The sequence below is a fragment of the Chelon labrosus genome (assembly GCF_963514085.1).
Source record: "Chelon labrosus genome assembly, chromosome: 13".
Classification (NCBI taxonomy): domain Eukaryota; kingdom Metazoa; phylum Chordata; class Actinopteri; order Mugiliformes; family Mugilidae; genus Chelon; species Chelon labrosus.
In genome coordinates, this window is record NC_140346.1 from 18,067,576 (window position 1) to 18,139,664 (window position 72,089).

At 43.6% G+C, this 72,089-nt stretch overlaps 3 protein-coding genes across 3 annotated transcripts; 1 reads left to right on the forward strand and 2 right to left on the reverse strand.

The window, feature by feature from the left end:
* Positions 1–284: 284 nt before the first annotated feature.
* map3k10 (mitogen-activated protein kinase kinase kinase 10) lies at positions 285–32,272 on the forward strand (the record flags this gene model as incomplete). Its single annotated transcript, XM_084558051.1, has 11 exons — positions 285–1,287; positions 21,878–22,058; positions 23,297–23,445; positions 25,915–26,090; positions 26,460–26,706; positions 27,325–27,447; positions 27,535–27,673; positions 28,156–28,268; positions 28,348–28,646; positions 29,531–30,065; positions 30,240–32,272. The coding sequence occupies 11 exons, from the start codon at positions 285–287 to the stop codon at positions 30,644–30,646; spliced, it is 3,372 nt and encodes a 1,123-aa protein (XP_084414177.1). The 3' UTR covers positions 30,647–32,272.
* A 7,119-nt stretch (positions 32,273–39,391) lies between these two features.
* Positions 39,392–60,223, reverse strand: ttc9b (tetratricopeptide repeat domain 9B; the record flags this gene model as incomplete). Its single annotated transcript, XM_084559038.1, has 3 exons — positions 39,392–39,695; positions 39,951–40,133; positions 59,752–60,223. The coding sequence occupies 3 exons, from the start codon at positions 60,221–60,223 to the stop codon at positions 39,601–39,603; spliced, it is 750 nt and encodes a 249-aa protein (XP_084415164.1). The 3' UTR covers positions 39,392–39,600.
* Positions 60,224–62,335: 2,112 nt separating this feature from the next.
* cUnh19orf47 (chromosome Un C19orf47 homolog) lies at positions 62,336–68,786 on the reverse strand (the record flags this gene model as incomplete). Its single annotated transcript, XM_084558184.1, has 8 exons — positions 62,336–64,471; positions 64,554–64,627; positions 65,773–65,922; positions 66,026–66,151; positions 66,669–66,750; positions 66,889–67,003; positions 67,111–67,198; positions 68,768–68,786. The coding sequence occupies 8 exons, from the start codon at positions 68,784–68,786 to the stop codon at positions 63,848–63,850; spliced, it is 1,278 nt and encodes a 425-aa protein (XP_084414310.1). The 3' UTR covers positions 62,336–63,847.
* Between the last annotated feature and the right edge of the window lie 3,303 nt (positions 68,787–72,089).

The following is a 72,089-nucleotide window of genomic DNA, read 5'->3' on the forward strand; positions in this document are numbered from 1 at the left end:
GAAATCAGTCAGTTAGGCTTTGGGGGCGTACACTCATGGATCTGCTCTGCTGAGTGTCATTGTTTGACCTGATGTAGGCAACATTGGCCCTGAATGAACTTGCCTTTGGGAATACATGTTACTTACAAACTGCGTAGCAACAGCACAGCAGGAACTGGTGACAGGATTTGGCACTGATTCAACAGGGAGATGTGGTGATGGGGGAGAGCAGCTCTCTGAGCCTCTGATCCCCTCTCCCCTCCACTGGTGGTCGAGGACACCTCGTCTCAGTCAATGGGCCCTGTATGGATTTTGTGCCTGAGTTGACAGAGGGCAGGCCTACAGCATCAAACAGCAGTCAGGCTGCCATGAACCCATACGGCAGAGCGAGCAGCACGGCGGCCCCCCTGTCCTGCACCAGCTGCGGGGGCTGCTGCTCACCGCCTCCCCCTTGCCTAATCCCCCCTGGCCCCCCCTTCTCTACTACCTCCTCCTCATCCATTCCCCCGAATATGACCCCTCCGCCACTGATGTATCCCGCCCCAGTCGTGCAGGTGGAGAACGGTAGCAGCTGGAACTCCTCCACCATCTCCTCCTCTGGCTCCCCAGACTCCCACCCTGGTCACCGATGTGGGGCCAACAACCCCAACCCCTACTGGACAGCAGTGTTTGACTATGAGGCCACAGCAGATGAGGAGCTAACCCTGCGGCGCGGGGACCTTCTTGAGGTTCTCTCCAAAGACTCCAAAGTGTCAGGGGATGAGGGGTGGTGGACGGGAAAGATCCAGGACAAGGTGGGTATCTTTCCATCCAACTATGTCACGAGGGGAGATGCTGCCAGTTACCAGCAGCTGACTGCTGGAGGGTTGGTGGCTGGTGGGGTGGGTGTATGTCCTTTGGAGATTGACTTTTCGGAACTGCTCCTGGAGGAGGTGATAGGAGCTGGTGGCTTTGGGAAGGTGTACAAAGGAGTGTGGCGGGGAGAGGAAGTAGCTGTAAAGGCCGCCAGACAAGACCCAGATGAGGATATTAGTGCCACAGCAGAGAGCGTGCGGCAGGAGGCCAGGCTGTTCTGGATGCTTCGGCACCCCAACATTATCTCTCTCCGCGGGGTCTGCCTGCGGGAGCCCAACCTCTGCTTGGTGATGGAGTACGCCCGAGGAGGGGCTCTGAACCGGGCCCTGGCTGGGAAGAAGGTTCCCCCAAGAGTTCTGGTGAACTGGGCGGTCCAGATTGCAACAGGGATGGACTATCTGCACAACCAGGCGTTCGTACCTATCATCCACAGAGACCTCAAGTCCAGCAATAGTAAGTACTTCAAACTGTAACTTAATTTGTCTTATATTTACTCTGGTGACACATTTCAAGAGGATAGTTTTTGGAGGTGAAGCAAATAAAGCAAAAGGCCAGAAGGTCTTTATATTTCTTTAGGAGGACAATAAATTGTGGAAAGGTCAAGACTCCAGCAGCAGGAACTTGGAATAACCAGGCTAGACTTCAAACTTTTATGATCTGGGATAGATCTTTATCAGGGCAGAAAAAGAATCCATAACACGGCCTCGATTTGTAGGTCAGAATCCATGCACCAGAAATGTTCAGGCATTCATCAGCCGATGAAGTTCGCTCAGTTGTCATGGAGACGTCTTCAGTTTTTATCCCGTGGCTCAAGGTGACAGAATATTTACACTGAGAAGACATTGTGCTAAGATATTGTTTGTCGTATTACAACACCCAAGGTCAATACTGAAGAATGAAGTTCACCCTTCTATGCATGTCACTGGAGTCACATCTGAGGTTGTGGATTAAAAAAGGTCCCAACATCACAGCATTATATAAATTCTGCCTTTATGAAGGTAATAGTTTTTGTTGAAGATGTTTGACAGAGGTGTTGTTTCCACTGATTTCTATTTGGAGGCTTTAGTTGGTGGTGTGGATGAATTATGTTGTCAAATTATTGATGTGAACAATGAAAGATTGTTCAGTCATACAGTTTTAAAAGAGCTGAATATTATATCCCTTTTTGAATATTGCAGGATTTATTTATTTTTATCTACAGTTGGCGTGCCTTAATTTTTTCTCTCCCTACTCAGGACTGTTTAGCTGGTTTGAATGCATGGTAGATTGGAGCCAGATTAAAATTATTGACACGGTTCCAACTTTGTTCTGACATCAACTCAAGGCAGAAACAGTGGGCTAATACGGTTGCGACGTGTTGCCCATGGCGACCATATTCAAGACTGCTTTACTGTAAATCACACTATTGCTTCCATTGGAGAAGAAAACAAAAGACTACTGTCTTTATGGTAAATACAGAGAAAGGCGACACCACTCTGTTTGTGCTGTAAATATAAAGCTACTGCCGTGAGACAGTTAGCTTAGCTTAGCAACAGGAGGAAGTGGCTAGCAAAACCAGCACATCATAGAATTATTACTTTCAAAACAATAATTTCAATAAGAACAGAAACATTTACTATCTGAAACTAGAAAAATGTTTTTAGAAACGGCTGAAACACATTACGTTGCCATATGTTGTTGTTTAAATTATTTGACCCACTTTTAACACAGACATGTGTGGGGTCTAGATTCAACTACAACAAACATGCAGACAGCTGTAAATTGCAAACATGAAGCCTAATAATGTTATTACTTTGCTGAATTTTGATTTTCTTGACATTGAATCCCAGTGTATGATTGGAGGTGTCTTTGCTGACGTTAGAGGAGGAACTTAAATTGAACGCAGCAGGGAGGCCTAAGTCCTGGAGAACTGGTCTCGTTCTGCCATCTTTTCCCTGTCACATCCCTCGGCACCTCCTCCTGCTCTTCATCCTCCTCCTTCCTCCCCTCCTCAAGGAGAGCAGATCTGCTCTGCAACTCACTGTGCTATTTTTGGTCCTTTGTGCTACTTGCTGTTTAAAGACGCAGTTGCAGTTGTTTTGGTGCATCATAGAAATAATACACAGCGAGCATCTGAATGCGCGTGTGAGTGCGTACTGTAAGTGCAGATCAGACATTGTGTATTTATCCCAAGTGGCATGAGTGAGGGGGATGGAGTGCACAAATACGGGTGGGGCGTGCAGGATGCTGACTAAAGGTGTTTTCAGTAGGGAGGCGGCAGAAGTCAGTGTAATTTAAACACACTTATACCCAGTTCCCATCTCTTTCCACCACTTCCTTCCTGTGCGGCTCCACCAGTAACGATGTGGGATCAGACGCATATTGGACGACAGAGCCTTGGCAACAACACCACAGCGCTGCCTGTCCGTGGTGACATGGGCACTGCTTCTGTGTCACTGAGTCATACAGCTGCTAGCCGCTGTCAGCTGCAGCGCAGAAATGTCAGTACCCCAATTTAGCGTATTGTGCGTGAAAACAGCAACTGAAGAAATGCAGGAACGTCTCATGGAGGCCTTGCACCCTCTTTTCCTTCCTGAACGATGGATCTGGCTAAAAATGTGGGATGCTAATCGTTAAGTATGTGATTATATGACTCACACCCGCACTGAAGGATGTTTGAATTAGCTTGGTGATGCCCAGAAGGGGGAAGGATGGGAAGAAAGTGAGAGAGAGAGACAGAGGAGAGATGCAGTGAGTCAAAAGATTGGGAGAAAAACAGTGTGGAATAGATCAGGTGGTGGGGAGAAAATAAGCTTGGGGACCAGAGAGAGTGGAGCTGTATGAAATGAGAGAGTAGACTGATGGGAAAGAACAAGAGAAGGAGAGCGTGGGGGATAAACAGTGGTTCATCTCAGTTTAGGGTTACACCTCAGCTCATTGTCCAGGTGCGCTGGTCTCAGGTGTCCTCTTCAAACCGCCGACCACTTGGCATCACTGCGGTTACAGAGCAGCTCGGGCCCCCGAGCCTGTCTTCAGTCTCCCATCAGCCTCCTCCTGCATTCACTTTCCCAAAGAAAAAATCATCAAGGCAAAACGTGACACTTTCAGATCAATACGAAGCTTTGTGAAAATCTTTTACAACACAAGAGTTTTATTTTTGTCTCGCTTTCGTCTAAATTTATCCCCCCTGAGTTAAGGCGTCTGAGCATGTGTGATTCAGTATTTTAACCTGCTGAGCGTTGAAGCCGTTCAGGCCCACAGCGAGTCTGTGTAACGGGGATAATCTGATTACCATGACCTCCTTAGAGTGATGTCACAGCATGTTTGTGGGTTGGCAGGTCATCGCCCTCGTGGTCATGCCTTACCTGTCACTCTGATCCTGGATCAGCCTCTAGGTCCTCAAAGCATAGGGCACCGGTCCTCCTCACTGCACTCAGATGTGGGGTTGAAGCAAATCGAAAGGGTGGCAAGATTCAGATCACTATTGTTAGACACGAAAGATCCAGTATATTAACATAAAGTCAGTATACTGTCATTATCAATTAATTTGATGTTTATTTTCTTGACTAATATGTAATTGTATTGTGTAACCAAGTTACTTAAACAAGTAAGAGCGAGTAAAGCTGATTTTCAGAGGAGCTTCAGGTCGACTTAGTCATTCAGTCGTCTATTCAATTTATTAACCAATTATTTCAGCTCCAAGTGACACTAAATATTGATTTTGGTTGTCGTAATATCCTGATATAACCTAAAAGTCACTTTCTTCTTGTCTTTAGGCTGCGTAATGTTTCAGCAATAAGAGTCAAGAAATGTTTCTATATGCGGTTAGGTTCCTGTATGTTTGGACACTGATGCAATGTTTGCTATTTTAGCTGTCTATCAAACCATATTCAAGTTACAGTCATTTATCAAATATGAGCTTTAAGTGCAGGCTCTTAATTTGAAAGTATTCACATCTAAATTATGGCAAAGTCCCTTTTTGACGGGACTCTGACAGACATAAATAAAATGTTGATTTTTAAAAATATCTTGCTCAGAATCCTCTGCAGGAAGTGGCTGCCTGAAGTGTGGGACCAACAGACATCAACAAAAAAAAAAGAGTTTGTCCTGTGTGATGCTTTGCAAGGTGACCACGGGTCTTTCTGCCTTTCGTTTCGTGTCAAGTGAAAAGCCGCTTGATCAGCTTTACCTTCAAAAACGCTTGAGCTGCTTTGGCAGTACGTTATGAGTTTTGCTCTTGCAGCTTAATGACGACCAGTTACGCTTGGATCGAGCCCTTGAGAGGCTCAAATGCACGTTGTGGTTTGACATAAAAAGCTTCCAAATTCAAATGCAACGTTTGTAAAGAACTTCAGGCCTTTTTACTTGTTAAATGGTGAATCCAATCACTTTTGAGCTCCTGAAAATAGCGGACTGTGCATAAAACTGGTAGTAATTCTTACACTGTTCCTTTAATTTGGATTACGAGTCTCCACTTTAAGCCTGTCTTACATTATAAAACTGTAACTTGAATTTATGTTGATAAACAGCAAATAAAAGTGTGTCTAAAGATACAGTATATGGACCTTACTGTTATCTTATTAGTGGTGAGAGCAACATTATTGACACAGTTGTATGAGGCCTAAATATTATTATATTTGCATGAATTAAAGACGACCCTCACATTGCTACAGGATTATTTATTTTTAAGCTTCAATTAATAAAAACAAAATGTGGGGATAATGGAAATATGTCATTATTATTCAGGGATTAATTTAATGTAAATGTAAATTCAAAATAAATTGGTTCATCCACAGAGTACATTTGTGCTTTCGCCAATAAATTCACAGAGACACTTTCTCAGTCTGGACCAAACCATCTCATACAAGATATCAACTGATAAATTATACAGAATATTATAGGAAACCACCTGGAAAGGCTATGCTGATGTCTGAATTTAAAATATATCACTGTGGACAGCAATCGGAGAGCATGTACCCATGACATGCTTTGGGGTTTTCATCACAGTCATTGCAGTTATTAATCAGACTCACTTTAACTGGTCATTTCATAAATCCACTGAACAAGTGTGAATTTGGATTATTAATTATGAACGGCTGAAGATTTTTGGATTTCTAGCTTCACTTACTGACAAAGAGACAAAATTAAATTATTGAGCTTGTGTCTTTGAAACAGTCTATCTCTGTGAAGCATCTCATTTAATTGCATTTACTTTTACATCAATGTGGATATGAAGTCTAAAAGATGCTCATGGTTATTGACATTTTAGGCAACAGCCGTTTCCTGAGCAAACTCTGACTATTATATGTTGACGGTGTGACACGGATCATGGTGTCTTTATCTTTATTTGATATGTTTTGTTTCCCATAAATTATACTTTGTGTTTCACTTCCTCAATACCGGGATATTATACTGAGTCATGGTTACTTTTTAAAAACCAGAGAGTCACCGACACTTTATATGCAGCTCTAAAGCAATGAGTCAGCAGGTAAGACAATACAGGTGAGCCGATCACCTGTCGCTAGCAACAACACGACAGAGGCATGGCTATAAACTCTACATGCCCCCTGCTCTCACATACATAGTTATACTCCATACATAATGTTTGTCCTGTCAGATAATTTATTAATAAGCTGCAACGAATGGATGTGAACACAAGTTTTAGTTGGTGGCAGATGAAGCGTCTGCGATGTTTAAATATGAATGCCAAGGCTAATAGTGTAGACACACAATATGAGGACAGAGCACGGTTGACATCAGATGCTGTTTTGACTGCTGTAGCTTCAAATAAAAGCTGTGTTTACACAGTCAACAATCACCTGAATAGTGGGAGCCCCGCTTCTCAAAGCTGGCCTGTCAAGTACGCTGCTTACACACAGAGTCCTCTGTTTAAATGACACATCAAGATGCAATAAATTTAATTTAACAGGACTTATGTGTCTTTTGTTTTCGGTTAACGTATTAAACTATCGCAACCCGTGACGGCAACAACAGCACAGCTCACAAGTGCTGTAATAGCTACTTAACAGATTAGTAAGCTGAGATATGGCATATAGTCGCTGTCATTGAAAAGCCTGTGTCTATGGCTGTAGCTGTGTGTGTGAGAACGTAAGAGCGAGTCTGTTGAGGAAAGGATTAGAGTGGTGGCCAGTGCTGGCTGCTAATCCCTCAGAGAGACAGAGTGGAGGCCGAGACTGTGACTAACTGGACTAGTGCGAGCCGGCGATACTAGATCTGGAGCAGGAAACTGTTATCACACCTGTCTTTAAAGTATAGAAGTGTACCGTGCATTAATTTATTGGCATTGAAATAACTCTCCAGATTTTCAGATCAACCATTTTTTTGACCCGATCTTTAATTATTGTCTAGTTTAGGGACATTTGATGGTGCAACAGGAAATCAGAATATAGATGAAATTTGTTGTTTTCTGGGAAAATATGCAATAATAACATTTTGCAGCAGTTTTCTTCAGTAATGTTTGAAAATCTTCCTCCTCGCCCACGTTGGAGTTGAAATTCAGGGCAAAGCTTTCAGTCTTGTGTCTGAATTTGAACAAATAACTAAAAAATACACACATAGACAAACTAATAACTAAAAAAGGACAGTTCATATAAGAGACGTATACTCCAGAATGAATCCAGCCATAATTATACACTACCTTCTACATCAATCTGTTCAAACTGTGACATACTGTATATCGGGGAAGGGAAGTAGGGAGACTGATGGAAGCTCTGCTGAAAGCTTGGTGCATGTGCAGTGAGAATGCAGGCCTGTGTGCTTATGGAGGTCGGGCAGTAGGACATGCTGGCGCTAGGGCAGACAACTCCTACTGTCGTACGCACACACTGTCATGTACACGCCGCAGCACAGCAACAATGACCCCATTCTCACACAGCAGCCCAAGACAGAGCGAGGGCAGAGCTCACAATGGCAGGAGTCACTGCAGGGGTGTGGGGCGGGGGGGGGGGGAGAAAGATGGGAGATGGAGGTAGCGAGGGGAGACTGTAGGCCGTGAATGACAGTGTGGAGAGATGGATGGAGGCGAGGCAGGATGGGTAGAGGAGCAGAGCAGGAATGCAGTGGTTGTAGAGAAACCCCCTGAAGGCTCGGCTGGGAAAGGGAGTAGAGCGATGGATGGGGGGAGGGAGGGAGGCAGGGATGAACGCAGGAATAGGGAGAAATATAAGGCCAGTTTGAGAGGAGGTCAAACCATTCTTCTTTTCTCAGTGAGATAGCTGCAGATTAAGGCTACCATTCTTGTCTGTGTCTATCTGTCTCCACTGTGGGCCTCATTATACGCGACACTGCAATTCAAATAAATGCAGGAATAACGAGGAAGTAGCCTGTGCAGGTTTGCAATAGGTAGTGATCTGACCACTGTATAAATCCCATATAGTGAAAAATGGTCAGTGTACGATAGATTAATATATGGGAAGTAAGATTTGTATTAAAACACAGATCTGATCAATTTAAATTCATCTGAACTGCCACAGAAACGACTTGGTCTCAGTCTTGACTGCTAATGACGCTCATTTTATCACCACTGGTCTAATCTGAAACGTCTCAACAGTTATTAAATGGATTGCTGTGAACTTTGGGACAGTTATCGATGATCAGCGGGGGATTACACTCTCTGACTTTGGTGAGCCCCTGACTTTGTCTTTTGTGCCAACAGCAGGCGTAACTAAGACGGTAAACATGCGATTAATCCTGCTCAGTGTGGTCAATGTTTGCATCAAGTTATCTCAAAATGATTACAGAATTTCTGGTGTGGTTTTAGATTATGTTTTTTCTTCATGGGACAAATGGAGAGACACAAAGCAGCAGCCCAGATACGTTTGTTCGCCCTGATGTCTTTTCAGAAAAATCATGTTTTTGTGTCACAGTCAGTGAGCATGGACTTTCATTTTACACTCGTAGTACTATTGCTGCAGCTGCAACAGAGACACTAGGAGACATAGAAGGATGCGTACCTGTGATGTTTTGGCTCCAAAGCTGCGTCTCTAACCCACTGCAGTGGTTAAAATGACCCTCCAACAGACCACTTTTGATGACTTGTAAGACAATTTAAAGGGGAACTAGTGTTTTTTACAACCTGGACCTTGTTTATGGCATAAAATACGATCGTTTACTCACCCATATAACTTAGGTGTTAATTTAATTTGTTCGTCAGACATTTAGATCAGCGTACCGAAATGCAGCCTCTAAATAACACATTATCTGCTATGAAACTCGTTCATTTCACCAATATTTTGTTATGATACGCTAGTGCTATTCCCCGTTGAGCGGATCTAAATATCGTCCGAACGACTCCAAATGACATCAAAGTTATATGGGTGAGTAAATTACCATATTTTATGCCAGAAATAAGGTCCAGGTTGTAAAAAACACTGGTTCCCCTTTAATTATCTGACTTTTGCTAATGATTCATTTGAACACGATTCACCCAAGATCCTTTATTGGTGTCACACCTGAGAGACAATGCCACCTGATGCGTCCTGACGTGCTTTTAATTTATTTCTAATATCTATCTGTGCACCGCCAGTAGGTGTTTCCACATATTGCAGCATTTGTTAGCTTGTTAGCTCGTTCCAACACAAAGAGGATGCTATGGTTTTATCTGTCTGTTGCTACGGTTACCGACTTTACATGCAGACTTTAGAACGCCGAACAGACAACAATGACTGAGTAAGTGTCCTGTAAAGTAATTCATGATTTGTTGACATTTGCACTCACGTGCCAGTTCATTAGGTACACTAGCGACTACAATAAAGTGTTTTCTAATATAACAGTCCTGCACTAAATCTTATCTTCATGGAGGTCATGGTATTCAGCGTTTATTTAAAATAGCTGAAGAGAGGCGTGGATTCAACTGTGTTCTCATTTTGGAGGCTGTGGTGCTTCTTTTATTTTGGTCAGTGTGCTAGGCTAAATAACAGAAACCCTTTAATGTTTAATAGTTTAACAGCACCACAGACTACATCCTCTTACATCCTCTAAAACGATCGCACAGTTGGATTTTTTTTACGCTAGCTAACCGTGATATTTTATTTAAACAGTTCAGATGTTCTTTATTTAAACAGAATAAAATAACATTTCACTTTTAGCAACGCTACGATATGTTATCAAAAGGAATTTGGAGAAATAAGAGACTTCAGTAACTGTAGTAGTAGCTGAGTGTGTGTAGAGCAGTTACAGTATGTGATCACAGACTGACTCCATAAGGCCCGGCTCATCACAGACTGGCGATAAAACACTGAGTGGATTATTGGGAGGACTTTGGACTTCGCTCAGTGTGTGAACTCGGCCACGCTGCTAACAGATGTTTGTATGTTAGAAGGAAACACTGCTGAGGTTCAGCGAGAGACAAATGGAGAGCAGCAGTGACACCAGTCAATGGCGGCACCCGTGCACCCGCACGCTCACGCACACATCAGGATTGCTTTCTCCACTGGTCAATAAAAAGTTGATTTGAAGCCAGTTAATAGCGATGACTCCCTGCTCTCTCTGCTGCATTGCAGCTCTGGCTCCCTGCAGACAAGCCGAGCACACTGACACGCATTTACACACCCTCATGCTGCATGTTGTTGTACATTATTAACTGCATATTACAGCTGAGTAACAGATTCACTTATAAATGCACCACGTTGACAGTAATTCTGCTGGGTATGTTCTGTGGTCGCTGTTCATTAAAGCTTTGTCATGTTCTCCTTCTGTAACTGTATCTGTATGCACACACACACACTGTAAAGACATACTGACCCCTGGGTTAAATAATTGCAGTGAATTTGCATAAACAGAGAGACTCCAGGAAAAAATGTCCGTAGTGTTTCTGAATTCCAGTCTGCAAAACAGGTCTGAAGAGTGTTTTATTTTACTCTGAGTCAGGAGACAGGCAAATAAGTAGTGGAGCAAACACGAGTGTTAAACGCCAGAGGCGAGTGTTTCCTCAACGTTGTGTATTCAGTCAGTGGCACGAGAGTTTTTTTGAATTTAAGCATAACCTGAGGGAAAATGTTCATTGTGTTATGTTTCATATTGACTTTCTCTTCATTTCTGTTGACAAAGCGATAAACACACTCACACTTGCATTGGCACCTCCTGGCCCGTGGCATGTTTGGTGGCTGTTGACTCTGCTGTTAGAGGGTCATTGTTGTTTGCCAGACGCCTGGCACGGAGAGTGGAGAGTCAGGCCAAGCAGAGAAGGCGCCGGGTGTCCCCCGACCCGGAGGTCCCCCCGACCCGGAGGTCCTTCACCCACTTTCATAGTGGAGTCATGTGAAGGACCCTTCAGTCACTCAGCAGAGAGTATGTTGTGTGTTCGGCGTGTAGAAACTTGAGAGTCAATACCAGAATCAAAGGTTTTATTATATGTGGACGTTTGACATGCGAATATGTCGTCACAGTTAGTTCCTCCGTGTTAAAATGTTCAACTTTACAACAGAAATAAAGTCATTGGAAAAAAACAGTTTTGGTCTCTATAGCTAATTTCTCCATTCATGACAACTGTATGTAGGGTCAATCTTTATTGAAGTTTCCCATTTAAATTATATCAAAGTTTAACGTTGGGCATAAATTCAAGACAAAGACAATTTGAGTGACAGGTGAGTGCAGTAACAGGTTGCTGCCTCAGATCTACTCACACTCCACCTCTTTGCTAATTTTTGAATTAGCTGTGAAAAGAGCTTGAACACGTTTTTCAATGGAAGCCAGCGATATGAAGCGACAAGCTGACGTCCAACATTTGTTGCGTACATGTCAGGCTAGACTGCCGGCTCGAAACTTGTGCAGGTTATAACTTTTTTTTGATGCTGCTCTGATGCAGTGACGCGTCAACCAGTCCCATGTGTTAGCTTCACCTGTTCCATTGTTGTATTTATCATCAAATGCCGCCCGTTCCGAACCCCGTATCGATGACGTACCCGAGCGCTTGAGTGACACTACAGCGGACGCTCGACAGCAATGTCCCTGCCCACGCTGACTGAGTTATTGCTTTCATTGCACCATCAGGCACTTTCAAGATGGCGACACCCAGTGTAATCAGCAGTTGAGCCCCAAAACTGAAATTTGTAGGAATCCTACGAGTGAGGTCACAGATGGTTCAGCCCTACTCACCTTAAAATAAGTTATGTCATGACAAAAAGGATTTGGTTGCAATGATTGGACTCGGATTATTGACTGAACTGAAAATACTTGAACATGTTTGTTTCTACAAAATGCAGGCGATAGTCCAAATGTAAAAATGTGAAAAAATGACCTTGTACTTTCATCAGTTTGGTCACAATCATCGAAGATTAAGTTCGTGGTACCACTCTTATGCAGCTTTCTCAGTATAGCAGTTCATGACGTGAGACTTTCAGTTCCATTACACTTTTTCTTGGATCTTGTTTTCTCCTTTCCTTACTCAGATATTGGAAATTGTTCAACTAAGCACTGACTGAATAGATTGTGTTTGATAGTTGTTGTGGTGCACAGCTCAATGTTTCGCGTTTGCTGCGGTTTGCAATTTGTTATCCGAAAGAATGAAAGTTGTGTCTGAGTGACAAACGCTCGGACCTCTCTGTGAATTCCCACACTCTACCCACTCCCATTTTCATGGCGCACGCACACAAATACACACTCTACGCACGACAGAGCCGCCTCATTTAATACCTCCATCTCTTCTGAGAGAGAGAGAGCCTGCCACGATCACACGAATCTGGCAGCTGCGTTTGTGTGGAGACAAAGTGAATGGCCGCAGGGTGAAACTGTGCCACTGCAGCGCTCGGGATTAGAGCCCCGATGGCCTGTGGTTGTACAAGTGGAGCCAAGCCGGGGTATCGATGACATGGGAGCACACTCGCTACAACCTCCGAATCAAAGCAAACGGGGAAAGGGAAGAGAGCCGGTGCTTCAATGCACGTCTTGCTGTGCTGTGAAATTTTGTTTTTAGCGTAAACTGACTGTTGTTCGTGAACAGAGATTCTTTAAATGCAGCAGAAGTAACAAGAAAAGGTCTCATCTGCTGTGACCTAGTGAAAGATTCAGGTTTTAGAGTTTTGATGGTGGTTTTAAAACCTAAATCAGAGGGATTTTGTTTGAACCAAATAGATCTGATTTTGATTTTATGAAAGATGTTTTTCCTTTTGCTCAAAATCTCTTGAGAGATGACAGATGAGAGAAAGCCGAAGAAAAGTGGAGGGACCTATTGAGATACAAAGACATCTCGTATGTGCTGCCAGGAAAATGACAAAAGCTTTCCCTGCAGTCATCTCTCTTTACCTCCAGTAGCCCGCATCTTTTCATCCACTTATTATTCCCCTCTTTCTCGTGGCACTTCGGCCTTTTTCTCCCCTCCATCTCGTCTCTCCCAATATTTCATCCTCCTCTTTTGGCCTCATTTCTGCAGCTTTCTTCCCTCTTGTCATATTTGTCCCTCTCCTGCCTCCCATCCCCCATTCCTCATCTTAAAACCGCCCCCCCCCCCATCCCCCCCTTTGCTTCTTCAGCTTCATACCCCGTAACCCACCTCCTCCCTCATTACATCCAACCTACCTCTCGGTTACTCTTTTTGTTTTTTTGTTTTCTGACTCCCTCCAGCCTTCTCCCTCTGCCTCTTCTTCCATTTCTTCTCCCCGGTGTGTTGTGATTGTAGTCAGGCTGGCGACAGCTGCAACAGCAGACTGTCAGTCTGTAGGCACCGGCAGAGGGAGGGGATGGGTCGGGGATGATGGGGAAAAGAGGGGACGGGAAGATGGAAGATGATTTCTTTGAGGTGTTGATCTTTGCCAAAGTAAAAACAGAAACAGAGACAGGGCCTGCAGGGCGAAGGACTGTCTGCTCAGCGTCCCGGGGGGCCGCGCATCTCGTCTGTGTTGATGCACGTCGGCCTGCTGTGTCAGTCAAGCTTCTGTATTTACAACGGTGATGCGCCGAGACACATGGCCGGGGCCGGTGCTCGGGTACCAAAACAACCAGCAGCTTTCGATGGGCAGGCGGATGAGGAGGTGGAAGAAGTGGCCGGGATCTTGAGTTAGACGGAGGTATCGGGGGAGTCTGTCGAGAGTTTGTCAGACCTGATCCGCTGACTCGGCGCCACAGAAGCAGCTGTTCAACCCTCCAGGCTACACCTGTTTCTGTAAGAGGGAGAGGGAGGAGGAGGAGGAGGGAGCTTACGATAAGGGAAAATACGAAAGGACGTAGAGGCAAAGAAAGAAATGTCTTTATGTTGCATGGTCTGTTTTTTTCTTTCCTGAGAATCAAAGATTTGACTCCACCCGCTGGCACAACAGTCTAATTAAATATTTAACTCCCAAAGGGTCTCCTTTTGAAAAAGACCCACAAAAAACATCCATAAATTAACATCACCAAATATGTTTTAAGATACAAACAAGAGTCAGCAGCCCTGTTAGCAGCACTGTGAGGTTGAACTACTGTGTATGCTAGATAATTAGCACTTAAGATGAGATCGATGGGAGTTTTGAAAGCTAATCAAATAAACATTTAATAATGATACTTAAGGATAAGTTGTGGAATCATCAAACTAATGCTTTCACAAGTGGGTTTTAGATACAAACCTGAGTCCAATGAGCAATATGGCTGCCACTTCCACTTGCCATCTTTGTAAATATGCTTTAAATTCTGCAATTTTCCTGCTTAAATTTGAGTATTTAGACCTTTGCAGATTGAGCAGCTTTAGTTCAGATTAGTGTGACCCAAAGTGCTTTACAGTCTGACAAGCTGATAACACAGCCCAAATGTAAACAGCGAAACTATTCGGCTAATAAGGTGGAGGCTGCATCGATAAGGGAGGTTCAGAAAATCTATAAGCCGAGTGTCCGTCTAAACAAAGTTAAACTGGACAGAAAAAGGAACCTCATAGGGGCATGAGGGTGTTTCAGTTCTGAGCCGCCTCCTCTTTCCCCATTGTCATGCTCTTGGGTCGCGGCCTCTGCCCTTGTTACCATAACAACAAGTTAATGACACAGCACTGTGGACTGAGTCGTATCTAAAACAACGCTCGCGATGGAGCGTCAACCGGTCGAGCTTCGCTGTTTCCCCTCACTGTTCATGTGGAGAACGAGCTGTTCAGTGACATTAGGTCATGCTCGGAAGATTTGCATTCGTCAGGTTCCTCATCTCTCCGACACTCCAGTGAGAGCCTCCGCCATCCGTGGACAGATGCTGCATCCGTGCAGGCTGATAACTTATAACACAAATATGTCTGTAACTTACTCAAACCTGACTTAAGACTTTTTAAAAATCATTTTAAACTGAGAAAGATTGAGATTTAGATGAGAAAAGGCCAGATACATCTAAAGAAAGCAGGGATAGTCAGTTATTTAACTGGTTAAATGCAGAAACCATACTATATAAAGGACAAACTGAGTGCATTTGTGCAAAAAGATCTTACTTAAAACCATATAAACAAACCTCTCAGACCAATAATGGCCCTGCATTAGCTCTCTTTGAGGAACAGAGGAAGGAAAAAGAAAGTCGCACTGAGCTCTGACAGGCTGCTCCACCTGCAGCACCTTGATCAGCTGATCCCGGACAATAAATCTTTCAGCCGGCTGCTCACATGACCACGCCCGGAAAACCCAGCCCCGGCTGATTGCTCCCATCACGTAGTTTATTCAAGGCGAGGCAGAGGCAGGGGACAATGGCATTTTGTCTGCAGCTGATAAAAATCCTCCGAATAATCATCAAAAGCAGTCTTAAATCGTTTCAGCCCTCTGTCATCTACTTGTTGCCATTTTTATAAAAGAGCAGGCGTTTGTTAGACGTGAAGGGAACATTTACAGATAAAACGCACTCACTGAGCACTTTTATGACGTTTATATGTTTTGAATTTTTGATGATTGTCAGAAAAGCTACTGAAAAGTGTTCCTAATATTTTGGCCTGGCCGGATATTGTACAGGTGTTCCTGCTAAAGGGCTGTGAGTGTGTAATCTGGACATTTTATTTCATTTTAATCTATATATGGTAATAGTTATTGGTATGTCAGACTCTTACTATTTCCACATATTTCTGTGTTGATGACTGTTAAATCTTTTGGTTTTTTTTTAACCTTTTGTGCCTTTATTGGAGAGTTTTTTGCAGTGAGACAGGAAGTAAAAGGCGTTAGAGAAGTAAAGGATGCTGGAATTCAGCCTGCATTGAGTACTAGAGCCTGATTTATGGTCAGACATTAAATCTAAGTTGTGGGTACGGCCTACACTGTAGCCTGGACGTTGTGTTGACACAGACTGAAACCGTTGCAATTGGTCCGTGATGCATTTAATCGTCTGCGTCTCTCATCAGCCTGGAAAATTCATCCTTATTTTTGACCATTCTGTGAAGTGCTATCTGAGTAGCCACTGGCTAGCATGTAGCGGCGTGATTACAGAACAATGCCGACACACCGGCGCACAAGTATAAACAGGTGTAGCTCCCCTGTGGCATATGTTCTTAAGTACTTTTTTATTTTTCTTGTCAAACCGCCTTTTGTTTGTTTTGTCGGTGCGGCAGGAAGTTTCCAGATCATGACCACATAGTTCCAAACGTGTTGCACACTTTGTTTATGGCGTTTTTGAATTTTCCTGGCAGAGCGTCCGTCACTCAGAGGACCTTTGACTTGCATTCCTCTGCGGTGAAGTGTCTGCGTGGGCCATAAGCTAATGAGTCACTTGTTCTTAATGCACTGACAAACCAGCCTGAAGGATCATTGTTAAGATTAAAGCCTCCGTGGTTACTATCAGTGTTTAAACAGCGACTGGGTGGAATTTCTCAACACTCAGCCGGGATCAGGGTCCAAGGATGAATGGCAGCAGTTCAAAGGGTAAATAAACAATCAACAAAGGGAGAAAACTGCTGCCGCTGCTCTGCTCTCTGTGGGCTGAAAACCCGGCCACACCCCAATCAGCAGGTGTTTCTGACAGACGATCAATATTTGGCTGTGATAGTGGGTTTTAGATTGAGGCCTGAGAAGCAACATGCTGTAACGTTTCACACCGAGGGCCTTCACCTAGACGGCATCCAAACACCCTACAGTTCTCTTTCAAGGATCAAAAACGTGTCTTTTACTTTCACAAACTTAAGTTATCACGATATTTTTAAAAAAAAGTTTTAGCCACATTAGCAGCTAATTGCTCCAGGGTCTGAAGTGTCTGTCGGCCCACCACTTTGGTCTTGAGTGAGAAACAGTTGGATTAATGTGACATTTATTGCAAGAGGACATTTATCACAGGATAACACAGTCAGGTTAAAAACTGCATTCATCCTGTACTTCTGTTCATTACCTTTTACCTGCAAAACTTACAACGTTTCCTCACTTTCTGCCGTGTTCTAATGAGCAAATGTTTGCTTGCTAATATGCTTCACATTCATATTAAACATTACACCTAACAGCATACGGACTGGACTGTATATAAAGGCGGACAAACCCTGCAGGATGTTTCCTAAAGAGCAGTTTTGACTATCAGTATGGGGGCGTCTTGCCAGTGCTCGACTCGCCTAGCTGCCTACTAAACCAAAAGTGGAGAATAAGTAGAGCTGAGGTGGGCAAGCTACTGGCAACATTTGAGGGCACATGTTCTCTATGCGTAACTGTTGTCATGTAAATTTATATTGGTGAGTTTTATAAAAAAAAAAAACTATTGTTGGGTAAATTAGCTATAGAGACCAGAACACTTTGTCACCAGGCTGTAAACATGTTTATTTCTGTGTAATAGGTCTCTGGGGATTAGCTCAGTTTTGGAGCCAGCCTCTAGTGGTCATTTGAAGAACTGCAATTTCTGCTTACTAGCTAGCATGCTAGCATAACAAACATGATTTTAAATTAACTTCAACTCAAAGATTAAAATGATAGCTGTCAGTCAGTGGAGTATTTGAGTGTGAATTATAATGATTTCCATAGTTAATGTGGGATACATTGCAATTGTTTAATATGTATATATATTTGCTATGCATAACTTTACTGCTGCATCACTTCCTGAAATCCCAAACTACGTGTTGGGCCAGGGGTTATGAGAACTTATCCTTCACACCATAGTTTAAATTTGTTTAGTGGCTGTGTGTAGACTTAGGTTTGATCAGTGATATGTTTCATTGCCATCGGCTTTGCTTGTTTGAGGACAGACAATCTTCACAGGTGAAAAGAAATAGGTCATTTTTGATTTCAAGGAACGGAGCGAAAGATAAATAATTCAAACAGTGCAGCTGGAGATTTTCTTTCTCACTGATTACAGAATGATCACATAAACTGTTATATTTTATTAAACTACCACTACCAGTATATGTATTTACGATAACTGCGGTTCATGATTAATTAGTGACACCTTCAGACCTGTGATATTTCCCATGGTTCATAGAATACTCTGGGAGCCTGTAAGCAGCATTTCTTTCTTTCTTCCACTTCATACGTAGTCTATTTTTGAGATAACATTTCCAACAGCGCTGGCATTGCATTGTGTAAAAGCCGCACTATCCTCGAGGACCTTTTCCTTTCATTCACTGTGATAAAATGTGCTGTGATGCTTCCCACGCCCTTGCGGGTGTTATTCGTGTGTCGCTGCACTTGAGTTTTTTTCTGTGCTGCCAGCTGAACACAAACATGTTGATCTCTGTGTTCGACGTATGGATGAAACGCCCGGCGGCAGGAAGAACCTGTGGCTGCATGAATGAACCTGTGTGTGCAGGTGGCGCATGAAAAAGCAGCACGAAGACGCCGTCGAGGTGTGAAAGTAAGATGATGATGTTATAAATACATCAGGAAGAGAGCCGGAGAGGGAGCAGGTGGAAGTGCTGCTTCGCTCACACGTTCAGTTTCTGTAAACACGCTTGTTTCAGTTTCAGTGTCTCTCCATCAGCTGCTTCTCTTTCTCTTTCCTCTCTGTTTCCACCTACACACATAATGTCCTTTCTGTGAATGGATATCGGCTGTTAGTACACACGAAACCAGTCTGAAGAGGTGGACTGTGAGGACGACACACCCATCTGAGCATGCACACACATCCTGATCTTTCCTGTCCTGCTCCATCCTTCGGTTCTCAAAGACAGAAACCCTGAGGAGACAGCTGTCCCTCACAGAGACATCAATATCAGAATAGAAAAGACGGCTAGAGGGTGGCGGCGGCTTATTATCACTGTCAGCAACCCGCACTTATTCATCTGGAGACACACAGACACATTACCTAAGCCTTGAAAGTCACCCAAGTACAAAGTTTTTATTCTAGTACATAATACATACATGTATAAGCAATATAATATACTGTAATCTGTTGGTCTGACAATACATTTAAATGAGGTTATAAGATCATACGTGTTTAAATTGATGAAGCGGTTCGACATATAAAGCGTCAGCATGCAAATATCTTTATTTTCTCCAGTAAGGAATGAATTGTTTGGCCTGTGACTTGTCAGGAAATAGTGAAACGGTGACATTATAAATCCAAAAACAAAGCTAAAACAAAGGCAGCTGGACTTGTTGAGTTTTCTTAAACAAACTTCTCCGCTAATCCAAGTAGCTTCTCCTTCGGCTCTGAACCGAGCATCCAAACGTCTTCAAGAAAACAAATTCAGCTGCCTTGGTTTTAGTTTTGTTTGTGGATATACTGTGACCTGGATGACTAAGAATCTCCATAGGCTGACATTATAAATTGCTCGGCTTGTCTGATACTGGGATACTGCGAGGAATATGAAACGGTGTTTTTAAAATGTGGCATTTTTTTGTCGATTAATGTTCTGTTGCTCTGTCGTTTATTTTCACTGTTGGCTATCTGCAGATTATTTCGTCTGTTCAATCATTATGTTGGATGAAAATAACAAAACATATCCAAGATGACATATTTCAAGTCTTCATTTAAGCAAAATTAACCAAACCTCAGTGTAAAAATACTCAATTAAGAGTAAAAGTCTGGTTTAAGCTGTAGAGTGAAACTTGTAACGGCTTTGCTACTTTCGACATTTCAATTTTCAATCCAAACTCTTTTATTTTATGTCATTTATATGCTGATAGCTTATAATGTTCATGCAATTTTATAAAGATGCTGTACCTTTTGGGTGCACTCTAGCTCAATATCACAATAATAATATGCACACAGCACTTTTCATATTTAGACCTTCAGTGCACATGAAGACCAAAACATTATTTTAATTGGGAAAATAAGCTTCAACAAGAGCAGCACAGAGTGACATTTGGCAGACGTTGTGTGTGGCGACAGTCGTAAAATTAGGAAGATGAATTTAAATACTGTGTAAATACAAAAGATATGATCTGGGTGGATGCCAAGGGTGTCACACGGAGCCTGAGATTGACATCAAAACACTCATATGCAAATATGTAGCTTATAAGTGTATCTATATGTTATATAAACATTATGTACATATCCATTTTTTTTTTTTTGCTAGGAGCACAGCGAACGTCAGTCTACTGTACTTTTACTCTTGTGCAATATTACAAATCACAAATGTGCCTTGAAGGGCTTTACAGTCTGCACATTTAGACTTACGCGCTCCCCCAAAACACACTTTTAACTTCAGGAAGAGGAACACGAGGCGCCGTGAGTGTATTGACAGTAGATTTACAGTATGAGCAATTAGGGATTAGGACTAAATTGAAGGTTGGAAATATGCACGGAGAGCAGGATCTGAACTTTCAGAGGACACCAAATACATGAAGACTAAATCTTCGCTTCATGAGCCGTTGATTCATCTGTGTTTTATATTTTGGAGGCTGGGATTTGTAGTACTGTTGAATTATATCGTGTTGTACCGACTCATGTTGCTGTCACTTTGACAACCCCATTTTAGCTAGTGGGATAAATACCAGAAACACTTTTAATTCAGTCCAGTTTAACATCACCACAAACTAGATCCTTGAATTACCACCTTTCTTGAGACTGTTTCATCATAAACTAAACATTATAACAGCCAACAGGTCTATTATATTAGAAACCTATTCACTAGTGTACCTAATGAATTGGCCACTGAGTGCATATTATCATACAGTCTGAGCGTTGCTTAGCTGAAGCGTTCGAGTTGACCATGGAAACATCTAGAGGCCGAGCAGAGATCAATCCTTTATCTCTGAAACTGGTCTCCTAGCGAGTTTGTGGACAGAGCAGAGAGCGGCACACCTTTATCACGTGAAAGGCTTTTTTCTTTTTTGTGTGTGTGCGCGTGTGTGTGTGTACAGGAGTGCTTGTGTGTGTAAACAAAGACGCTGCTGTGTGTGTGTAGCCTTGTTTCACCACTCTTTGCATACGCCCGTAGATAAGTGAGAGAGGGAGGGATAGAGAGAGAGGAGAGAGAGAGAGGGAGAGATCAACCCCCACCTGGCTCCCAGTGAACTGTGTACACTCCAAATATTTCCATAGCGAGTCCTCTCACGGAAATGAAGGAGGAAGTCATACATGGGAAAGAAAGAGAAGGGAGAGAGAGAGATGAGGTGAAAGTCTAACATTAGCATGGAGACTACGTACTGTACATTAGTGTCACTGTATAGAAGTTATACTCACACACCGGAGCATCAGAGCTAATAATTAAACTATATAGTAGAAACCTGAACTTCACGCAGGTTCAACCACACCTGAACTACAAACATGGCTGTGTCTGTGTGTTACTCTTTGATGTGTTTTTTTGAACTTGACACGGGATAAAAACATTTTTTCAGTTGTTTCGCTTTTTGAATCATCCATAAAAATTATTTTCCGAATATAGAAAAATACTGAATACTTTGAAAGATTCTCAGTGGTGGATTAAATGAACAGTGTCCATCCCTAAAGCTCCAGTTAAGGTCTTTAAATTGCTCGTTTTGTTTGACTAACAGCACAAAACGCTAAGAAAGTCAATTTAGTATCATGAAAAACCAAGAGAAGCAGGAACTTTTCACATTCAGGAAAATAAAACCAGTGTTGTTTTGGAGTTCACCCTCATAAATGGTTTATATTATAATTGTTCGTGGCTCTGGAGCTCTGTTTACTGTCTGTGTTTACAGTCTTTATCTTCTCTTTGATGCCAGAGTGCATTTACATGCCCTCTTAGTGCATTTGTATCGTCTCGCTCTGCCGCCTTTTAACACCGAGCCTCCTTCCTCTTCCCCAGTCCTCATTCTGCAGCCGGTGGAGCGGGACGACCTGAGCGTGAAAACCCTGAAGATCACGGACTTCGGCCTGGCCAGGGAGTGGCACCAGACCACCAAGATGAGCGCGGCGGGGACGTACGCCTGGATGGCCCCGGAGGTCATCAAGCTCTCCCTCTTCTCCAAGAGCAGTGACGTCTGGAGGTACTGCGCTGGTCTGATTGTGTCACCTCGCTCCCCCCTAGATATCTACAGTGGCAAACTTCTCAGTGCACGCTGTGGAGGTAGACTCAGGGCAAATCATATATGCAAAGCAGTGCAAAAGCAGGAGAATGACCCCAAAACATACAGCCAGAGGGTTAAATTAATATAATCTACAGTCTATGATCAACATCATGCAGTCAGTCTGGGATTACAGACTGAAATATATGTTGTCCACAGAAGAACTGCAACAAATTCATTCTCCACTATACTTAGACAACCAACTTTGCAAGTATCTTAAAAACTGTGTGTGATTAAAACTGATTTAAAAACAGTATTTTATAGTAATAACACCTAGTCAGTGTTGGTAAGTGCATAAAGATTTGTGTGACTTAATTATATAATGTTGAATACTGTATATAGTCTGACATTAAGTCATTTTTAATCACCTAGTTCAACACCAATAAGTTCTGAAGGGTTTAAATTTCAAAACATCATTTGTGTGCATATATACACTGATCAGCCATAACATTAAAATCACCAACTCCTGGTCTGCAGCTGCACAGTGTCATACACAAGACATCGTGGTGTACGCTGCTATCAGAACCAACATTCAATTTGTCGGCGAGTACCTCGTCTTTTGGAATCAGACCACACGGGCCGGCCTTTGCTCTGCCCATGCATCACTGAGCCATGGTCGCCCATGACCCTTTCACTGGTTCACAGCTTTCTTGGTCCACCCCCAGTAAAACCCTCCAAGAGCTGGAGTTGTGGAGATGCTATGATCGTCCAGCCGTTCACAACTTTGCCCTTGTTAGAGTCACTCAAATCCTTCCACATGACCATTTTTCCTGCTTCAGCGAATCGGCTTCGAGGACAAAATGTTCACTTGCTGCCTGATATAACCCACCCACTGACAGGAGCCATGATGACAACCAGATCACTGGTGTTATTCATAATGTTATGGCTGATTGGTGTATACGTGCGTGCAGATGCCACACTTGAATAAAATATTAATCTTTCAGTAATGATGATGTTTGTTTGCTTGCTGGAAGCGTCTGAAGCTTTCTGCTGTGTCTTTTATTTATTAAGAGACTGCTCAGTTGTCATGGAGATGGGTTTTAATTAGGTAATGTAACTCTGGATGTATAGGAAGATCGTAACCCTCTGTCTTTGACATTTATTGCTGTGTGACTTTAAAAGATGACATAATCTCTGTCTCCGTCTGTGTCTCCTCTCAGTTTCGGTGTTTTACTCTGGGAGCTGCTGACCGGAGAGGTTCCCTACCGCGAGATAGACGCTCTGGCCGTAGCTTACGGCGTCGCCATGAACAAGCTGACGCTACCCGTCCCTTCAACCTGCCCTGAACCCTTCGCTCAGCTACTGGGAGGTAAGCAGGCGGCTACCTGGAGACGTGGCGATAATGGGATCTAAGAAGCGCTTCAGTCTTCGGGGAGAACACGTCGTTCTACACACAAAAACAAAAAAACATACACGTTGTGAACACTTGTTGCAAACTGTTGGGATATTTTTAAGATGATTTATCCTGCGTCTTGGAGCTGAGACGTGCATCAAGAGTTAAAATGGATGAACGGTTTCATTAAGCTGCTTTTTATACATCCTCGTCTCAGTTCCCCTGGGGCCACGTTTCTCCTTTTTCACCTTGCAAATCATCTCAGTGGTGGAGAATTAACCGGCTCTTGTTCCACAGTTCAGGTCATCTCTGTTTAAACACCTGCCTTATATCCAAATACCTCTAACATGCTAATTCCCCAGCTATTTTTTTTTTTTTATGTGCCTAGGTTGAGCTTCGGGCCAGCTTTTATTTTTAACACACAAAAAAAGAGAGAGCTTGTTTCTTAAACTGTCAGCCCGGCAGCAAACTTCCCTCCCACTCTGCCCCGTAAAGCCCCTTTCCTCCCCACTCCCCTCCCCTCTCACGCCACTTCATCTTATCCATGTTCATCCGTTAATCTCCCCTTTGTCATCCCTCGCTGCTCTCTACACTCTGTTTACTCCCATCACCAGCTCACGTTCGTCTCCTCCAACTTTATCCACGTGCATTTTAAGCTAATTTAGTTAAATAAATAAATGTTAGCTTCAGAGGCCGCTCTCTGCTTTTGCGCTTCTGATACCGTCAGGCTATTGGGGGGGATGGTTGTGGTTTAATGTTGGCGAGACTGATCAGTTTGTGGCCCGGCAGATTATTGGAGGTGTTTCTGCAACACTGTTGGTCGGGGTTTGGCTCAGGATGGTCTCCATATGCTGTCCCATCCTGCTCTCTTCCACTTCTACTATCGCTGCAAGAAACAGGACTGACGATTTATGCTTCGTTCCTCTTATTTAAAACCAGACTGTATGACGCCCTTTAACTTGTATTAATGCAGAGTAGACTGAGTACAGGATAAGTTCAGTCTTATTTATGTGACATATAGTTCCTTTGTGCCGAACTGTTGTCTAGGGCACCAAATGTGTATTAATCCACAGCTGAAAATAGTCCCTCACAAAAGTGCTTTAAAGACTGCAGTGGTGAGCTGTTTCAAGAAATTGCTGAGCCTTATAATAAGGAGTTATATGTCAAAGACTGAAACTGAAAATCAAAAAATACCAGGCTTCTCCTTCAGGCAGGAGTCTTACCTGAAACTCCTTATGTACCGCAGCCCAGGTTTATATATTTCCTTGCATTGTAGATCAAGGCATAATCTATATAAACAGATATCTGCATATAACTATATTTAGGTACTGGATTCTTTCTGGTTTGCAGTCAGTTTGTAGTCCAAGTGGTTTTGAGCGAGCCTTGAATGTGTGCATGTCAACAGTCCACGTGCAGAGCAAGCAAGCAAACGTGTCGCAGACGTGTCTCAATCAATACCTTTTAACCTTTTAACCTCTTATCTTAACTCCAACCCCTGATATCCACAGCTCTAGAAACTGTCCCGTCGTTGATTTCCAAAACTGTTTATTTTGTGTTGCAGACACACAAAAATATCCAAAATAAGCAGGATGTAGGCATTTGAATTATTAAAATAAGTTGTATCCCTTTTTCCCACCGTGGGAAAATCTGTTCCTGAGTATAACCCTTTCATTCGTACACACAAAGAGCAGTGAGTGCGCTTTGGGGCAGAGGGCAACCCGCTGGGGAGCAAGTTGGAGGGTTGGATGCTTTGCTCAAGGACACTTCAGCCATGTCGTTGAGGATTTTAATCAGTGACCCTACAGTCCCATGTCACCTTCTACAGCCACTAATCCAGTAGGCAACAAGCTCTTAAGCGGAGTTTATACCTCTGCAGGACATAGGCGCTGTAACCTATGCACGTAGCCTACGCGGGTGCCAGCCATTTATAATTGTGCGTTCGTCAGTCTGCCTCGCTCTGTGACAACGCTAGTAAGCGCTGTGTCTTTTTTTGCCAGTCGGGTTCCACTTCCTGCTTCACTTTTAACAATGGTGACTGAAACTTTCGCCGAACAGGAGCTGCACAAATGTCTGCATCTCCAAACCTCCTCAGTTAACCTCACCGATTCTTTACTGATCCAAAACAAGCAATTTGACAATTGCGGAGATGGAGAAGCATGGTTACATTTCTGGGGAGGTGCACGTCAGTTACGGCGAAGGCTCTGCGTAGGTGTCTGCGTTGTCGCCGTAGCCTCTGCATCGACTTAGCGTGCAAGCATAAACCGCCTATTACAGGGGCGGTTCATGGAAAGTTTTTTGATGGAGATCCTTCACACAAACCTAACAACACGTCATCTTCTGTGTTTGTGTTTCATTTTATGCGTAACACCTGATTTTCACCAAAAGATCCAGTAATATCTTGTACATTGTAATTAACTACTTCTTTTTCATTCCCTCGTCCCTCAGAGTGCTGGAGCCCCAACCCTCACAGCCGGCCCTCGTTCACCAACATCCTGAGGCGACTGCTGGCCATCGAGCAGTCGTCCATGTTTCAGATGCCTCTAGAGTCCTTTCACTCCTTACAAGAAGACTGGAGGCTGGAGATCCAGCAGATGTTTGACGAGCTCAGGGCCAAAGAGAAGGTGAGAGGTCTGAAAATCAAAAGCGACTCCTGAGGCCTCTTTTTCTGCACTTATTTGTATTATTTATATTTCTACTAATATTTAGTCTTCGAGTTCAGATAATATTGTGCCGTTGAACAAACTTTCCTCATTTCCTGCCTTTCGTTAGAGTTTATTTATTTGAACAGTTGAAGAAGTCAGATTTCATTTTGAGGTGGGAGGAATCTCACCATGTCACATCTGCCTTAGGTGTCTCTGCAAATTAGAATTACCTTAGCAACAAGTCTAATGAAAAAAAAAGGTGTTAAAAGAGGTGCTGCTATGCCAGCAACTGCTCATCCTCCCTATCCTCCTCATTATCTTTCTTTTTTTCTCCTCTCCTCTCTGCAGGAGCTCAGATCATGGGAGGAGGCGTTGGCGCGAGCGGCCGAGGAGCAGAGGGAGCAGGAGGAGCAGCTGAAGAGGAGAGAGCAGGAGCTGGCGGAGAGGGAGATCGACATCGTGGAGCGGGAGCTGAACATCATCATCCACCAAATGTACCAGGAGAAGCCCAGCGTCAAGAAGAGGAAGGGCCACTTCAAGAAGAGCCGGCTGCTGAAGCTGGGCAGAGACAGCAACTGCATCAGTCTGCCCTCTGGTGGGTGGAAGAGGGAACTGCAGCGAGATTGGTTTAATCTGATGGAGCAAGAGCTCCTAGTTCCTGCTACATGTTTTTTTTTTTCCCCCAGTTTTGGAAATTTAGGACAAAGACTTCATCAACAGATTTAATTATCACTGCAGCACTGTAAAGCCACGTCACGCTCTTTTATTTTGAAAGGAATTAGTTTGAGATAATGGCCACACAGCGGTCCAGTGATTTTATTGGTCATTTTTCAAGGCCAGTGTTGTTTAAACGCTGATACAGTGAAAAAGCATAACAATTATGGTGTGCATTTACAACATACTGCTGTTTATTCTCTTTTAGACATTAAAGTTTTGTGCATTTTTATTTTAAAGCTGCAAATTATCAGATGTTTTGTAGTTTTTTTGGATAAAAAACTAAATTAACATTAAGTGACTTTAAAATAGTGACTTTCTGTCCATTAGCTAAATGACTAGTTGACTAATTGTCCAACAACTTGACCGTAGCATGCAGTATATGTTATCTTGCCGATTGTTTGCCTAGTTTGTCGGTGAGAGAGAGAAAACCGGAGTTCCCGGAAATTCATTTATCATATTATCCATCCATTTAATTGTTATTCAAATCTCTTTGCAGGCTTTGAGCATAAGATCACGGTGCAGGCGTCGCCCAGTGTGGACAAGAGGAAGACCCAGGGGAGCGAGAGCACCACCCCGCCTGCCAGCCCGGGCGTCATACCCCGACTCAGAGCCATCAGATGTGAGCGCAAATAAACACCTCTAAAATCACGTGGACATGACGTAGAACCGTTGTCTGACTGATTACGTTGTTGGTGCTGTCTCTCAGTGACGCCGAGCGATGGCAGTAAGACGTGGGGACGCAGCGCCGTGTGTAAGAAGGAGGACCTGACGACCAACAAGAAGAAGGGACGCACCTGGGGGCCGAGCTCCACCCACCAGAGAGAGAGGGTCGGCGGGGAGGAAAAGTATGAAAACTACTCTCTTAAATACAAGTTATAGATGTAGTGTTTTGAATTTAGCTGTCCCATTAAGAGTCAATGTTGTCTTATTTTGTGTAAGTTTTTAATAAATAGTTAAGTATAGGTCTGTCTGTTTTATTTAATGATTGACTAATGTGCTGCAGGTAATCTATATAGACAGGTACTCATAATACCACATGTAATATATCCAGAAAGTCACAACATGTCTTTGTTTTCATGAAAATACAGTGCATTATGAGGCTAATTTTCCTTTTCCTGCATAAAGATACTGCATTTTCAGATTATTTTCCTTAATAAAGAAGAATTAAACATCTGATCGATATCTATTTACAGCCAGACGAGCAGCTAGAAGCAGAGCATTTATCTGAACTCACTTTCCATCTGAACATTTTTATTTTTCCAGCACCTTTTGCTTTAATTAATGATTTAGACAACTTGATTTTAACGCATCATGTCTCTGCCTGCAGGCTGAAATCTCTGGGTGAAGGATGCAAGGTTTGGTCGTCCAGCGCACCAAATCTGGGCAAGTCCCCCAAACATGCCCCCATGACTGGTGGCTTCTCCAGCCTCAATGAAATGGGTGAGTCTTTTCTTTTCACTGCACTGTTGGCTCACTAATTAGTCACAGGAATTAACTCCATCTTGTCCGCCTCGAACAGAGGAGTGCGGCGAGTTTGAGGAGTCACCGGGGTCCTTAATGGCCTCGGAGACCAGCAGCAACGGAGCCATGGAGGACTCGGGGCATCCGTGGAGCGGCCTGGGGCCCAACATGGCGTGTGCTGTTGGTAATATGAGCTCCTCTCAGGGGCTGGGAGGCGTGGGGACGGGCGTCAGCAACCAGGACTCGCTCCGTCGCTGCAGCCAGAGGAAGAAGAGTGACATGCTGCTCTTGGGTTGTGCCTCCCTGCTCGCCTCGGTGGCTCTGGGACAAGACCTGATGCAGCTGGGAAAACTGCAGGTAGGAAGACGGCCGTCTGATCGAATCAATCAAAACTAAACCAGGAAGGATTCAGGGCTGAGCTGCTGGGAATAAAGTCGATTTATTATTTTTTTTTTGCCAGCATTTAGTTGGTGGAGTTTGCTCCCCTGCTTGAACTGGGGCCAGCTCTTTATTTATTCTCTAAGCTCTCTTTGCAGGTTATGGCCTGAAATCACACTTATTTGTGAGACTTTATTTTTTTCTCTTAGTTTTTGTTGGCTCCTTTTTATTTTATAAACCTGTCTGAGAGGAAAAAACTCTTAAATTGTGGAGAAATTTTTCTTCTGTTTTATATTCATGATTTACTATCAGCTCTCTTTACATAAACAGCTCCCTCCTGCAGATTCTCTTATACACTGATATAAAATAAGTACTGAGGTGAGAACATCCTTTTTTAGCTTGTGTCTTCATCAGGAAATAGTTTGAATTAAACAAATGCGTTTAATTCAAACTATTTCCAAACAGGTCACAAATCTGACACTGTTTCATGATGATGCCAAGAGAGTTTCTTAGTTGCCCTCTCATCCTCCGCATCTCAGACTAATCGCTCACTTTCGGAGCGAGATGAAACAACACGGCTCAAGCTGCCAAATTATCAGCAGGAAATGCGCGACGCTGTCGAGTCAGCACGGAGCGAGGTTTGCGCTGAAGGTTTCCTGCGCCTTGTTGGTTTAGGGATTTCGGTCTGTTGTTGAAGCAAACGAGGCTCCTACCAAAGTAGACACAGGGTGTAAAGATCGATAAAAGTGATGATTTGTGATGGGGTGTGGACGTGATCGTCAAAGAAATGAATTAATGTGTTTTTTATAAAAGCAGAAAAGTCAAAAGTGGATCACATTATTGTTCAATCGTGTTGTTGTCAGGTGCTTCAGGACGAGCAGGACCTCAGAGAGGAGCAGCGTAAGAAGAAGGACGGTCTCTTCCAACGGACGGGGCGTTTCCGTCGCAGCACCTCTCCACCCAGTCGAAACCTCTCCCTGTCTCTCTCCAGACATCACGACTCTACGCTTCCCTGCCTGGACCCTTCTCCCTCCGTGACACTCCTCTCTTTGTCCTCTCTGTCCGACTGCAACTCCACCAAGTCCCTCCTCCCCTCTGACCCAGAAGAGTTCCCCCTGACCCCGATCGCCGGAGTCAAAACCCCGGCGGCCGCTCCGGCTCCCGCGCTCAACCCGCTCTTGGACCTGCGGGCCGAGAGCTTCAAGAAGGAGCCCAACCAGTCGCTCACGCCCACCCACGTGTCTGCAGCCATGGCCCTGAACAGAGGACACAGGCGCACCCCTTCGGACGGGGCGATACGGCCCCGAGCCCAGACTCTGGGACATCACAGGACGCCGTCAGATGGCAGCATGCCCATGCCTCCTCCACCGGGGATGGCACACATCACAGCAAACAAAGGTAAATGAGGATTTAGAAACATGATTAATATATGTACATTTACGAATAGAAAATAAGACCTGGACAAACTTTAATGACAATTCATTCTCTCTTTGTTGAGATAACTAGACATTGAAGACATTAAACCAGTCTGCTATTAAGTCTCGCTTAACAAATCCGTTTTTTATTACTCAGGTTCACAGGAGTCCCGGGACATCCCTCGACTCCCCGACCCCTCCCTCATCTTCCCAGCCCCCCAACGGCGCAAAGCTCCCGCTCCGCCGATCCCCGACGCGGTTCCCCACAGCCTCGTCAGCCCCCTGGAGAGGCCCAAGACGCTGGAGTTCGCCCCGCGCCCGCGGCCCACCCCGGTCAAGATACGAGCTGACCCCTGGAAGCTCGGCTCCCTCTCCCGGACCCTGAGCTCGTCGCCTGGCAGCAGCTGTGACAGCCCCCTGGGTTCAGGGGACAGCAGCGCCAGCGCCAGCACCACGCGGCCCAACCTGATGGACATGGACATGGAGGGCCAGAGCTCGGACCCCACCATTCCTCTGTGTGGGCAGCGTCAGCCCGCCACCCTGTGTGGACAACAATACTCGTAGTGAAAAAACATTTTAACGTCTACTCTTTTTTTTTTTTTGGCATTCAGACCTTTCCAGGAAATTAGAGCTTGGGCTGAATGAGGAACGCCCACTGATGTCTGAGCCGGGCAAAGTGCACTCAACTGAAGTTCGCAAAAAACATCTCACTTCTTGTTTTTAGGCACTTACTGGAAGCCATCCCTCTCCTGTGCCCTACTAGTGTCCGAATAAGGTGTGAAACACTTACATCATCCCCTAATAAACCTGCACGGCACTGAGGGTCCTAGAGGCCTTTTAAAAGCCTTGTAGTGTCCTCCACCACCTTTCTTACCCTACTTTACCTTTCTTTACCTCTTAGTGCCCCCATGATGTTTCCCTCAAAGCCATTCAAGTACTTTTTGACTTTGCTATCTGGTCATTTCAGCTCATCTCTTTGTGCTTTTGCCTGTCTGTGTAGCTCTGCACTTTCTGCTTGCGTCTTTCCTGCCTCCCACTTAAAAAGACCAGAAAAAAAAAAATCCACACTCACTCTTTCACCTCAACATTCCCTTGAGACAAAGAGGAGCCGTGCTGTTTTAAATTCTCAATAGAGAGTGATCCTTCTTCTTATTTTGCACACTGTTTATTCTGCCGGTGCACCAGCATCTCTCCCACAATCTCCTCCTCCATCCTCACACGCGTCATCTCTCTGCATGGCGGTCATCGTCCTCCTCCCTCCAAGACAGGAACAAGCCTTCTCTCACAGCGCTGGTGGACTGGTAACATCCTCGGCCTTGTAAAGTAAAATGTTTATTTGCTCAGTGCTGACACCATCCCTGCTGCTACCTGTAAGCTTTTTTTTCTCTACTGGTTTGGCAGCCCAGGCGTGTTTGTGTGGATGTCTGTACATTACTCTACATGTGTGGATGTGCGTGCTGGTGCTTTTATTCAGTGCATTTTATTGAATGGTTTCGCTGTCCGCTACACGCAGCACTTCTTCAAGATAACACCACCGGTCGCTCCTCGTCTGTTTATCTTCAACATTCCTCACCCGGTAGCACTCTGCACGGATCCCTCTCATGCCACTGAAATGGATCTCAACCTCACGTAGTTTGAAACTTCACATCCTCTCCACTTGCTGTATTCAACATCAGTGGCACTTTAGGAGCCGTGTCGTACGACCGGTTGGTCTTTCCTTGGACTCGGCACAAAGCGCTCCAGTCACGGCTGACAAATCAACTTCCGATCGAGTTGCTTTTTGTACAGTGGACAGTTCGTCATCTTGGCTTCAGATGGTATTTACTTGACAGTTTCTCCAGGTGAGCGTGTGTGTGAGCGTGGGTTTGTTTGTGTGTACGTGTGTGTGTCATTGTTTGTATGGGATGACGACAATCCCGTTGGTAGAAGAGTGAGCCCGGACTCATTCTCCTCGCGTGGTTAAGAACACTGAGTATTTATTAAATTTATTGTTATTCTCTGAAAGGTTTAATTATTATTATTATTATTATTACAATGCATTCCTGGGATATCTGTATATATTTGTTTAAATAACAGGAAAAAAACAAGGAAAACCTGGGAAACGGCTCACTGAAACATCCACGTTGTCTTCAGTCTCAACCTGTGACATTTTCTGGGTTTGATGAGGAATAAGTGTGACATGTGATGATGAATGAGAGACGAATAAAAAAACAAAGAAACATGCGTTAGTGTCAGTACTGCATTTGATTTTGTTGTCGAGCAGCAGTGGAGGAAAAAGAGATCAGTTTACACATTAAAAATGTCCCATTATGAGTAAAAGTCCATTATGAGTACAAAAGTTTAATTAAATATCAAACGTAATAAAATAGTCCTGGTTTAACTCATTTATTTATTACTAGGAGGTCAAGTGGCGTTTCTTTTATTCGCACTTCTGTAATTTAAATCCAGTGGTTTTAAATCTAGGCGTCATGTCCCCTCCAGAGGGTCACCAGATAAACCTGAGGGTTCAGGACATTTAATAAGAGAGAAAAGAAGAAAAACAAAGTTTAGTTTCTTGAAAAACCTTTCAAAATAGCTATTTAAACCATAACTGAGTAACTGGACCTTATTTCTGGCATAAAATACGATCGTTTACTCACCGACATAACTTTGGTGTCATTTGTAGTCAATTGGGAGATATTTAGATCTGCTATATCCATATAGTGGGATATACGCATATAGTTTTTTTGCAACATGGCTGAATATTTTTTCCGATTCTGAGGTTGTGGACGAACCATAGCAGTAGCAAATTACAGGTAAACATGCCGACCGTCGCGGGTGCGCGCGGCGCTCAGAGATGACATCATCCAGGTCAGAAGACATCATCCGGGGTCTGTAGGTCAATCTACAGACCCCGGATGATGATAACAGGTAACTCCGGACACAACGGGGACTAGCACTAGTGTACGATAACAAAATATTGGTGAAATGAACGAGTTTCGTGGCAGATAATGTGTTATTTAGAGGCTGCGTTTCAGTGCCCCATTCACTCCCACTATATGGATATACGCAGATCAAAGTATCTCCCGACTGACTACAAATGACACAAAAGTTATATGGGTGAGTAAACGATCGTATTTTATGCCAGAAATAAGGTTATAAAGAACAGTAGTTCCCGTTTAAAGAACCGGAGCAAGACAAAAGGGACGCAAATCCTGCTTTTTGCTCGAGGTTACCAGCTAAAAATGTTGGAAAACATTGTTTTAATTTTTTAACAATAAGTTTTATTTCATAAAAGAATATTGCATGTCTTTAAAATGTTTAACTTTTAATGTAACACTGCAGCTGTAGATTGCAGATAAACGCAGCAGGAGCAAAAATTCCCCCATTTAAAATGTTTCACAGTCGAAGGATAATGTAGTAAAATGTCTCAGGATTGCATGTGACGGAGTCCTTAAGGAAAATGAGTACGGCTGGTTATAATGCTGCTGATTTTCTAGTAACAGTTTGCCTCCAACCAGGAGACAAAGGCGGCTGCAGTGACAGATAAAACCCTCCAGGTGTCACCGCTGTGCCCTATGATGTCATATCTTTCCCATGTCTGCTGTTTTTCTCCATGTCATGCATTCCTACAGTCGCTCCCTGACTATGCTGCTGCTGCTGCTGCTGCCACAAAAGTTGCAGATGAAGGTGCACTCACGCGTCCATCACCGCTAACAACAATTTCCGGGTCTGAATCTGAGATGACGGTGAAGAGAGAAAATCATTTGGATGCAAAACAAAACATGACACGACGCCTGAACGTGTAGACACGCGCGGCGCATACAGATGTTTCGTGTAAGTCTTCCTCTGCTGCGTCTGTCAGTGTCACCGCCAATCAAACACCTTTTCAGACGCCGGCCAGTTACCTAGCAACCCCTCCTCACTTCCATGGTGATGCTATTAAAAGCAACAACACACACACACACAAAAAAAAAAAAGGGAAAAAACGAATGATGGGCCTGAAAATGAAGTGAGGAAGAGAGAGAGAGAGAGAGAGAGGTGATGAAGAGCCAGCAGAAAGGATTCACACTGAGAGTCGCGTGGCTGATTTTCACAGCACACACACACACACACAAACACACACATAAAAAAATACACCAGTGTTTTCTTTGTCTTTTTATTTCTATTGTCCCACATTTGTCCTCTTCATTTTTTTCCCCCTCAGTCGTTTACATCAACATTTCTTCACCATATTTCATCTTCTCCCTTTGTTTCAAATTTAAAACCAGTAAATCAAGGGTGACAGTGTCGCCGGCACACGACAGAGACAGAGAGATGAGAGGTGGACAAACAAGGAGTGATACCAATGTGTTTGTGTGTTATCTGTTCGTCTTCGAAGTGAACTACAAACCAGATTGCCCGCCAGTTGGTGCGTCCCCGGATCTCCAGAAGGTCTCGCTTTGTCTCTGTACTGAGTCTCCACCACACAGCTAAACGACTGATGGAGATTTATAATAGAATATCGACACAATTTCAAAGTATTTTAGAGATATATTACACATTAAATGTGTCAAGACAGACGCACAGCAACCATATTCATCTTTCATATGTAATTAATCAGTTTAATATACTGTCAAGTCTAAGAAAAAGCAAAATGGTGGCAGAGCTGCATGTTACATCCCCGTCTGCATGTTGATTCCTCTCTTTTGTCCAGAGAAGACAAAAATACAAAAAAAAGTTTGAAAGATCAGAGAATTCAGCAGACAGCAAGGGACAGAAGAAAATATTTATTATATACTCATACTAACCTAACAGCCGACAAGTCTGCTGAAGCCTCTGCTGCTTTTAACCGTTCAGAGAAAGACGCTTTAACGTCACGATAAAATAAGCCACCGTGAAACAGAATCATTTATATTTTTAATAATATGTCAAAGAGTTCAACAGTGAGAAAACTCTCCTGCTTCCTGAGGACGGAGGGTCTGATGGGCCGTGACCAAACAATTCATCAGCTCTGATTGATTTGCATCCTGATTGCTGCATAAAAGTTTCTGAATGAGCAACACCCACTTCAGTGGCTCTTCAGTGACAATATGAAAAATCACATCCTTAAAAGACTGGAGCCTGTAACTGCTAAATGCATCTCAGTCAGGGCCAAGTTAATGCATATACAACTTTCTCTAATTTGTCTTCAAGCCCAACCTGCGATAATCTTGTTAATATCATTAGAGTCCACAAAACAAACTCATCACTCATCAGTCTCGATCCAGAGCCGTGCTGAAACTTTGACGGTCATATACTAGATTATTGTGAATCACACGACCTTCATCAGCTAAACTTTTAAAGTCTGCGAAGTGCCTGAAAGAGATAGAGCTCCTTGACTTTAAGCTACTTAAATGTGCCGAAGAAGGTCAACGCGAGACGATTGAAAGCTCTGAAACAGCTGTTTTAAAGAGATGTGATCGTTTAATCCCCAAAAACATTCAGTAAAAGGAAAGGAAATGCAAACTTCTGCTTATTAACACCACAACGACGTTCCACTTTGTTTGAAACTTTATTCATAATCTTCATTTACCAATCAATAGTGCATTCCCAGGCTAGCAGTTCAGTAAAACCAGACAGAGGCCTGTTGGATGTTTGGGTGTTGAAAGGAAAAAGGCCTCCTGGGAGCGATGCGAGACAAAAATTGCTGTCTTAGCCTCGAATGTCCCCAGCTTCGTGTCCTTCACGTCAACACAGAAACAAACAGGATGGAGGCCTGCGGCTGGGAGGAGAGATTCCTCGGAGTTCCCATGCACTGCTGTGCCGTACTGTACTGTACAGAAACATGTGAGTTGTCAGTCGGATGGAGGCGCCGAAGGGCACCACACGTACTCTGAGCCGGTTCCGTGTCCCTCGACGAAGGGGACATCAACAGAAATACCAACAAATACAGACACAGTCACAAAGCAGCTCTGTGGAGGAGCTTTAATAAAATTCTCTTTTCTATCTCTTGCTTTTCTTTTCCGTTGATAAAGTAATTCAGTAAAGTAAAGCTTTTCACAACCATAAAACTTTTCATTTTTGTTATTTTTTTTTGTACATTTGTTTCATATATTCACAAAAACTACTTTGACATTTGACAAACATTTACCTCAAATGACATCAAAGTAAAAGAGCAAAGAAAACCAAAAATAACACAGCCAGTAGTTTTACTTTTCCATTTCTTTTTTTTTTTGTTTTGTTGCTGTTGTTGTGCTTTTTGTTTGTTTTCAAAGCTACACTCACGTATAGATCAGGTGTTTCTGTCTCCGTTTGTGAGAGACAGCACGTTTGTCGGATTATGCTTACAAGAACAGCCTCGGCTCGGTCGTTAATCAAGAAAAAAACGATCGGCTAGAAACGATCCTGTTTTATGTGCAGCTAGTCGTCCCAGGACGGTTATAAGCACACACGTTGAGCTAGAATGACTTAGCACAGCGAGACAAAAAAAAAAACAAGATGGCGGACTGGTGCCGTGGAGAGACGACCATGAGGGGGGAGACCTATCCCCGAGGGGCCCGTGGGTGAGGAGGCTCAGCCCAGGCAGCCATGGAGACCGAGCCTCCAGGTGCTGTTTCTCATTGTGTTGATTTATCTCCTTTGGGAAGCCAGGAGAAAAATAAGAGAGCGAGATCAACACCTAAGAAAGCCTCTGCGTGTAATTTGCACCCTAATTAAACCCAGAACTGTGCGACTCTAACAACCTCAAATGTTTTTTAACTCATTGTTCCTATCGGTGTCAATTTCTTTGCAGACGATAGCTGTAACTATTTTAGCATCCAACCAAAGAGTTTTGTTACAGTAATATCTGTAATATCACGACACAACATAGCCAAAAGTATGCGGACATCCCATTGTGTTCATCGTCTGGGTTGAACATCTTAGTGTCTACTCCTGCATATGGCGTAAAATCATTTTTCTTCCAGTTGACTTTCCTGCACAGAGAACTTGACCACATCCAAAACACGAGCCAGGTCTTTCTGCTCAACGTGAACTGTGATCTAGCGGTTACAGACGACTATACCGTCACTGGTTTGAATCTTAAACCTCAACTGAGGCACCTAACTCCTAAAACTGCTTGTGTGGCTGCTCCTTGCTCAGTGCTCACCACTCCCTGTTGTATACTAGGCCAAAGTTTTAAATTTAACGATCTTGAGGATGTATGGGAACACAATTCAGCAGCCAGGTTTCTAAATATTGTACAGGGGCTTCCCAGAATAGCCTCCCTCCACTGAATGCCCGACAATATTTAGCGGATTTGCTAAGGTGTCCACATACTTTTGTTCGTGTAGTGTCTAATGATGAATTAGCAGTAAACTTTTACTGCCACAGCAGAGCTGCAGCTGCTTTACTGGGGCTGACGATGGCCTACTTCTCCCTCCACCAGAGCCTCTCTATATCATGCCGGTCTCTTGAACGCATGGTGCCGTCTCTCCAGAGTCCCATTGACACACTTAGGTCCCCCATTTACCTCAGAGCAGGTCAATGAAATAAATGGGGAGGGGGGAAATCTTTCCCAGCATCTTTCTTTGATTTGATTTCCTCCTCCGCTTCTTCTTTTTGACTTAGCAGTAATTATCCGTCACCTTATTCGGAGCAAAAGGCGACGCTTGTTTCATTAAAAAAAAAAAAAATCTGATGCTGTGATCACAGTTTGTCGCCACCGTCTGTGTTTATAAAGGGCAGAATGGATAAAAAGGAGGTATGAGCAAACAGCTTAGTGGCAGCATGCCATGACAGAAAGCAATAGAGAAGATATAATCCCTATCCCGAACATCTGAAGCAGCTCCCCGGAGCCGCACGTTACATGCAGGAAGGTGGGCTTGCACATGAGAAAGAGGAAACTGGGTTTCATGGCATCAGAGACGAGGGAAATTCAGGTCATGCTTTCACAAATCATCAATCCAACCTTCTGCAGAACAGGGCAGGCAGATTTAAGCCTGTGGTAAAGCTATTATATCAAAAGCAATATTTGCATTATCAATGATTCAGCTTCACAAGTCACAAGAGAAGCAGCGGCAGCGTTGGACAGCTAGTAATGGATATCCAAAAACCATGTCGTCAGTAGAGTCTAATGCTAACGTTGTGTGTTATCTGCCCATACAGCTCAGAGGTTTAATCTAGCCACATACAACAAGCAGGAGAAATCTCAAATGGCTCGTTCTTGTTGAAGTGCACTAAAGCTGAGTGCTCCGGGACGGCGGTTTGGGCTGTCAAGACAGATGCGTGTGATTGTTTTCCCTGCACTAACGCTGCCCAGAGTCTCCTCTGTGTCTTATCAACATCTGGGAAGCTTCAGCATTAGCGATAAAAGGTTGGACCTTCGTTTGGAAAAGCCAAAGCGTTTCTCGCCGTGAAGCTTTGGAGTGGATCTCCATCTGGCCAATGGCAGGTGATGGTACTCCGATCTCGTTGGCTATTATCCGTTGTGACATCATTAACGGGAGAACAGAGGGGGTCGATGGGAGGGAGGGAGGGAGGGAGGGGCTTCGACAGTCTCTACAACATTAACACGACACGTGAACCAGGAGGGGCTTCGGACGACACACCAGTTTCCACGATAGCACACCTGATAACAGCAAGAACCGCTGGGGAAATTTTGTCTCTTTGCCGCACACACACGTGCTATTAACCACCGATTATTTAACTACTGAGTCATGACGGCGAATTAAAAACCCCGATAATAGATTACAAACACTTGAATTAGCCCTTGAATTGAAAAAACAGTCTAGAAACTGAGATACGATGGCATCCGGGAACGAAAAGTGAGACGGCGAAGTGACAGATTAAGCACGAAGGCAGGTTTTTTTGTTCTCTACTAGATGACAGGTTTCATTGTCTGTCCCATAGTAAGGGGCCTGAGTGAGCCCTGTTAGGTTAAGGATGTACAATCAAATTGGGCTGTGGTCTTGATATGTGTCTCCCACACACACACTCACACACACACATACCCCTCACTATCCCGTGCTTCGGCCTCAAACCTGCCTGCACACACTCACACGCACCCCTGACCTCCTCCCGGCTGCGGTCGAGCTTCCCAACCCTCCCCCCTGTATTCTCCTCGAGAAAAAAGACGGAGAGTGAGAGGGAGGCAGGGAGAAAAAGAGAGAGCAAGAGAGCAGAAACGAAAAGCATTTTATGTTTTTAAAACATTTACTAAATCACGCAAAGGTCCACGGTTCATATGTATGTTTTGAAGCTCCTTTGTCGTTCCACCACGATGACGGTTTCGTATGAGTATAATACAGCATCTTCCTTGTTTTTTGTTGATATATATATATTTTTTTTAAATGTTCGCTTGCTGACTGCATCTAGGGAGAGGAACCACAGCACCTGAGGGAGAAACTGGGGAGAAAAGAGGAGGACAAGGAAGTTGCAGACAGCGCTTGATATGTGTCCCCCGGGGCGATTGGGTCTCTTCTGTCTGTGCTGCTGTCTGTCAATAGAGGAGGCGGAGAGAGAGGAGAGGGAGGGTCGGAGCGGGACAGCTCGTTCGGGTCAAAGGTCGGAAGGGGTCGGGAGGGTGAAAAGGTCGGGGGTTAGCCCTGGGTCTCCTTGCCGCTCTCTCGTTCCCGCTGTCCGCTCTTGCTCATCTTCATCTCTGTCAGCTGGATGTATCGCAGCACGTTGGTGTCTGCAGTGGAGAATGAAAATGTGACGCACAAAGTTTTACTTCAATCAGTGTCGGCATATTTGTTAAGGCAGTTAAATTTAGGTTGAGACAAATAAATATTCAAATGTTGCATCAAGTTAATAGTGCATTAACTATTAATCCAGTGACGCTCTACCGCTGACTGTAATCAAAGTATAACTTTCTACCAATGTCACTAAGCTTAATCTAGACATTAAGCTTGGGTTACATAAAAACTATGACTCTGTTCGTTCTCACCTGTGGGCTCGCGGTTCTTGGCGTCACGCAGGTAGCGAAGGGCACATTCGTAATCACCCAGGTGATAGAAGGCGATGCCGGCTCTGTACATGGCCTTGAAGTGGTCTCTCTGGTGGCTCAGCACTTTCAGACAGTACTCCTTCACTCTCTCGTAGTTCACCAGTTCAGACTGCAGCAAACACGCTGCGGGAAGAGGACAGGGAACGGTTTTAGTGGCTGAAAATGCACACAAAGAAAAAGACATTTAAAAAAAAAAAAAACTTGCCTACTTTCCGCGCATGCAAACACTTTGAGTCCAATTTAGCCAAGTTTAAATGACAAATAAATCCCGTGAGTGAGAAACAAAGACGGGATATTTTGCTGACATCTCACTCTAGGCCTTTTAATAGAGGCACTGTGAAATTTAGCCTCAACAGTGCTTCCTCAGGGTGGCAGTGAGTGGACTATAAATAGCCAGTACTAATGTCTCATAGCGTAGAGAAGACACAGAAAAAGTTGAGCAAGCAGTTCGAGGCCTAGGGCGGGAGCGACGCTGAACTCCACATGCAAAATAGGAGTATGGAGGAAAAAAAAAAACTGCAGCTTGAGAGCGGTCAACACAGTGAGGATGCCTAAATCTAATTGAACTGATATTTCAGATGGATTCTAAGTACCGAGGACAGCAGGAGAGGAGAGAAAGTGACGAGGATCACGCAGGGATGAAGTGATTTTGCCGAGATCAAGGGAGCTCAACTTCAAGCAGCTGAAAACACTCAAGAATAAGACTTGTGTTTCACTGTAGTCATAGATGGAGCAATTCTCAGCAGCTCTGAGACCAGCTACGGTCACAGTAACTTCATTAGTAAAGACACACATGCACACACACAGCTTTTAGTCCACCAAAGCTTTTAAACGCCTGCTGATGTCTCAGATATCTGATCACTCAAACCCTATTCCTCTGGTGATCACAACCACTTGAGGTTTTACTTTCATCCCCCCTTTTTTTCCTTCTTCACTCTTCGCTCGTGGCTTAATCTATCTGATGATATATCAAAAATAATTCGGCGATTCGGCCCCCATCGCCTCCTTCCTCCGAGTCTGCCCTTGACTCATGGACAGCTCTGCGAATAACATGAGTCAAGGACTGTTAGCTGGGAGGAAGGGTGAGTCAGGAGTGAGAGACAGAGAGGGGGAGGACGGAGGAAGGGGGGAGTACGTGCGGGAGGCTGGGGCTGAGGCTTAAAGCAGAGGAGGAGAGGTGGGACCGATGGGAGTTGTGGGGCGAGGGGAAGGGGGGAACGCGTTAAAAGCAGTTCATCTCCCACTAAACCTCAGTGTGTGGCGTGAGGATGAGCTCGGACAAAAAGTCACACTGAGCGAGAAATGGAATTTTTTTTTATCAAATGAGCAGGACTAATGGAGCTCAGTCACACACACACACACACACACAGACACACACACACACAGAGAGAGGGCTGCTGCAAAACACTAAATAATTCATGGTGGACATGAGGGGAAGAACAAATTCAATAACAACCAATATGTTTTTGGTATTTGGTGGTTGAATTTGTTTCTTGTTGATTGCAAAGCAGGGAGTTCACGGAGTGTGTTTGTGCGCTGAGGCACGGCATCGAGACAAAAGTTATAAACACCAAAAAAACTCTGCATTAGAAGTAAAACTTTGAACTTCAACTCCGAGCCAGAGGCTTTTTAAAATATCTGGACTGGATTTGAATGATTTAATAAATACTCCATCATTCATATTCATCATCAATCCGAGCACATTCCTGCCATTATTATTGCTCTGAATTTTTTCAAGGGATGTCTTTCATTTTATCACAGTTTTCCTTCCAAATTCATTTGAATTTTTATTAACACAGAATAAAAATTCAAATAAATGGTCCGACCCATTTCTCTTGGGAATATTGTAGGGCTTACTCACACGAGACAGATACGAACGGTCTCCAGGTAAACCGTGACGTGACTGCGTAGAGCACATGTGTCCTGTTTTCTTTTAAATATTTAAATATGTTTTGTTTTGAATGTCCTTGTTTCAGAGAAACAAAAAAAAAATAGCCAGCGGTGAGACCGCAGGACACATGGAGACGATTATGATCAAATATTTACATAGTAGAATAACCAGATACCATGTAAATGCCAAATCCTGAACCAAATGACTAAAACCAGGATATAAATTATGTGTCAGGGACTCTGTAACTGAGCCATCATTCATTTTCGTTATTCTCATCTCATCTCCTATATTTATATGTCTATCCTGTCAAATCAGGGTATAGTGAGGTAACGGGGTTAGGACCCAGATGCAGGACTCAGAGGGCTGAGGCAGGAGTAGGCAAAAAGGTTTTTAATGAAAAAAAAAAAAGACAAAGCTGACAAAAACCAAAGGCGCTGCAGACGAGACAGGATATCCAAAAAACAAAAAAAACATGAACAAGACATGAAAAACTATGACAAGGAAAGACATGAATGAGGCAAAGAAACAGTATGACACGACAAGGAACAAAGGGGAAGGCAGGGCTATATATACACACACACGGGGAACAGAGGGATGACGAGACACAGGTGAAACAAATCAAGACATAACACAAGGTGAAAGCAATGTCCTAATCAAAAGGGAAAACACAGGGAGTAAGACATAGCGGGAAATCAAGAACTTAACTAAACACTAAACCATGGCTGTAAAAAAAATTAATAAATACAATAAACAGAAACCCAGGAAAACTAATCACAAACCACGACAGAAAACCATGACATATCCTTAGTCTGCTTTCATCTTCCTAATAGATCTGCATCCTTTATTGCCACTGACGTTTTCAGTAGCACGAGGCACAGAGCACTTTCCAAACTCAGGTTTTAAACTTTTAATACAACTAATTTCTCCTGCACCTTGTTTTAGTCTATTGGTTTTATATTTCTTTATATTACCTTTTGTTTATGCATTGTTTTTAGTAAGGGAGAATTGCCAAGTAAGTATTTCATTGTATGGTCTGTACAGCTCTCTCTAGAGTACATCTTAAATCTTAACTTTTACTGAATTGTGAAAAAGGAAAATGTCCTCTTCTTAGTTTTAGGAAGCTGACTAAATTTTAAATGACTTAGAGCCGTGCAGATCTGACTGTAGATGTTGTTACCGAGTGATATTTCCTCCGTTTGACCCCCGTTTCAATAACTTCTTCCACATATCGGTGAGAATTTTTGTTTTGCTTTCCTTGTCATGCAGGTTTCTTGATGTACCGTACATAAGCAACTGTGTTATTTGTCCTGTCTTTTGCAAAAGAGATTTTAATCCCAATGAGAATTATGTCCCTGTGTGAATAAAGGTTATGATAATAAAATAATAATATTGATGCACCCGCTGTCATACCCTTTAATAGTAAATGGAACAAGAGGAAGTCTGACAAGCCTCCTCCTTCCAGTAAGGCTCATGACTCAGCTCAGAGCAGAGCAGCAAGGTCGAAGCTGTTTCCGCCGACTTCAGTGATCGTAAGTCTTCACAGCACGGTACAGTGGGATTCACCTCAGACGGCCTCTACCTCTCCCCCGTACACCTCTCTACACAATCTACTCCTCTATTTGTTTTTACAACCGCCCAGATACAGCGTGACTACTCATCCCTCCGTGCACCCATCCATCATCGGCCTGCAGCGGTGGACGTCAGCTGAGCTTTCAGAGGATTCAGTTACAGTCCTTAATGGATTTAATGGCTGACGCAGTTCACCGGCACATGAACAATCACACACACACACACACCTAGAGTCCATAGAGCGGCAACAGATGACACAAACACGCACTGACACGGTTCTCCACGTGGGTGTGAACATAGGTTTGACGACACAAGCAACACAAACACGGATTCAAGAGTGACAATGGCCAAAAAGACGCTGTGCAAATAACATACACGCACACAAAACCAGAGCGCACAAGTGATGACTGGTCGGCCGCACCCTACTGGCCCATTAGGCAGATGGATGGCACGCTCGTGGAAATGTAGAGTGTGGTGAGATGCATTAAGGGTGTGATAATGATGGGATCATCGGAGCGGGCTAGGCGGGGACAGAAAGACAGACAGAGACCAGATAAACGCAGCAGAGTTATATCACTGGGGCCAAGGTGTCCTCATCACTGTGCGATACGACTGTTTGTGTCCTATAGCTGCAATGATCAGGAAGCCGGCACTGGCAGCGTTCACGTTCCACCTCCAACTTCTTCCAACCTGTCCAGCTTTGGGTTTTGAAACGGAGACACAATGAGGAATATTCTGTCATGTTTCAAAGAGTTTGGTAATTAGAGACACTACCCGTCACATGCACGCTGCACAAATGTCAATGAGCACGCTGCTCGGCCGACCCTGAACCTTCACCTCTCTCTGAACGATAACTCTCCCCTACGACGTCATCAGACATGGTTCGCTGATTCTTGTTGTGATCAAGAAATGTTTTCACTGCGTGTTTGCGTGCGTCGCAGAGAGGATGAATAATGAGGCTGAAAGAAGGACGAGGCAGATAGATTTGTCTTAATGAGGGACTTCCTACAAGGACAGAGGAATGAACTGCAGCGGCAAAAGCTTTGCTGTCAAACCTCCACGCTGGATTTAAGGAGGGGAGGAAGCAGATAAAACACGGGAGCTAATGGAACAAAAGGGATTTGAAGACGTGTTTGAATTTCAGAGAAACCCCAGCAAAGCAGCTGTCGAGCGTGAGAGCGTGAAAGCGAGCGTCCGTGTGTCTGCGTCCGCTTCGTGTGACTGCACGCGTGTGTTTCCTTTGCTTGAATGTCAAATGAGAGGTGCGGTGTGTGGGAGTGGTTAACACATGCTCAGGAACCCCTGCTGGTTTGCCCGAGGCATCATGTCTGAAATAACAGAGCCTGCATAGAGACACGCTTTCATTTGGCAGACAGAGCGCCAAAGCCTGGGAGGAATAAAAGAGGGAGATATATATATATTAAAAAAAAACCTTCAGAGGAAGCTGAAATAAGACAAGAGAGACAGAGGGCGAGGGAGGACAGAGATAAAGATGATGAAACAAAATCCAGAAACAGCCAGGAGGAAACTGTTGTAGACTTGACACATGTAAGAGGAAGTAGCCTGAGCGAGTGTGAAAGCGTTTTTTTTTTAGTCTCTTTGTCTATCACCTTCATACTCTGAGAGTTTCATCCTTTCTTTCTCTACATCACCCTTTCACGTCTTCCCTGTGAGCGTCCCTCCCCGTCTCTCTTGTCGCTCTCCATCACACCAGGCGTGACACCACGATCCGGCTAATTTAAAGCCACTAGAGGCCCTGGTGATTAGTCTGCTGTCCATCACCTTGTAATTAGTTCTGCGCGGAGATAATGGCAGATGGAGTGACCCATCGCTCACAGACACACACACACACACATATCCTCACATAGCTCTCCATCTTTGACCTTCGTCCTTCACTCCTCTATTTAACCTCAAAGCAAAGTCCTCCTCTCACCTTTCACTGCTTCACAAATCCTGCAATACATTTATTTAAAGAGATAAATGAAATGTGCACAGTCATCGTCATGAAATCGCCTCACACTACATTTCAGAGCCCGACCGTACATGCTGATGTCACAGCTCTCGGGCAGTGTAGCCGGTCTCTCCAGGCCCGCTAAGAATAGCTCCACCCTCAGCGTTTATTTTTTTGTGCCGTTATTGAGAGGGTCAGGGCTACAGTTACTGGCTCGTCTGTACTGACATGACACAGCATTTGCTCTTACTGCCTTCACCAGGCACCGCCTGCATCATCGTCTGTCTTTAAAGCCGCCTTTTATTCTGATTGTCTTTATTTTCTCCTCGTGCACCTTTGGTCCTGTGTATAATTTGTGCAAAGGTCAAATTATGACCCGAACCCTGGAAGCTTCCACAGCAATAGTAATCTCCAGCAGCAAAGGAAAATAAAGACACTGGTCTTTATTATTGAGAAAATACATAACTCATAATTTCCTGACTACTAATTTAATGTACTCATTCAATGTATTCTTGTTTAGATTTATTTAACAGCCACAAGGACAAATGCTATCAAAAGGCTGTCTCTGCTAATGAACAGTCAACACTTTTCTGGCCATATTTGCAGCTCCCCGTTTTCTCCGGATGAATGAGGCAAGTCTCAAGAGGACGTCAGCTGAGGAGGAAAGTCCTTAAAGGGGAATTACCGTTTTTTTTTACAACCTGAACCTTATTTCTGGCATAAAATACGATCGTTTACGCCCCTTATAACTTTGGTGTCATTTGGAGTCGTTCAGGAGATATTTAGATCCGTGTATATCCATATAGTGGGAGTGACTGGGGCACCGAAATGCAGCCTCTAAATAACGCATTATCTGCCGGGAAACTTGTTCATTTCACCAATATTTTCTTATGATACACTAGTGCTATTCCCTGTTAAGTCCAGAGTTACCTGTTATCATCATCTGGGGTCTGTAGATTGATCTTCTAAGCTCTGACCTAGATGATGTCATCTCTGAGCACCGCACCCACCCGCGGTGGTCGGCTTATTTACCTATAATTTGCTACTGCTAGCTTTTTGCAACATGGTTGAATATTTTTCCAATTCTGAGGTTGTGGACGACGACTTTGTTTATGATAACAGGTAACTCCGGACTCAACGGGGAATAGCACTAGTGTGTCATAAGAAAATATTGGTGAAATTAACGAGTTTCACGGCAGATAATGTGTTATTTAGAGGCTGCATTTCGGTGCCCCAGTCACTCCACCTATATGGATATACGCGGATCTAAATATCGTCCGAACAACTCCAAATGACAACGTTATATAGGTGAGTAAACGATTGTATTTTATGCCAGAAATAAGGTCCAGGTTGTAAAAACATGGCAATTCCCCTTTAAAGTGATGTAGGATGTATTACGAGTTCAAACTGCTGGAGGAAAGTGGTGACAAATGCCAACCAAATGTGGTCTGAGATCAGATCACTCAAATACATCCTCAATGCCTCCTGGGTGTGTGTGTGTACACTTTGGCCACTTGTGATCTGATCACTCACAATAAGTGTTAATACCAGACCTGAACAGACTCCTCTCTAGTTTTATTTTCTTTCCATTTTAGTCCCATATTTCATAGCTGTTTCTGGATTATGCTAAAAGTGTCCTAGGATCAATAACATTTTGATAGATTTAATCATATCTGCTTCACTCGGAGGAAATATACATAATGACTGCTGTGATTTATTAATACACAGAGACGATAAAAGCTCATCACATAACATTTTACTTGAAACAAGCGCAGCAGACGATGCCTTTGATTGTGTGTCAGTGTGGCAGAAGACTAATGCGGCTCCATATGGTGTCAGAAGCGCCCTCTTAATTGCTCACTCTCACGGCTCCTCTTTGACTGTCTGGGTCTCTGAGGCCTCCGCGGGTCCCTCTGTAGCAGTGGGAAATGTAAAGTGCTGGAGCCATCCTCATAAATTAGCCAGAGAAGCTCCCTCGTAAACCTCTAGGAGTGCAGTTTGCTCGTAGTGTTTGGATTAAAGGACCAGTTCAACAATTTGAAACTGACACAGGTGGCTTGTAGAGTGAGGTTTTTCTGTCGTGTCAAGTTTGGTCAAGTTGACGGAGACGTTGTTAGAAGAGGTTGCAGTTCCTCAAATGGCCACTAGAGGCTGACTCCTAAAGTGAGTCCCAAAGCCCAAATCTACAGCAGAAACAAACTTGTTTAACCTGTTACAAAAAAAAATATTTCTTCATTTATGTGAATAATTTTACTCGTTTAAATTACATCACAGCTTAAAACACGTAAATATATAAGAGCTGCTTTGAGGCAGGTGCTGCCCTCGTCAGGCTTGGCGCGATGCCGACGACCAAAGCCACCCACGCTGACCTTCAAGACCACTCTGCAGGGATCCTATGAGCGGCTGCCCATCATTACATAAGGTCAGCGGTTCAAAAACATCAGTGTCCCTGACTCTGACAGTCCAGATTGCCGTGCATTCTTCTATGCATGCTCTGATTTACAGTTTTGATTGAACAGAATCTAAAAATGTCTTATTTTTCCGGAGGTTTCTAATGTCACTCTGCAAGAACATAGCATTAGCATAACCAGCTAGACTTGGACCCTTCAGTGGTTGCAACATCCACCGGGCAAACAATTTTACTCATGAAAAAAACAATGAGTCTATTTCCCAACTTTGTTAAAAATGTTCCTTTAAAACTCTCGTTTCATCCTTTTCTATTTCCACCCTCCCAGCCTTTGTCGTGCCCCCTTCTACAAACCCCATGTTGGTTTCCTTGTAACACAGACACAGCCTGTCGTGCCGGGAAACTGCCGGTACATCAAACATATTTGCATGGATTACCCACAGTGTAACACTGATCCAGGGAGTGAAGGGAAGTAACCAGATTATTCTATTAGATCTCACAGAGGGCGAACTGCGCAGGGAGGCTTTTATTAAGCCAGAGGAGCCACACAAATCCACTCCTGTATTGTTCATTGTTCGCGGTCAGTCCCGAAGAGAGCGGAGATTTCTAACTTTAAGAGACGACTCTGGTTGTCTGCTTGCTACTCTAACACCTCAAACCCCAGCTCCTCCTGGCTGCGCCCGTCTTCTACCATACTTTATCAATGTGCACCCTCCCACATCGGTCCACTCTCCTAAAATAGTCGCTGACTCTGGATTAATGCTCATCTGCTTAAATATTTATACAAGTGAGGAAGCTATCTTCTCGGAGTCACAGTGAGATGAAATCTTTTAATGGTTTCCACTGCACATTAGCAGAGCTCTCTTCTTGTATATTAGCTATAATATTAGCCGTGTAATTTCTTGATAGCTCCCGAGAAAAGGCCGTTAGTGTAAATGACTTTATTTACATACTTTCACCTAATCTTTAAGTGTCGGGCGGCATCCAGCATTTTCTATATTATCTTTACTGTCATGAGTAAAAACAGGCTTTCAAGTAACAGATAAGTGCAGTTTAATAAAACATAAGAGAGGGTTTTATCTGTGGTTGAACTCTAAAAAGGATTTTGTTGAAGCCTGAAGCCAGGCCATTATCTGATTGGTGATGTCATCTGTGGACACTGGACAGACTCTCGTCTTTGGCTTGGCGGATCTGTGGCTACCGTCTCCTGCTGCTGTCAAAACACATTGCTTCTTTTAACGCAAGTCAAACACTGTCAAGTAAAATTAAGGCTGTGTTTCCTAGTATCAATCCACTCCCCGTATTTTTCCACTTTAGCTTGCGTACAGCAGTGGTGTGAAACGTGAGGAAAAAGAAAAAGACAGAGGAGAGCAATGGAAAGGTCAACAGAGAAAACGGACGTATTTTTGGCTCTGAATCTCGCGGAGTCAGGTTTAATCTGTGAGGTGGTAAAGTTTTTCACTACCAGGAGTAAATTAGCGGCTACAGCACACGCTCCCATAATTTCTACAAATGATACAGCACTGAGCTGGCAGCCAGTTTAGAAACCTTCTTCGTACGAGGTAAAAAAAAAAAAACACAGTGAGGAGCTTATCTGGCAGTAGGGAATATGGATCAGGACAGTTTGTACTATCCAGCACAGGGCAGAAAAAAAGCAAGTGAGAAGTATTTTTTTCTACTGAATACAACAGTCTGCTGTGGTTGACAGCTTTGAGAGTTAACAATTCGCTCCGCACATGTCCAACGTGGCAATAAAAACAACAATGGAAAGTTGAAACAAAGAAAAATATTTTGTGCTCGGCTGAGGTGGAAAAACAAACGTGTTGATGAAATCGAAATGTGAGGGGGCCGCAGTCATGACTAAATCATGGAAATGATAATCAGCTTGTGACTAAAACATCAGTCATCGCCGCAGAGACAAAAGATTTTTTGGCAGAAGAAAATCTCACATCTGTGGGAATCAAATGACTCCGCAAAACGCTCCTAAATGCCACGTTTTCATCAGAAATGCCTCACAGGGGTTTTATTGCTAGAAATCTGAATAGCGCTCTTTTAATTCGTCACCTCGTTGCTCCGTGTTCATCTGCAGAGACCCAGAAGAATACCCTCCACTTACTGTTTATATTGAGGCGACAGACTCCCAAACTTCACAGTGGATGATGATGAGCGTTAATTTCTCATATTCGTTTGAATGGAAGCTTGATTTTGGAGACGCTTCAACCCTTTAAATGCATTCATCTCCATTAGCAACCCAGCACGTCTTATATAAGGCAGATGACGCCACACCTAAACACCATGTTGTTTAAAGCATATGCAGTTGCAAACACGTTTTTAAAAATTCAATATATCTTTTCATACATTTATGCCGTTTCATCTTGCAGCTTACACCCACCAAACACAAATTAGTCAGCACGGTGAGAACAGTCACGCGTGTGCGGTTACTGTTTTGCGGCTGCGAACATGGATTAATAAATGAGCTACAGCAGTTGTCAATGTCGATGCTTTCCAGACGTGTGCACGCTCTTGAAAATACAGGACCTGCCATCGGTATTTACTTCTCCCGGGACTCTTAATTGCATTTGGACTGTTGTGCCGTTCAGGCTACATTTTGACCGACTGACTTTGGCATTTTCTCTGCTCTGCTTTTAAATAGTTGGATTTGTCAGTGTCACAAACTCCTGCTTTCAAACTTGGAGTCCCATTTTTCTTATTCCTTTTCATTTGCAAAGCTGTTGTCATCAAACCTCGCTCATTTAAAAGAATTTGCAGCTCTGGAGTAAACCTGTAATCTGCTGCAAAGCCATCATTTTATGTATTGACACTTAGCCAAATAGACAAACTAATAAAGTTTAAATAACTGAGGTTCAGGAACAGGGCCACGCATCAAACACCCAATTACCCACACCTGCCTATATGGGTGCATCTAACCTCCCGTTTGACTCAGTTCTCAAACCCCTCCACCCCAACCCTCTCTGTTCTCTCTTCTTCTTTACAATCTTTTTGCAGGAACCGGGGGGGGGGGGTTAAGGAGTCAACGCCTCCAGAGATATGCCCCCACCCTGAATCTCTCTCCCCAGGGTCCTACATCCGGACTTCCAAGGATCCCCATCGGTCGCTGTTCCATTCTCTTTCCCTTACCCTCGACCCCTTTCATCCCATCCCCTCGACCCCTCCATCCTTTCATCCCTTTCCCCCTTGACCCCTCTCACCCCATCCCCTCAACCCCTCCCTTCGATCTCCTAACCTGGTCAAATAAACTACTTTGAATATCAAGAGGTGTGGTCTTGTTAGTGAATTGTGTATTAATGTGTGTGTGTGTTCGGCTATTTTTAACAGCGGGACAGAAATAAAACCATGAACTAAAACTGAAATTGAAACGTCGCCCTCTGAAATGTTCAGCTTGCCTACTGAAAAACATAAAAGCACATACCTCAGATCATTTTACACCATTATATAAAAGGATGCTGTGCTCTTGGGGCTGTAAGGTCGCTGGTTTGATCCCCTCTACATTCACAGCTGAGGGGCCTTGAGTTTGATGAATAGGGTCGATCCCATCTCACTAATACCTGAGGTTGAGAGTTAACGGGGTGCTGCAAACTCTGCTTAATGCACATGGTCATTTGACCTATTGGTGACCGCACCACCTTTAAATGTCACATTTTAACTCTGCCCCTTAATTTTCCTCGAAGCAGCACCGACGGCAAGGAAATCTGTTAAACCTGCTCAACTGAGGGCCGCCCTCGGTGCTGGATCAGCGAAACGGCCTCAACGCTGCCTTTACCTTTCACTGCTGCCGCCGCAAACAGGGTTTAACAAGGACAAGTTTTCAATGTCAGTCCCCGGCAGCTCATGTAATAAAGCGTTCGGCGCCAGGCCGGAGTAGGGAAAGCTCAGATAGCAGCCGGCATTTATCAGCGCGGAGCTCTGCGGATAAATATAAACAGGGAATTGGTTTTACTCTGCACTGTCCGCTGGAGCACGGGGTGTTAGATGTGCGCAAATAGCTTCAGCAAATTCTCATTACCGATGGCTTATAGAGGATGAACGTTATTCATTGCTCGTTCTATCGTCCTCTCACTCTCCCGTGTGTCAGTTTTCTCTCGGCCACGACTTTTAAAAAGCTCTGACGGGGACATTCAAGTCCAGTTCATTTGTTATTTCAGTCCACGGTCAAAGAGGATAACACTTGACAAATCAGAACATTACACTTAACACATATCACAGGAAAAGTTTGTAATTCACCCAGGTACAGAGTTTTAACGTGGTACACACACACGAGTGTAATCACCTTAATTTTTGATACTTGCAACTGTTTTTCTGTTGTTGAAGACCAAATATCTGCAAAACTAACTGGGTGGTGTGTTGTGTTTACTCTTAATCAGCACCACGGTGACACAATAGAATAAGATGGTGAACAGTTTAACCATTATAGCTGCTAAAATCAGAGCATTAGCATCAATCTTTAGCTCAAAGTCCGGCTGTAGTCGTGTTAATTCACCTCTCTTAAGATTCTCTGGTTGTGTTGGTTTATGCACTGTTTTATATTTTAACAATCTGCTGCATTTTATGGAAAACATTAGATGCTATTAAACCAAAAAAGCATCTTCCTCTTCCTCTTGGGCTCCATGTCCATCCCCTCCCTCTCTCTCGACCCCCCTCTTCCTTTTCATCCTGACAAATGATTGAATCTTATTTACTCTTGTGACAGGAGTCATCTGGGCCTGTCAGGGCCGTGATATAAATCAGTTTGGTCAGAATTGGATTTCTCAGCGCAAGAAAAATAAATAAATAAAACAAATCAACAAAAATGCCGCTCAGAAAACCCTCCCGTCACTACTCGGAGGTCGCAGAGGCGAGCGCTCTCCTCCTCTCCTTCGCTACTTGTCATTCTCCTTTACAGCCGTCCCCTCCCTCCTCCGTCTTATAATCCCATCACGTTTAAAGAGTTCTGTCCAGTTTCTCGCACTTCCTCCCCCATTTGAGCTTATCCGCCTTCCTCTGCCTGCTGACTTACCCCGTCCTCCATCCTCCAGTATAGAGAGGACGGTACAGTGCGAGTGGTACAGTAGAGGGAGTGCCAGTCGTACCCCTGACAGCAGTGCCACGCCATCTGCAGCTCTGGCACTCAACAGTCTCGCTGCCCTGCTCTGACCATCCCTCCCATGGCAGACGTACATGCACAGAGGGAGGAAAAACACCGACCAACTCTCCCCCCATCCCCCCCCCCCTTCTAACCCTCGCATGGCATCTCTCCTCTTCCTCCTCCATCCTCCTACAGTACCAGCTCACCGCATAGCGAGTGTCTTCTGTCCAAAGCGCTGAGCAAGTCCGCTCCCAACTGCTCATGAAAGCTGTCTTTCTCCTCGTCTTATAACCCCTCTATGTTACATTCCTCTCCTTTCCCACTCACTCTCTTCTTTTCTCTTTATCTCAAACACTCCACCACATCCCCTGGTGGCTGAGCTGGCAGGAGATGAAAGGGAGGGGTTTTTCTGCTCTATTCTGCTTTTGTAAGCAGGCATCGACTGTTGCAGTGTATCAGAGTGGACCGGTCAAATCACTCCTTCTGTGGTGTTGCACATCGCTGACGTTATCTGAATGCGGCCCCAGCGGCCCCATCCGAGGCACGACAGGGCTTAGCGGCTGTGATGTGTCGAGGCAGCGGAGCAACGGCGGCCATAATTTACTCTAATTCTGGTCCAGTGGTAACAGATGTTTATGTCACCGATAGGTTCATTAAAGCCTCGTTAAATTTAGTATGAGGTCCATAACTGTATGTCACAGTTCAAAGCTTTATGGATCGCCTCAGTCAGATACAGGATGTATGTCGGGACACAAGCATTTAGTGCTTTAGGCTTTAAATTTAAGATTGTCATTGGTCGTATTTAAAAGTTGGAATAAAGTGAACATTTTTTTAATCATGACAACGCTGTGATCACTATTAACAGAGGATAAATGGTGTGTTTAATGAAAAATAGCAGACCTCCTCGGCTCTGTCGAGTGTTTGAAGCTCATTGTTTTGGTTTGGCCGTCCTCGACTCTGCTCACATTTTTTGGCTGCAGAAAAACAAATGCCGCTTGCTGGTGAACATAGCAGAGCATTCAGCGGCTGAAGACTCGGCCAGGTATTTCCATCAGGAGGTGGTGGAGATCAAACACAGAACTAACTATACAAACAGGTAGAGACTAGCAACAACATGGCAACACAGGACCATTGAATATTAATAGAATTCAGTGAGTTGTAGTGATGATAGGCAAAAAAAAAAACATGAAGGGGGCACCTAACAAGCTGAACTAGGTGACAACCAATGGGAGCCACTGATAGAGCTTCCTAAATGTTTACCACAAGGAAACGCAGTCCATTACTTTGGTTCCTACCATCAAAGTCACCTGATAGCGGGAAGTGTAGGGTGAACCCAGATGGAGCGTTGGTGTATATGAAGAACTAGCTCAATTTTATTCATTCATTCATCTCATGTAACCGCTTGTCCTATGAAGGGTCGCGGGGGGGCTGGAGCCTATCCCTGCTGTCATCGGGCGAGAGGCGGGATGCACCCTGTACCCCTATTGCAGGGCTAACACAGAGAGACAGACAACCATTTACACTCACATGCACACCTACGGGCAGGGCAATCTAGAATAACCCAACAAGCGTGTCTTTGGATGGTGGGAGGAAGCTGGAGTACCCGGAGAGAACCCACGCAGACACAGAGAGAACATGCAAACTCCAAACAGAAAGGCCCAGCCGGCCCATGGATTCGAACCTGGAACCTTCTTGCTGTGAGGCATCAGTGCTAACCACCTCGCCACTGTGCCGCCCCAGTGTTTTTATGTTCTGCTTTTGTTTTTACTTGGAAACATTTGGGGTGGTACATAAATAAAAGGGTTACCTCAGCAATCAGAGCCTGGAGTTTCCACTAGTGACCAACTATCAGCTACAATGTAATGACCAACAAGCTTTATGCTCACCTGGCATCTAAATTAATGTTCAAGGAAATTGTTTGCTGAAACATTTCAACTTAAAAGCTGATAAGGCTCAGAGCTGCTGCAACTAAGTGGTCCAAAAAAAAAATCAATTAAGGCATCAGTTAAATTGACTGTAATACATAGCGCGACTTGGTCTTGAACCATTTTCACGGCTAAATATAACTCAGATTAGTCTCCAGTTGATAAGAGCGTCGTTTAGATCCTGCAGCCTCCATGAAGAAGAGTCACTTAAATCCTCAGGGACAGAAACAGCAGACCTCGAAGGGTATAAATATGTTCCTTTGAAGAAATGAAACCAAAATGATCTGAGATTACTTCCGTCAAATGTTTTCTCTACTAAATGATAAACCATTTGATCTGTTAAATGCTAGAAAATGACGCAATTTTCCAAAATGCGCAATAATTTGGTTAATCATTTATCAGAATTGGTGAACATCAATTCGTCTGCTCAGTCACTTTTGGTTTGTACATTACTAATCAGAGCTTGTGGCTATATTTAACGTGTTTTATTTCCTTCTACAGGAAATTAAACCTGAACATGGAGTTCATTTTAGGTAAACAGTCGAGGCTGCATGAGATGATATAAACTACAGCAGCACAGCTTGTCTCTACAAACGCCAGAGGGAGAAAAAAGGTTTGTTCTCTCACTGTTTATAACCTCTCAGCAAATATCTTATTAAGATTAAATTATACCTTGTTCTCTGCTTTGAAGAAAAAAAAAAAAAATCAGTTTGTGTTTTTATTTTCATTCCTTTAACGATTTTTCTTTTATGTGACGAGTGGGCGGAAATCGCTGGATCATCATCACGGCGAGCAAGAGCGGCTGTGAGCAGCAGCAGTTGAATAAAAAGGTGGCTGGTGTTACGAAACAAACAATTTCACTCGTCCCCTCCCGCTGCGTCTCTCCCAAGGCTGTGACTTATGAGTCACTCACAGATTGAGCCAGTCAGGAGGAACAAAGGGAGATTTTAGGCAGAGATCAGAGCGAGCAGAAGTTAATGAAAAGTCAGGCTGACGGATCTCACGGAAGGATTACACCGCTTTTATTCCCTGTACACTCCCTAATGTGCATTTGAACCGTTTAAAGCAAGTTCTTTGTGATCAATATCAGGAAAAAGAGCAAACAAACTGCAGTCACATCTTTTATTTCTGTATGTGCCTCACTGTGACTTTGCGGCGGGTGGGTGGATGGATGGCCGAGGCAGGCTGGCAGGCGGTCTGCCTCTGGCCAACATGTTGCGCCACTGTGAACTACGACAGACACAGACGGCGGTGGCGGTGGTGGTGGCGGCGACGGCGGCGGTGTAACCTATTTAGATACAGCCCTACAGGAATACACAGACTCAGAGTCTCCTTAACAAGGCCAGCAAATGGGACATTCATCATCCGTCGTCGTTCTGTTTGACAGAATCAGGTGATGTCGCCACTGATACTTACTCATGTCTCTATATAATATTAAAAACTCATATTTTCTCCTTCCAAAAATAATCAGTTTCACTCCTTAATACTTCCTTTCCGCAAAAATCACATTTTTAGTCTCTTTCTCTGAGCTTTTAATGTCTACACTTCCCGTATTGTGCTTTGCAACTCGGTGGGAGTCACTCTGATTCTCACGCCACAACATTTTTAAAAACTTTGATCGACACAAAACACCGGTGGGGGAAGATCTAAAAGAAAAACTAATATGTTTTAGTCAATTAATTGCTTTAAAGTCCAAAAATACACATATTTTGCATGTGTAATTGCATGTGTTGTCTAAGACCTTCAAATATCCAGTCTGCTATCACGTACTATAGAAGAAAGCTGCAACTGAGGCACTAAAAACAAAGAAAATTTACATTATATTCAGATTAACAGACACATTTTTGGGGACATTCTGCAGAAAATAACCACTGAGAGTGTTACTGCAATAGATATCATTGGTTGGTGGAACTATTTTATACGTTTAGCTGGATAATCTATAAACTTGCTGCATGTTTTTATTGCAATATCTTGATTTGGAGCGACAGATCATAACAGCAACTGAATGAATGTACTTGTTCCATTGCCACATAAACATGAAAAGTTTGTCTTGATCACAACAAAGTCAAACAGATCACAAATGTACCTCTACACCAACACACGCCACTTAAACAAAATCAGCAATGTCAGTGATGGGTGCGGTAAGAACGGCAGGACAAGCAGCACTGAAAGCAACTCTCCTTCCCTCTTACCACGCACACACAAACGCAGACACACACACACACACACAGATTCATAAACACTCCACGTCTCCTCGGCCGGCTGCTGTTCCTCGAGGCTTGTGAAAGCAGAAACACACAAACTCGTGCAAAAACAACTCCCATCCCTGACATGCAATCACTCTCCCACATGGGACTGGTTCTGCTGGCTTGTTGCTCTCTTGTCATACGTCAGAGCCAAACACGGCCCGACCAATCAGACGGCAGCTCCTCACTCATAACCACGGTGACCGCAGTCTGCCCAGCAGAACTCTGGGTAACCAGGTGGAGCTGCACAACAAAGACCTGCAGCTGACTTTGCACCCGGTCACGTTAGTCACTGTGAGAGTTATTCATCTGTGTTGTTCAGGTTTTATGCTTTTGGACAATAAACATAAAAAATAAATTAAATATTAGTGGACAGATGTATAGACATCCCTCTTGCAAAACAGATCTTGACTTCACTGAGGTTTTCTAGCTAATTAAAGGCATTATTCAGGTACTGAAGTGTTCAAACAGCTCCCGGCAAACATAAAAGTCACATCTCTTACTGTGTAGAGGTAAATACTTTATGTTCTCAAGTATTAGAGTTTCTTTTGCTTCATTTATTTGGCTGCGTGAGTTCAGCAAGACCTCATTTTGTCACAACACGAAAGCCTGAAACGAAAAATCTTTATTACAAACAGAAGTCTTTTAATCCTTCTTTTTATCTAACGTCTATATATTTATTTTATCGACCAAATGTAAACACCCCAAACAAAACAATAAATTCAGCCTATTAACGAGAGTTACCTTTACAGCCAAGGCGTGCTGTAAAAGTGCTGAGACATCCTGTATGCTCCTTAATTACCATAAATACTAGCACTACAGACACACTCCCAGATACTCACTAGAATAAACTATGTGTGCTTATCCACAGCTTAAAATAGTCCTTAATAAAGGCACTTTAAATGAGTACGCGTGTTCTTACATTTATTGCCAGCAATTGTAACCGAGTGGGTAAATCTATCCACCAAAACATAGAGCCCGACGATTTTGGACTACGCTCGTGTATTCATCGACAGCAAAGCAAGGTTGAAGTGAGGTCTCTTTGTGTGTGTGTGAGTGTGTGTGTGCGCATGTGCACACACTTCCAAGAAACAGTGAGGGGAGGGCACGAGCAGTATTAATACAACAACAGGGAAAAGGCCCAGCGATGGTTGCCATGGTAAATATGGCCCCCTGTTGCGTGCTAGCAGTCCACTTCCCCTCTTTCTGTTCCACTGCTCTTTGCTCTTGCTCTTTCCCTCTCTTAGTCCTGTCTCTCCAACCATTTTCGCCGAATCTCCTCCTGCCTCTTCCTTCCCGCACACTCATTTTTCATCCTACCCCCACCCCCCTCACTTCTCCTATCCTCCCCCATATTTCCTTCACGCCACAGTGGCCTTGCTACAGGCTCCAGACAGGCCCTGAACGCAGAACAAGCGACCTGCAATGCATCGTGGCAGGCTGACTGGGCAGCGGGGAGACACAACATCGCCGCCGCCGCCGCTCGCTGTCGTGCCATCGTCGTGCCACAGTCACGGACCAAAACAGTCACATAAGTATTGTGAGGTAGCTGCTGTCGTCTTGGTCTGCACCATTAATCACTATCATCATCATCATCAACATCATATTCACAATGAAAACTCCAGTTTTAGCATGGCATTACGTTAACAATTATTGTCTTTATTTTATTTTACTTTAGGGCAGTAGCTGATAGATAACTAATCGACTGATGTGTTGTCTCAATCTGTGTCATTTCCCGCTGTAACAGGGATGAAATATAGGAATAAATCAAATCATATCACCAGCATAAAGGTTTTAATCGGACACATATATCTGTGAATTCACGTCTACTTGACCTTAGAGGGCCTCGAGATACGGTACAAATATCTGAACGTGGCTGTATGACGCGCAGAAGCATTTGATACACCTGTGTTCTTTACCATTAATCGTTAAATTACTCAAACACACTGTATCTCTGGGTCAAGAGGTCATCTTGTTATGTAAGAACAGTTTTGATCAATAAGTGCAGCTCTGCACATCTAAATGTAGTGACTGGTGAAAATACTACAGCGTCCATCACTGGAGCTCTGTTGAACCCGTAGTAAATCACAACAAAGCTCTTTACATCACTCTCCTCCTCAGACCCCACGTGAAATGTCACAACGCAACAGCTTGGTGAACTTGTCTCTTACAATAAAAGACGAATGAAAACATGAATTCTTATTTATTCTTTGTCTTTTTCACATTTACTCAGCAGTGGACCACACTTAATTAAAAGGAGGGATGTGCTGTGAAGCAGTGGCACAGAAAAACCCTTTGAAAGGCCGTGGAAGAGCCTGAAATTGGCATGGCAACGATGAGATGTGCTAATTTACATTGTGACATTTCTCCGTGATGGCTGGCAAATGGCCTGTGGGGTAAATACTGCACTAGTGGTCAAACAGCGTGCAAATCCTTTCGTTTCTTTTATTCTCCATCAAATAATCACAAAACACCATATGTGCACACTCTCGTCTCCTACAGCACCGGTGTTGCTACACCTGCCTCTGCACAGGAGGAAGCCAGCCAGAACGTGCAGAAAATAACTACAACCTACGAGCGTGTGTGAACCCGGTGAACCGGGACCGGGAACAATGGTGTCAGCAGCAGCCGCCGAGTGTTTTGTTGGGAGGTGTACCTGCACCGCTCACCTGTCAGGCTGTCGTAGCACTCGATCTCGGTGCTCTCCACGGCTCTCCGCTGCTCCTCGGTCAGCTTGGCCGCGGCTTGAGTCAGCAGATTGACCTCGGAGCCCGTCGTCCCGTCGACAACGTGCACCCCTTTGAGCTGCAGCAGCGCCCGGTGGTACTTGCCTATCGCTTCCCGAAATTTCTTCTCCTTGTAGCAGCGATGCCCCTCCGCCTTGAAGTCGATGGCTTTCTGGATCTTCGCTTCCATCTCCATTTCAGCCGAGCCGGCTCGGTACCCGCCTCCTCCTCCTCCTCCGTCGCCTCCGGCGGCCGCTGCCAGGCTCCGGCCACCGGTCTCCGGGTAGCTCTTGAGGCTCTTTATCGGGTGTTGTTTGGCTTCCATGTCTCTCAGTGAAAGCGGCTGGCGCGGGCCATGGTGCTCGGACACAAAGGGGTGTTTTGTTGGGGAGGACCGGAGCAGCGTGCTGTGCATAAAGGATGCGGGATGGAGCGTGAACGGCGGCTGTGGGCAGGCGGCGGCACCGGAGAGCTGACGAAAAAAAAACACGTCTCCGGTTTGTGGTTTGTACTTTGTACTTTAACAACAACTGTGAAATAAAATAAAAAGAATAATTGCGGTTAGAACCTGGTGAGGGAGACTAGAGCAGCTGGAGGAGGAAACATCCTGGATTTCCCATCCGTCGACTAAAACCAATTCCTCGCACTGGTCCTCTCGCGGAGGGATGCTCGGTGGATTTCTATGGTAGCCACCTCTGAGGCACGCGCAGCTTCAGCACCACAGACAGCCCCTACCGCGCTGCATTGTGGGTAAAAAGTCGTGAGGCGTTGCTGCAGTCCACATTTTACTCAACAACAACAACAAAAAAACAATAAAAACCTGCGGAAAATATCTGATTATTTATCAAGAACGTGCTAAATATTAAATTAAATTAAACCTAATCAAATGCATTAATCAATAAAATAACTTGGGTTACTAAATATGGCAACTTATTTGCATATTTAAGGGACTATTAGGCAATAGTTTGCCCTGACACCGGTCCCCTTATTAGCCTACATGTGTTAAATGATTTATCAATAATCTTATGAAAGATTTCAGATTACGTCACCCCTATTGATTGCATGTGGGCATTTCTCACAAGAAAAAAAATATATATATAACAACAGGCTGATACAGACTAACTCAGCTCTTACATTAACTCATACCCGCCTTATAAACATCACCATGGCCAAAACTGAGCGCCTGATGGTTTCAGCTGATAAGGATTTCAAGGAGAAGGAGAAAGACAACAGGAGGCTGCAGGGACCAGAGGACGAGGAGAAGAGGGAGAGGGCGACCTCAAGGGGACATGCTGTCAATTACACTCATTTTAATGTGATGAGTGGTTACACACAGAAGCCCCACTAACCAGCCATATCACCCCCCCTGCATGACTGATACACATTTATCTAAACATGGCGTGAGTTTTAGGAGGATGGCAGCTAATTGCGTGTAGATTTGTTTTGCTATGTTTTATCTGTGAGGTGGGATTAAGCTGGGACATGTGGAGCAGCTGGAGGACAGTGTTTCCTCTCAGTGACACAGAGTGCCCCGAAAGGTCGTCTTTTTGTGTGGAGTTTGCATGTTCTCCCTGTGTCTGCGTGGGTTCTCTCTGGGTACTCCGGCTTCCTCTCATTGTCCAAAGACATGCTCGTTAGGTTAATTGAGGATTTTAAATTGGCCGTAGGTGTGAATGTGAGTGGTTGTCTGTCTGACTGGAGACCTGTCCAGAGTGTACCCCGCCTTTCACCCAGTGACGGCTGGGATAAGCTCCAGCAACTGTTGGCACTAGGGATTACAGAGTAGCTCCATGCTTAGTAAACCAGCAACCAACACTGTATCTTGAGTTTTTAATAGCAGTTATATAGATGTATTCTCAGTTTCCTGCTTGAACTTGACCATTGTTTTCCAAGCTTTTCAGTTTGTGGGCCTTTAAAATGAATCATTCTTCTTATGAAACACTCATTTTTTTTTCTCCTCAGATGGTTTCATTTAAAGGTGTTTGGAGCCCTGCAGCGGTAAAGTCTGCAGCAAGAGAAAAACTGTAAATAAGAACATAAATTTGCATAACAGAAATAAATATTCAGTCTTGTTTCTTTAATAATCTCGAAATCCCTCAGGTATTTTTGAGAAGCCATTTGAAAGAGGCCACGGTCCCTGATGTGGGAACCACTATCTTTATTGCTTCAGTACATTAATGAATGTTTCAGGTGGTTTATCTTATTCCAACTATCTTACAACATTCAGATGAGAGGAAAAAATTCTGGGTTTGAACCAGCTGGGGCCTTTATGTGCAGTTTGTATGTTCCCAAATGTTTTCAAGAGGTTCCTCTTGCTCTATGGAAGCTGGATAGGCTCCAAACCCCCCCCCCACCCCCCCCCCCCCCCCCAAACAACCATCTACAGGATAAGTGACAGGTAATGGATGGCAGTAAGTTTCATTTATAGTACATGCAGACTAAACCAGGTTGAGATTTTAGCAGCACTGACAGGGATACAATAGTTAACGTAACATTTTCTTGAACATTTTTCTCATTTAAGATGTTAACGTCAGTATAATTGAAAAGGAGTTCTGGTAAATGTCATTATGCAGCAGCAATGTCACCGTGAGTTCAATAGGTTTATTGATAAATGATTTGCTTAATGCTCTCTGTGGACAGGAATATCGATCGTGCTGTCATGTTCATACTTGAAAAACCTGCAAAGTACGGTATGTGCCACGGACATGGATTATAATGGCTCCCTTATAGAAAAAAAATAAAATAAATAAATAACAAGCTTAGACGTTTAGATTCTTTTTCCTCATTTAATTCTTTTCCAAGAAATTTTCTTTTTCCTTTAACGTCTTTCAGGTCACAGAAGTGTGTGGTTTGTGTGTTGCTCTTCTTTTATCTTAATAAAAAAAATCTTTAAATGTGATTTTGAACATTTTTAAAATATTTACAGTGTAACAAAGTACAAGTGTGGAGTCCGATAGACCAAAATAGTATACAGGAGTTGAATGACACATACCGGGTAGGGTGAGCTACCTACTGAAGCTGCAGCACAGCACTGGCTCCTCGACACCAGGCCTGATGGCATCTCTGAGGTTCTTTACTTGGATACAAGATACGAGAATGTCCACATAGAAAAATATGCAGCAGTTCTGTGCAGTGTGAAATCAATTCTAACAAATCTATACATTGCATTTATTTTTAAAATAAACAATATTCTACTGATCCGGCCTTCAAGTAGGTGGTTGTAGAAACTTGATAGAAAAGTTGCAGATGCGCAGTAGAAGAAGGAGAAGAAGAAGAAGAGGAGGAGGTGCGGTGCTTTTTCTTAATTCAAGTGTTCAACGAGGTTGTTTTGTGTAACCATTTGGATTTTTCTTCACACGTCAGCGTCAAAGTTTAGAAGCCTGCCACCAACACTTTTACACATTTTTACTACTTCCAAAACAAGATACAAGAGGTAATTTTCAGGCAAAGTTAACAAGAATGAAAAGATTTAATTTCCACTTTATGGCTAGTCCTATGACTGGTGTACTGGGTATTACATTTTTGGGTGAAAAAACTGTACATTTTACTTTAAGATTTCTTTTTAGGCATATTTAACTTCCAGGCAAATATTAATAATCACATAAATTATTCTGGAGGAGCTTGAAGGCTCGGGTGTATTCATTCAGGGGGAATCTATGAAAAGGGACGTTTACGCAGCAGCATCCTTATCGGTGGAGTTACGAGGTTAAACCAAAACGTTGTGGCAGCTCGGCTGACGTCATGCTCATGCATTAAGCTCACTAAAAGACAAACGGCAGATATGATCGAGTCATGATAAACAGCGTGTGGTTGAGCAAAACAATACACGGCGTGTCGTTATATTAAAAGCTTGGACAATAAACAAAAAGGTGATTTTTCAATGGCGGCACGATTAAAAGTTTTAATCGCTGAAACGCGCCAGTTAATACTAATAATAATCTGCGGTCGTGCATGAGGCAAAAGAAAAGAAAAAAGGTGGCGATAAAAATTCTATAAAGGTCATACAGAAGGAGTCTGACTCTTTTTTTTGGGGAGTGTGTTAGGTCCTCTTGCTGCCCAGTCTCTTAAAAACACTGATAGCCTGAACGTCCATCTGGGCTCCTGCAGACTCTCCTCCTCCTCCTGCTCCTGCTCCTGCTCCTGCTCCTGCTCCTCCTCCTCCTCCTCCTCCTCCTCCTGCTGCTGCTATTGCTATTGCTCCTGCTGCTGCTCCCCTGACTCCGGTGCTGCTGCTGACCTTAGAGTTTGCTACAGCGAGTCTCTCCTGGACTTTGGGTCTGGTGCTGGTCACTCTGTTGTCCTGTGTGTCAGCCGCTGTAGCCGACACAGCAGCGTTCGAGTGTGTGGCAGGAAGTTTGCCCAGTCTCTGAAGAACACTAATCTTGGCAGGGGGGAGGCCGTTTGGAGAGGGTGACGAGGAGGTGGGAGGATCAGGGGGAGGTAGCTGGAATTTACCTCCTAGGCGCCGCAGCGTGGTCGGGGCTGCTTTTGTGACCTGCTCTTTCTTCCGTGATGGAGAGGGTCTCTTGAGGACACCGGCATACTGGAGGACAGAACCCTCTCCATCACTGTCCTCTTCATCCATGTCTGCAGCCATGGTTCCCGCCTTTGGTCTATCTTCGCCTCCATTCCCTCCGTCAAGGCGACTGAACACGCCGGTGGGCTGCCAAAACAAAAGCCTTATAAGCTCCGTACTCTTTTTTATTAAACACATTAAGCTTTTAAGATATACTGACAGGCCTCACCTTGTTATTACTTGTAGTTGTGTCTGCCTTTGATTCAGCTCCAAGTCTCGCAAACACAGAAGTGCGTTTCAAACCTTTTTAAGAGGAAGAGAAACAAACAAAACATTTAACACAGATATTAATGAGTGACTGTGACTGGTTTGATTCTTGTTTTAATTAATCATTAGCAAAGTTAAAAAGAAAGGAGCTCCACATTAACCTGATTAACATAGAAGATGAAGAGGCAGTTGCGCAGATTGTCAGGCTGGTATGTTTTTTTTAGCACCTATTGAACATGTATTGATATACACACATGCAGCAAAGAAATATTAATATAATATAGTAAATCTAAGAGCATACAGATTTTATTCCTTGTTCCTTATATATCTCAGTTTTGTGTCTTTTTATTTATAAGTTAAAGCCACGAACACATGTTAAATATAAACAACTTAAGGCCTTAAAATCTACCCAAAGGGAGACACCCAAGCTCAACCCCCAACACGACACATCCTGTAGGTTAACTACTTGTTTGCTCCTCAGTAAACATTTTTAGTTCCATTTTTGGAAATGAATATGGGCAAGATGTGGGCAGCAGTGTCATCTCACAGCGACAAGGTTATGGTTTCAAACATTAAAAGAAAGCCATGTCAGGTTGACTGGTGATTCTGAATTGGCCGTAGATGTGAGTGGGAACGGTTGTTTGGCTGGCGACATGTACAGGGTGGAGCCAAACTCTCACTAATTGCCAGTTAGGATAGGATCCAGGGTCTGTTGTTATAACTTCAGTAAATAATTACGTGATATGCTGCAAATACCAGTTATTATATTTATGTATGATTAATTTGAACCAGTTTAGTCAACCTAATGATTTGTTTGAAGACTAAGTATAATTTCAGTCCGATGATTTTCTTTGGTTGATTACAGCCCTAGAGCAAACGATTTAAAGTAAAAGGACAGATACCATCTTTCAGTTCAGAGACAAACTCATGCTGGGGAGGAAGGATTAAAGACTTTTACAGACAGGTAAATTCTGGCTGACGTAGGACAAAGGAAAAAAACAAGCAGAGTTTGACAGAGGGAATGATTGTTGTATTAGTGAAGTTAGTAAGTATGAGTAAAGACAAGGGTCTGAATTACAAAAGCACAGTAGGTGAAGGTCAAACAAGCTCTGTTGATCAGCGGCATTGAGTAACAGCATTAGGTGAGTGAGCCGTCGGCGAGGCCACTGGGTCCGGCCTACCTTTCTTGGCCTGCTGGGCCAGGATTCGGCGTGTACGAGGCGTGGTGCCCTTGGGCATGTTGATGATGTACTTGCCTTCCATCTCAGCTGTCACACGCCGGCACTTCACTGGTGGCAAACCGTTCCCCTCGTCGGCTGGCTCACTTGCGACTGACAAACAAAGCGGTGGGTACGCGAGGATTAAACAGAGGTAAAAAGGCGGCACTCGGGGCTCAGGAGGTAGAGGAAATGAGGGCTGACGGAGTGAATCTACCTGCTTTGTTACTCTTGTTCGCTTGCATGTTGGACACTGTGACGGAGAGCCGGTTGTCAGGTCGACGGACTGGAGCGGCCGGTGGGGAGTCATGGCTCAAAGCGTTGGCAATCATGCGAGTGGCAGCTGAGGAAAAGAAAGCCACATTTAAACAGCTGTGAATGAGCTTGTTTCCTATTAATCAATGCTGTTTGTTTTGCAGCCTGCTTTTCAAAGGTAGACTTTGACTATGGATTTATATGGATTAGAGCTCATCAGACTTTAAATAGACGTCGAAATGTATCTGATGAACAAAGCTGTTCCCGACTATCTAGAGTAAAACTACTTTGGAAGCAGCAGCAAGACAGTACAAATGAGTAACATGGTTTATTAATGAGGTAAATCAATTTAGTGCACTCATTGCACTAAGAATAATGTGTTAGATAAAGTATTGTTATATATTAATATCAGCTGTTTGTCTCATCCCCATGGCTGACATCAAAACTGGATCAAAACACAATCAAAAAAGCCATGGGAATGTCATTTGTTTTGTAAAGACTTTTGTTCTGGACGTAACAGCTGCTGCTGCTGCTGCTGCTGCTGCTGCTGCTGCTGTCACCCTTTGGTTTAACTTTACCTAGAAAAACATAATACAGCTACTTACGAGTATTCGCAGTTCTTCTGAGCTCAGCCTGAACGCTGGTCTGTCCTGAGGAGATGGCTTCTGTTGCCATTTTGCACATGTCCTGCAGATGCAAATGTCAGGAATTATTAGAAACTTGCTGCGTACAATAAAGCCGTCTTCTATACGGGTTTAGGTTGTTACGTACGTAGTGAATCATTTCCATTGTTTTATAATTTCAAAACGTCCAGTTGGGCCTCACCTGCCTGTAGACCTGCTTGGCGTGTTTAAGGATTGCAATGATATCGCCAATGACAGTAATGCCGAGGTCCATCATGATGTCTTTACTGAGGTCCATCAGCATGTTCTTCTGAATTCTGCAGCGGCACAAACAACGACAAAAAAAAAAAAGGTGAGGGAGATGAAAAAGTGAAAATGTGCAAGTGAACTATTACAGGTGTGTGAAACAGGGGCTGTAGGTTACCTGTTGTCCACGAAGGAAACTGCATATGTGACAGCGAGACCGGCTGGGATCCCTGCATCTTTAAAAAACTGAATCCACTCTGAAGTGGCTTCAGATATAAAAAAAAAAAGGAGAATAATTTTATCAAGACATAATTTTAATAATAGTAAATAAATAGGTAACAAAGACAGGCTTATGTTGTTCTGTTTTCTGATTATTCTGAGCTTTCTTTTTGCTGTGAATGAGTCTCCATGCCTAGTAGCAACATCATCTTGAATGTGCACCTCAACCACTTTTCAAACTTTTATTTACAACACAGTTTCCATAACTAGCAAGTGAGAAAGGGAAATAAAAAAAGCGCAGAATAAATAAATCTCCTTGAAAACATAATAACACAGCCCAAGCCAGTATTATCATAGGAACTGTGTGTGTGTGTATAGAAATGTGGCAGGCTATTTGCTGTGTAATTTTCACTTTACGGCTCTGTTTGGATTAAGATAACAGAAGTACTGTGGTGGTTATTATTTACTTGGTCTGTGATTTTAAAACTACTAATAAAGCCAAACATCTGTTCAGTTTGCTTGTTTAGCTTTCACCATCCCTTACAATTTTTGGAGACACTCCCCCCCGCTTGCTGCAGTCCATCAGGACCAAAACCTCATTCCACAAAAACAGTTTCTTCCCATCTGCGACAGGACCCAACAATCTGTGTCTACACATCACATTAAAGCACTAGTTCTGGCTTGTACATTTTGTACGTGCCCTACTGTGAACACTGTGCACAATCTGTACAGTTCCTCTGCTATTATTTTTATTATTAGCTGAAGTTTCGCTTCATTTAGCCTGTTCCAAGTGGACTAAATGCAGATGATGATCGTTGCCAGTAGTAACTGTACTACTGTGGGAGAGAGAGGCCTGACACATACCAGCAGTGGGAGACGTAAAGCTGAACAGACAGCAGTATGCTGAGGTCTAACACATGCTGACCACGGCCAGCTGGAGGTTATTTATAACGCTAATCATGAAACGTCTTATGGCTGGAGAAACAGATACAGGGTGAAGGGGGCACAACAGCTGCCAGAACAATAGCTCATCCAACACACTGTGTCAAACTGAGACGAAATTCACACGATGGCTAAACTCTCATTTGACACTTTAGGCGTCTAAACCGGTCAGAGCCACAAATGATAGCGCGAGGGAGAGTTTTAAAATATACTGTATCATTATAAAGTTAGATTCATTAAATACTTTCATTGAAGCGTGAAAATCTGATTTACAAATTTTACATTATTCAGTGCCGGTCAGCTAACGTTAGCACAAGACGACGAAGTATCTAACTTAACCCATTTACAGAAACATTTAACCACAATCTCAGTGGACACTCCTCTCCCATGGTATTTTTAAATCAAAACGTGAAAGCACACATTACACATAGCACTGTGAGCCATCTAACAGAACCGGTTGTGTTAGCATTCGGTGTTAGCATTGCCCTGGCGGTATCTACAGCCGTGAATTAAGAAACGCTTTCACTCATCTGCGGCTCCCAACTCTGAACAGAAACGGCTGTAAAAACTCAAGACACAGTGTTCAGAAGTGTTTATGTCTAACACAGAACCACAGAGATATTTTAAATGCTACCGAGCGTTAATGTTGGCTAGCCGGGCCTTTATGCTCTCACCTGTTGTCACGGACGCCATGTTTACAATGAACGTGTGTTGACGTCAGCTGCATCCGTTTTTTTCTTCTTCTTCTTCGTTGGATTTTTACCGGTACATTACATCTCGAGTGTTACACCGCCACTGCCACCTCCTGGAGTTAGTTCACCCGTACACTACCCTGTACGTAAGATTTTCTTTATGAATTATATTATTTATTATTAGAGTTGAGACTAACTTTAATTTAATTTGACTTAATGTAAAAGACAAACACATTAAATAAATAAAATCATGGACGTACCCGTACCACAGAGGTTGTAGGGAGTGGCATGAAGCCCAAAATTGTGCTGTCAGAGATTTGTGGAGAGTGTGGAGTATCGTTTTGTACTAGAGAAATGAGTTTCTGTTGTTGTAGATTATAAAAATAAGATTGTAATACCTAAACCTGCTTTGTTGAAGTTCTTTAAGTTGCTGTTAACGCAATCAGTGACTGAAATCATCACATATATCATGTTTACAGTGTTGTTGATTTGTGGAAATTTACACCACACTGTAAATGTGATGTTGAGCTTCGTTTTCGCATAAATGTGATTGTTTTATAATCTAAATATTTGATGGTTTCACATTGCCATATCACTGGTAGCATTCATTACAACATATTATGATAGCTGTGAAGTTATAAAAATACATAAACTGCAGTTATTCATGTCCAGGTCAGCATCTGACAGTTAGAAGAGAAAGAAAAGGCAGAAAATAGTAGAAAAAGTCAACCTTCTGTCAAAACATCACCGGAAGTCCTCATTTGTTGTACAATTATTGATTCATAATTTCTATAAACATCAAAAAATGTTATAAAATTTTCTATAAAACCATAAAAAGCACATTTCTGTTTAAATCTGAATAGGTTTTGTCTGTTGACGGCATTGTTCTTAATGTGTAAAATGTAATAGCTTTATATATAGTGTATGTACAAAACATCTCTCACCGTTTTTGTATAGTCTGAGTGTAGATGTCATGGAGGGATTGTATTTTACTGACGTGTTAAACATGGCTGCAGTTTCTCTTTTTTGTTCCTTTATTTGCATATTTTCAACATTTGAATGTTTGATTACGTATTAATCAATTATAGTTAACGTTATCAGCAACAACAAACAGATTTTTTAAATATCCATCCATGACTCCAGTAGACCCTTATCAGAGCAGCCTTTTTAACCCGCTAAGTAAAGGTGTGACTGATGACATTAATCATGGCCCCGTTCCATTTACGTAGTTGAGGCAGGTCTTTTGTATTGCACATGCTGGCTCAGCAGTAAGGTTGTGACACAAATCTTACCCAAGAGCTGGATAATAATTCATGTTATCAGCGACAGCTGTGTTCACCTGCTGTGACATGTCAAAATGGCTGCTGTTTAAAAGGGAACGTTCAGGTTGGCAGGAACAACCACGTCATTGTCACGGATGACTCACAGGAGTAATCCCAGTTTACCCCTTTCAAAACTGAGTTTGGACAGTACGGATTCATTCACCTATTTGGATAAGCTTCCACAGAAAGGGGATGAGACTTATCAAATCCCTCAGGAGTAATACAATGTAAGTTGAAGTCTAGTGAGTTTGTATGGGCGGGACAACAAGATGAAGCATCTAGAAAAGTAAAAAAGCTAGTCACGCAAGAGCCAGGTCCAGAGCTAACATACACCCACTTGCAAAAAACATTAGGTACACTAGTTAAAACGCAACAGTCCTGCAGTTAATCCCCCCTCATTGGCTGTTATATTCTGTTATGAAGGTGATAATTCAACTGATCATTCTGGTTTGTGGTGCTGTTTTGAATTAAACTCAAAGTGTGGAACGTCAACACCGTTTATCATTTCATACACAACCTTAAGAAGCCTTCTGAAGGAAACTGATCTGGTGAGAGACATGTCTTTGGCGATGAAACTGCTGTCCACTCTGATGGTGATGTGATAGAGTCACTTAAGCCACAAACGTCCCCGCAGATGAGACAGAGAAGACAGAGAGACATTAACTGACTGGCATTAAGCCATCCAGTGTGTGTTAATTTTGTTTAGCGGGAGTCAGATTTACTGAAAGTGTGGAGTCTCACAGATGCAGGATGTCAGACTGAAAAGCAGAAGGATCCAGATCATCATCTCCCTGAGAGAATATATCTTGAAACATGATCCATTTGATGATTTCAGCCACTGGTAGTGACTCAAAAAACTACAACAAAATGGAAAAACAACACAATTTTGGGCTTCTTGGTTCTCCCTACAACCTACGTGGGCGCGCTTTGCCTTGAACGCGCGTCCACCGCACAGTTTCCGGGCCAAGGAGGGAAGGGGGGGGGGGGGGGGACACATACCGGCGAGAAACCTGATTCCGACACAACACCGCTGTGTGAAAGTTTATCTGTGGCCGCTAGAGAGCGACGGAGGCTGATGGTTTACAAACTCTGAGCAGACAGTCACTTTAAAAGTAACTTATTCCAGTATCATGGAGTCTAAAAGCGTCTTGTAAGACTTAAATCCGCGTTAGCAAACAAAAAGCAGCCACTTAGCATTTCGTTGTTAGCGTGATTTCCCCGTTTAACAACCAGCAGCAACATCTGCATTCACCTGGAAGCATGTTTCTGGCCACCTGACGAAAGTAAGCATTTAAGTAGTGTTTTGGTCTCCACTAGCTCCAGAGGTAAGTATTTAGCTACTTAGCATCTTAAGCCAGTTGCCGTTAGCTTTTTGCTAAAAGCTGCGCGTTGCTACGGGTGATACGTTGCCAAGTGATCTTTTGCACTTTGTCAGTTTGTAAGTATCTCGTTCCTTGTCTATTGCTCTGCCCTTTACAGTTGGTGTTCACCATGTAAAACAACTGTCAGGCAATAAGTTATGACATATTTATTATGAGAGGCTAAACACTCAATAGTCATTGTTTGATTCATTTTTCAAACAAACGTTTTTGTTGGACACTTTACACTCAGTGTACACTCACTTCATTAGGTACACCAGTAATAAAGCATTCAAATATAACAGTCCTGCACCAGATCTTCCTTCATCACTGTTATATTGTTCAGTTGTTCAGTGGCCATTCAACTCTATGATCGATTAAACACAATACAGTATGATACAGTCCAGTAGTACTACAAACCACAGCCTCCAAAATGAAAACACAGTTGATTCAACAGCTCTCTCAGTTGTTTTAAACAAATGCCGTATCATAATCTTCAAGAGGCTATTATTTAGTGCAGGACTGTTATATTAGAATATACTAAGCCAGTGTACCTAATTTGCATGTGAACACATTTCATATTGCCACTTTGAAATTGATTCCCATCTTAATTTTTTTGACATA